This window comes from Crocodylus porosus, unplaced genomic scaffold (genome assembly GCF_001723895.1).
Source record: "Crocodylus porosus isolate Cpor-Errol unplaced genomic scaffold, CroPor_comp1, whole genome shotgun sequence".
Taxonomy (NCBI): Eukaryota; Metazoa; Chordata; order Crocodylia; family Crocodylidae; genus Crocodylus; species Crocodylus porosus.
The window spans coordinates 112,501,231-112,556,621 of NW_017728947.1; the positions used below are offsets into that span (position 1 = coordinate 112,501,231).

General features: G+C 51.2%; 1 protein-coding gene across 1 annotated transcript; it reads left to right on the forward strand.

Moving 5' to 3' along the window:
* The first annotated feature begins 4,104 nt into the window (after positions 1 to 4,104).
* Positions 4,105 to 41,765, forward strand: FRMD6 (FERM domain containing 6). The gene is made up of 13 exons (XM_019550966.1): positions 4,105 to 4,470; positions 7,381 to 7,471; positions 11,519 to 11,598; positions 12,857 to 12,933; positions 14,511 to 14,697; positions 21,179 to 21,334; positions 25,281 to 25,346; positions 26,979 to 27,047; positions 29,776 to 29,950; positions 32,161 to 32,496; positions 33,448 to 33,579; positions 36,911 to 37,002; positions 38,086 to 41,765. Exons 1-13 carry the CDS (start codon positions 4,372 to 4,374, stop codon positions 38,368 to 38,370), a joined length of 1,845 nt encoding a protein of 614 aa, XP_019406511.1. The 5' UTR covers positions 4,105 to 4,371; the 3' UTR covers positions 38,371 to 41,765.
* Positions 41,766 to 55,391: the final 13,626 nt, after the last annotated feature.

Here is a 55,391-nt window from a genome sequence, read left to right on the forward strand (position 1 = left end):
GATGATCTTCCGAGGTCCCTTCCAGCCCGAATGTCTATGAAAATCTATGAAAAAAATCCCGTCCCCTTCTGTCTTTGCCTAGTGATGGAGCCAGTCCATGGAGCCTATTCCAGCCCCCAGGTACGCACGTACACACCCACACATAGCTGGAGGCAGCTGTGCCAGGAGACCCTCCCGAGCTAGGGTGCACTCCCATGGCACAGCTCACACCCTCACTTATGCCCCCACTGTGCACAGCAGTCAGAGATATTCAGTGGCTCGTCTGAGGTGGCACCGACATCCAGCAGCAGAGTGAAGAGCAGATATTAATAGATGTGTGTGCCCACGGGGCTGTTGCAATGATCCAGCCTGACCTCCTGGCTAGCAGAGCCCACCCCACTCCCCGGTTCCCTTCATCTGCCCAGCAACTTCTAGCGTCACTGGAAAGCATCTGATGCAGAAGCCCCACTGATTGAGAAACACCAGCTAGTCCATCCTCCATGTTCCCATGCAGGCTGTTCCTGAGTGGCCCTCGTTGCTAACTTGCATTTTATTTCCAGCTTTCCAGCCTGAGCTTTGGTCTGGGGGGGTTTGTCTACACAGAAGTTGCCCCCTCGTGACTGTAGCCAAGCTGGAGTTAAACTCTCTGGCTTGGATGCCAGCTGTAGTGTGGCCACAACTCGCCCTGGAAGATCTTCAGGCTTGCACTGAAGTCCGTGGCCAGGCTGCTATTATTGCCCGGCTAACGCAAAGAAAGCTGCGGTGCCCCTCCATCACACAGCTCCCTCAGCCTGAGCTTGCATCTTCCGTGTCCCAGTCCAATGCTCAATCCAGTGGCTTTGGATGAATGTTAAATGTTAGTAACATTGTCCAGTGCATGACTGCTCAGGCACCACAGGGATGCACATGACCTGGGAGCAGAAGAGATGCAGCCGGCTGCATTGTCCAGCTGTAGCATTTGAGACCCTGAACAAGCTAGTTAATGCACGGGAGTAACCTCTGCTCTATTTGCCTGTAGAGCCTTTGGGGAATTAAAAGCGGGGCATAGCAGAGGTTTACTGGTGTCCTGCTGCAAAAGGGACCAGACTGGCAAAAATGCAGCAGTCAGAACCGCAGCACCTAGCATGTCCCCTGGCAGCACCCCAAATCGACTCTCTGCATTGCCCTTCCCTCTTGAAAATGGGAAGATAGCAATGCCCTTGCCAGCGGGGAGGACTGCTGCTGTAAGAGCTCCGTCCTGGCTCTCCTTGTCCCCAACCAGAGATTGAAGCATCTCAGGCTGTCCCTGGGCTTGGGTGCCTGGAGTGCAGTCGCCTGCTGCTGTCCTGGCTGGAGACTGCCCGCCTGTACTGTTTAGGTGTAGTGATGCCTGTGCCCTACCATGGGTATTTCTCATGCTTCTGGGCTTTGCTAGTTGCCACATGCGATTGGGAGTGAACCTTTTCCCACCCTGCTGCTGCATGGATCGGGATTTTTTTTTAAGCCTTCCTCAGAAGCATTGGGTCTTGGCTACAGCCCTGGCTGGGCTGTGCCCAGGCTCCTGCTGGGACTCGAACCTGGAGGTTCCTGGCAAAAGGGTCTTGCCCCTCCACCTGGAGTCAGACCGACACTGTGTTTGGGGTCAAGCAGGAATTTCCCTCCGGTCAGACTGGTATGGATTGGGGATGGTTTTGCCTTTTCCTGTAGCAGCCTCTACCTGGGATCTCTTGAGCCTATATTAGCAACCTTTACAGCAACCTCCCCCGGGCAGGCAGGTCCAGGGGTTGCATCTTGCGTTGTCCCAGAGTTGCCTGAGTAGTTGTGCTCAGAATGTGGACAGTGGATTTGTCTGGGCTGATTTGGAGGGGGGATGATCCAGCCTCAGGCGGGGGGTTGGACTAGGTGACCCCTTCCAGCCCCGCTTCTCTGTGATGACCACATCAAAGCAGGCCCAAATGCAGTTGGGCAGGTGCAGCGGGTGCAGTCGTGCCTGCCCCAGGCTTTCCCAGGGGTTCATTGCAAAATGTGGTGCCTGGTGAAAGCAGATCATGTCTTGGACCTTTTCCTAGCCTGGCAGCCTAGTCACTGCAGCTTCCAAGCACCTTCTGATCAGCAGACTTTAGATGGACGACCATAAATAAGACCTTCATGTCACTTAAGCATAGCCGTGTGGGGCGGATGTGATGGGGCTTCTGGAGCAAGAAGCATTTCTGTGAATGGTGCAGAGCTGTGTAAATTTGAGTGTGTGTGTGGGGGGGTGCACACACCTACATCATGCTTCTAAGAGAGAGGTTGGCAACTTTCAGCCCATAGGCTGCATCTAGCCTATGGAAACTGTCCCTGTGCTGCTGGGGAGACAGGCGGCAGTAATGGGGCCCTAGCACCCGGCCATGCACCTCCGACCTGGGAAAGGTTGCAGAAGAGGTTGCCTACCCCTGCTCCAAGGTATTTGAAAGGAGCAAGCTCCACCTATTCATGCCCAAACACCCCTCCTTTTCCCTCCAGAAGAGCTCTCTGTTTTGTTCCCAACGTGTATACATTTCCCCCACATTTTTCATATGACAGTAAAGCCTTTTAAAGGCTTTTCTGAACCTGAGCTGTAAGAATAAAACTGCCAATTCAAGCCTTTTGAGGATCAGCTGGAGTTTATGGCACTGTAGCTAATGTCTCTCTGCACACAGAGGTTTCCTAGTAAGCCGGTCTTTTGTTCTCGCAGGTCAAACAGTATGTGGTGTCCTCTTTGAACCCCCCTCCTTGGAGCGGGGACGTTTGAGTGGTGTTAAAGTGTCATAATGGGAAGTTTTGGGTGGGGGGGTTGGAAGGCAATTAAGGCCCCACATCTGCAAGGCATTTTATACCCCGGCTAGTCCAAGTCAGCGTGGCGCTGTTTAATGCTGTCCCAGTACGAGAGCTCTTTGCTGCATGGGGCTTTTAGTACCATTTGGAGCCGAAGTACTCTCCGAAGAGCTTTTTGTGAGTTTACCCGATGCTGAGGACTCTGGCTTTAGCATTCAACAGATCCGCGATGGGGAAAACCTACCTAAAATAAAGCAGGGTTTGTGGTGTGTTTTACGCGATACCTGAATCTCAGCAACTCAGCTGGCGGGCCCCTGCCCTGCCACTCTCATGAGTTGCTTTGAGTCCGTGCACAGCCGTGGGATATCCGCATGTGCCGGGAAAGGCCAGGGCACCAATGCTGAGCACTCCCGGGTATTTCCACGTCGGCTTCTCCACGGAGCTCACGGACATATGGGTAGATGCATGTGTTGGCAGGCTCGGGCAGCTGGTGACCAGCTACCAAGCCAGCATGGAAAAGGAGGCTGTCGGCATGTGCGTGTTGGTGGGATCTTGGGCCCAGCAGGAAAAAAGGGGCCTGAAAAATGGAAGTGGAGTGGATCTCTGCTTGCCCTACTCACAATTGCCAGACAGCATGAGGTTTGCTGTCGTTTTTCAAATCCCTGGAAAGCACCAATCTGTACCAGTGATGTAATGCTGAGCAGTCCCCTTACAGGTGATGGCATTTGATACCCCTAGTGGCATCCTTCTTCATGAGCCAGCGGGGTCGGCCCAGGCCTGCAGCAGCAGAGGTAGTGAAATCTCAGCGTTCTTCGCAGTACTTGATAGGAGCAAGCTATTCCCTGGGTAGCTGTCACCTGCCGCTGTGTCATGAAAGCCAAGCAGGAGCGCATGCATTTTTTAAAAGAAGAATAAATCCCATGCTGACTCTCAGAGAGTCACCAGGCCAGAGCCTGCCTGGATAATGTGTTGCGGACGTTTGAGGAGTAGCACGGTGACCCTTGCCTGAGCCCCTGAATAAAATGCATTGCACGTCTTCATTGGAGTGTGCTTAAATAAGTCTGCTGGATTGTTGCTTGTAGCCGTGTTGGTCTGAGGACATAGGCAGGCAAGGGTCTTTGGAGCGGATGTGAGCTCTTTTATTAGACCAACTCATCTTTTATTGGTCTGATAAAAGATATCGCATCTACTCAAAGAACCTTGCCTTCAAATATGTCCGGATACTTCTTTGTGTGGGCACTGGCAGCTTTTCGCACCAGCGCAGGCGGGAAGTACGTAGCAGTGCTGAGAATCCATGCAAATAGAGCTGCGCCCGGGTCTTTGGGTTGAAATCATGGCTATGGGAGGCGGGAACCTTTGTTTTCTGGACAGGTGTAGAGCCAGGACCACCAATTCCAGGTTTTTGCACCCCGGTGCACGTAGCCCAACTGACCCCCTTTACTGACCTGGCCCTGTTCTCTCTTTCTTTCCCCAGCTATGGCGTGCCAGGCCGGCATGTCCCCCCTGTAAGCCACACGGGGTGATGAGGAGGTTTGCCGGCTGCTGAGTGCTGCAACCCGGCCATTTCTCCCAGGCCCAGGAGCGCCCCTCGATCCACTAGAGAGAGCCCAGAACACGATGAACAAATTGAACTTCCATAATAACAGAGTCATGCAGGACCGCCGCAGCGTTTGCATCTTCCTCCCCAATGACGACTCCCTCAACATCATTATACACGTATGTATGTGCAGGGGACATGAGGCGCTGGCCCCCGGCCTTTCTCCTTTGCCACAGTGCCTCTCAACCAGCATGTACCCTGCTTAGCCTTCATTTTCCTGGCCCACGTGGGAGTCTCCAACGAAGCTCTGTCTTGGCTGCGTAGTGCGATTGCCATGACGCAGGTGATGCCCACGGGGCCAGATGATTGACAGCCGAGCAGAGTCTCTGCCCAAGGCAACTCTCTTGCAGCAGGTTATCAGAATTAAGGGCAGAGCAGGATTTATTATCAAGGCCACTTGACAAGCACCATCACCTTGCTTTTCCATGGCCCCGCACGTCAAAACACGGGATGGGAACACGACCTGACAGCTTACCCAGTGGTGCTTGCAAGCCCTCTTCTAGATTACTTTGAGACTTTGGGGGTTTTTTTTTAGTAACCTTCCCTTTGTGTTTTGGAAAACACACTTTGATTTGAGGCACAGGAAATGCACGGATATTTTTAACAAGTGTGTTTCCAAAGCAGGTCAGATTGCTTTTATTTTTATCCTCCTGTTTGCAAAAGCAGCATAACTTTCCAAAAAAAGGTAATCCTGTTGGAAAGTGCCTAAGGATTTCGTTCCTGCCTTGTCCTCTTTTGGCATTGCACACTGCTCCGAGTGACAGTTTTGAGTGTGCTCCATGCTGTCTTCATGAGGACATGGCCTGCCGAAGGGCTGGGTATAATCAAGGTTGCAGGTCCTGTTCTGGCTTTTCATATTCCTGCAGAACTCCCACTGGTTTCTAGGGGATGAGGGCAAAACCTGGCCTTTTGAAAAGTAGAGTGGGTTCGAAGAACAGTTGTGCATGAGGTCTAGGTTGGAGGAGAAAACCAAGGATTTTGCACCCCGTACATTCAGAGCAGAGGGTATGGGGCTTGAGTCCTGTTTCCCAAGCACTGTGTGCAGCTACATACAACAGTCTGACATGGGTCTAAAATAAGCTGAAATCAGTCTTATACCCACACTGTTTGCACTTTACATGGGTGCAGGCTGTTGTGCAAGAGAATGGAGAATTGGGATCACTCCACTGGGAAGGAAAGCGTACCATGCAATGAAGGAGCCCGCAGCATTGCTGGCCCTTGCAATTCCTTCTCATTTTTAAACCATAGCAAACCCATAATCTTATAGTTTTAGTTGCGCCATTAATGGGCATGAAGAAACCATGGAGTTTATTGCTCCACAGTGTATTGCTCCTGGGAAGCTCCCAGGCATGCAGTTTGCATGTGCACCCGGGACCACTGCATGTCAAGGGGGGTCAGAGCAGCCCTGTCTGGCAGAGGGGTCATGGGGTCAGCCTGCCAGCCCAGGTATGCTCCAACCGGGCTCAATGTGCTGCGAAGGGGCTGGCTCGGGCACAAGGGTGCTCCAAGGCGGGGTTAACCACCCGGTTCAGCGCCTGCACATGCAGTGCTGCCCATGAAAAAACTTATGCAGAGTTTTTTTTAGTTTTGTGTGCCCTAATACGGGTACATGTGTAGATACTGGGGCATTTACTGCACAGTAAATATCTCATGCAGGACAAACGGGGTGCATCTAACTTAAGTCCTGGTATTGCTGCAGCAAAAAAATATTCTCCTAACAAAAGGTACCTATGTCACTGGGGTGAATTTCAGACCTGCCCAGAGACCGTGGGACCTGTGAAATCCCTGAGCATATCGCAGAGATCGCTGGCTGCCTGGAATGGTTTGTGTATAGCAGGCTTCGAATTGCAACATGGAGGAGGGCTTGTTAGGCTAGAAGTAGACGTAGCCAAGTGTCCTGACATATGTCCGGGATGTGTCCTGAACAGGGATCCTTGTTTTCTCTGATTAAAAAAAATTCCTAATGTTCAGATTAAAAAATGTAACCCAAAATCTACATGTTTCCATGATTAAAAAGAAGTGCCTCTAATACACAAATGTGTGTATGTAGTGGCGTTTCATTTTGATCATGGAAACTTGTGGATTTTGGGTTACTTTTTTAACCTGAATATTGGGGATTTTTTTTAATCAGAGAAAACCAGGATCCCTACTCCTGACACAGCTGGTCCACTTCAGTGGGTGAAACATGTCACCTGTTATCCCGCTCATTGATGCTGTGGGACAATGGACAACATGCGCTCCTGGGTCTTGCGGGGTCCTGTCCTGTGCAGGATTGGGCCCCACAAGCCCTGGGAGCACCTGCCCAGCTTCCCCCTCTTACAGAGATATGTCCCCAGGAGTCTCCAGCGTGCATCTCCCTGAGCAGGGCAAGTCGGGATTCCCTGCTTCTAGAGATGCACCCCCTAGGATTTCCCTGTCTTTCTGCAGGAAAATCCTGATTTTTCCCTGCTTATGGAGACATGCCCTGAAATCCCAGGGCTGCATCTCTGTATGTGAGAAACCCTGGCTTTTCCTGATTACAGAGATGTGCCCCCAAATACCCTGAGGCATGGCTCTGTAAGAAGAGAGAGCCGGGCAGGTGCTCCTGGGACTTGAGGGGCCTGATTCTGTGTGGGAATTCTCACAGTGCCCCAGATTGGGCCACTTTAACCCCCACAGCATCTGCATGGGGTGGCAGGAAAGCGTGGGCAGCTCTGGGCTGCCCAGGCTCTCCTGCCACAAAGCAAATAGCACCCTGCTGCTAAATAGCAGCACAAATTAATCCCACCTTTGTTGCAGCTGCAAATTTCGGGGATTTGTGGCATGATGACAAGGGGCATAGGCGTCTGTTTGCTTGGCCTTGACATTTTTTATAGCTGTACAAAGCTGTTTCCACGGTCATGCTTGCAAAGCTTGCATTGACTTTCTGTGGAAGCTGTGTCTGTGCAGAGGCTTCAGGATCGAACCCGCTGCTCCTACGTGCTCGCCCAGCGTGCGCAGAATGTGTTGCCGATTCTCACTGATGTCTTGCATCCTCTGTTTTATTGCAGGTTAAAATATTATGTCATGAGTTATTTGTCCAGGTGTGTGACATTCTGAGGTTGAAGGACTGCCATCTCTTCGGACTCAGCGTCATACAGAGTAAGTCTGGGGGAAAATTTCCAGCTCCGTATGCCAAATAGCCTAGTAAACTAGGGCTGGAGGGGCCCTTGTCTGATCACTTTGCCCAACCCCTGCTCAGGGCAGGAACAGCCCTTTCTAAACCATCCCAGCAAAGTGCTTGTCTAATCTGCTGTTTAAAACTTCCAGGAATGGAAATTACTCATCCTCTCTAGGTAATTTGTTCTAGGGCTTAGCTATCCTCATAGTAAGAAAGTTCTTCCTTATCTCCCACCTAAATTTCCCCTTGTTGCAATGTAAGACTGCTGTTTCTTGTCCTGTCCTCTGCAGCCATAAAGGAGCTTCTGGTATTTTTTGACTGTGGATCTTTCTTTCTATCTGTGCAATCTAGTTGTGTCGGTTGTGGTATGCAAAAGAAGTGTCTGGGTTGCCAGGATAGGAATTTACTTGCCAGTCTGTGAGTTAAATGGTAATAAATAATTTTTGCATTATACCAGAAAGCAGTGATAGACGTGAATTATTGGCCGTTGCAAAAGTGTCTCGCTTCCCGGAGAAATTTCATTTGAGATCAATGGACAGGTCTGTACGAAGGTGGATACCAGGATAAAACTGTGGGGCTAGGATCGTCTCACATCTAGTTCTTGTAATTTCTCTCTACCTCCTGTGTTTAAACAAATGGCTGTGCATGTTGTTATATTTTCTAATCTCCAGGGGCCAGCTGCAGCACTCTGAGGTCAGTGAGATGTGGTTCATGCCCCTGCTGAGCACAGCTGTTGTTAAATGAGCATTCACATACTCTTCATATTTTCCCCAAAATGTTGTTTAATTGCCACTTCAGTAAATAAATAAGAGCTCCTTTGCAGGCTAGACTAAAAAAATATGTTCTGATTTCCTTCAAAGCCCGCCCTAGCTTTTACGTCGCCCAATTGACTTTCTTGTCTGCTCACCAGCCGCATCTCTTGGAGTCATGTATGATCGAGAGATAATTGCTGCCAGGCGGCAGACTAGCCAAAGGGGTAGGTTGCATGGGAAGGGAGGGCAAGTCTCAATGGCTGGGCTGCACTGAGGCCTCAGATCAGCAAAGCTATTCAACAACACGCATCGGCACATGGCTGGGTCTCGCTGGTGTCCCTGGGCCTTGAGCGCATGCTCCAGTAATTACTGAACTGGGGTCCCAGCATCTCCTGCTGTCTCCCAGTCAGCAACGAGTGGGATGGTCTGGCTTAGCGGTTGGGCAGCCCTCCTCCATGCAACGTAGAAATTGTTAAATCCAACTGTGGACCCGGACTCGGGGCTGAGGCTTTATCATTGACTTGGAGCTTGCTGTCTTGTCCGACTCCCAGCAGCGTGTGCTGTATTCCCTCTGCCTGCATGCAGTGGGCGGCAGCAAGGGTGTAGGGGAGCCCCGAAAAGGCTTTGTAGGCAGGAAGCTGCCCCCACGTGATGTGTGCTTTTGTACTAGTCTTCACATTGACTCCCTCTCCCCAAAACATCAGACTTTTACCTTGTTTCAAATGTCTCGGGAATCCCAGGCTGGGACCTTAATAAATACATACAAGCTCGGACCCTTCCCAAATGCTACAGGCAGGACCAGAGCAACAGCTGTTCTCTGCTGTGTAGCCTGTTCAAGGAGGGACCTGACAGAAAAGGCCAGATCCTTTCCCACCTGTTGGGCACCTGAGTTGTAGTTGGGTGTGTAGGAACCATCCTTGTTCCTTGGCTCAAATCCATGGAAAAAAACCAGTAACACATAAATTCAGCAGAGGGGGGATAGGGAGGAAGTCTTCCACCTCCTCAATAGCTGGGTTGGAGGAGGTTTGCTTGGCTCTTGGGGAAATCCAGGTGCAAGGATGGTTGGAGTTCAGCATGCAGAACATCTCTCTGAATGGAAAGCCTCTCGATCTCTTAACTCCGGCTCTGCCGGCTCCTCAGCCCATATCCAGCAAGAAGAGTATGGATGGCAAATACTCGGGGGCCTTGACCTTGCGTAGAGCGAAGTGTCTTGCAGTGGGTTTGGTCATTGTCCCACTGGGTACATTGTATCCCCAGGGAAGTGGTGTTTAAGTGGCTGTGATTAGACCCTTAGCCCTTCCAGCATTGCAGTTCTGCCCTTCCAGCATTAATTAATTGACTTGCATTGTGGAAAGCATACTCCAGAGACCTAATACTGGCACCTGCAATCTTAGCACGAGAAGGAGCTGATGGGGAGACTGGAGTAACGAGCAGGACACAGACAAAGGAGAGACCTACCCTTTCCATGCGCGGTTATGTGGAAGAGCTGTTTTCTTTCTCGGCGCTTTGGGAGCACTGTAGAGCCATTGCTTCTGCTCAGGCAAAATCAACTGGTTTCAATTTTAAAAAGCCCAGCTGTGTCCACAACTGACCATTTCCATTATTAAACATCTAACACTTTTAATCCCTATAATAGCAGCACTATTACAACCAGGCAGCTGCTGCAGTCTTCCCCCCAAACACTTGACAATTCAATAAATCCAGTTTGATATGTTGTATATCTCACTGTTACATGGCAGGGCCTGAATCTGTGTTGAGGGCAGCTGACCTCTAGATGAGTGGTTTTCGATCTGTGGTCTGCCAGCCCCTGGGTGTCGGCAGCCTATGTCAAAAGGGGTCTGCAAAAGATGACTGTGATCAATCAAAAGTATGTGAATACCCACACTTACAATTCAAAGGGGGCTGTGCCTCCATTCGAAATTTTTTAGGGATCCTCAAATTAAAAAAAAGGTTGAAAAACTGGTCTACATGTATCCTTAGAGCATCTGAGTTCATTCTCAAAGGAGACCTACCTCTGGCCCGTTTAGTCCTGGAACTAGATTTTAACCTGGGCATTAAAATTCGCCCCCTTTGGCACCATACATAAATAAGGAAATGTTTAAAAACTCAAGTGTGTCAATACTAGGACTGGGGTGCAAAGGTGTTGTCTGGAGAAAGGACGAACCATGAAGTGGTGACAGCCGTTCTTGATACAAAACTACTTGTTATGGCCAGAGCAAGAGAGGATGGGGAGGAACCTCTGAGAGGCCGTCTGAAGTGGATAGTCACAAGAGGCAGGAGAAACTCACTGTGCACAAATGCGAAGTCCTATATGTTGGCTGGCAAGATGTGATCTCCTCGGATCCCATGCACTTTTTCTAAACCCACTGTAGTCGCCGAGGAAGAAGCCTGGGGCACCTTTGAGGAGCCGTCAGTGCAAGGCAGTGCCCAACTAGCAGAGGTCTTATAGGGACTCGGTAGGAAGCATGGTGTTTCAGGTGGGTGCAGGGCTGGGGCATTATTTTTTCCCTTTGTACTCACTGGAGCAAGAATGACTTTCCTGTTCTGGAGTCGCAAGTCAGGCTCTACCCGCTGCTGTCCAGTTTTCGGCTGGGTGATACCGTCCTGCTGTGAATCCTGCTATCTGAGTAACAGCTTGGACAATCCCGTCCAAAGCCTGATTGTTGTCCCTTTGCTCTTGCCATCTCAGTGTTGACCAGCACCTTTAATAATGTCTGAAAAAAGGGTCTTGGAAAAATACGCTGACAGGGAAAATATTAACTCTCCCTCTTCAATCCTCTGCCTGTCCCACGCCTCGCACAGTAGAGCCCTGAGCCAGGTTAGGCCCTTTGGGAAATAAAGTAATAACATTAACGACCCGTAAATCACAGCGGGATCTGGCCTCAGTTGATTTATGAAGCGGGAGGGAGGCTGCTACTCCCTCACTCCTGTCACTAATGAGTGGCATTTAGCATGACGAATGGAGCCAACTGTGGCCAAGAGATAGAGCTAAGATGAGTCACATTCTCAGTGAAACCAATACTTCCCCTACTGACCGACTGGGCAATGGGAGCTTGGCTTATAAAGGCACGAAGTGCCGGAGGGTGAAGGTATGATTGCTTCTTGTTCACGCCACAGCCCAGTTGATTCATGTGTTCTCATCATAAGGTTGATTCCTCTGGTCTCAGCATCTTTAATGGTGGGAGTGAGATGGTCACTCTCAAAAAAATCTAGGGAAAGCTTTTGCATCCTTCCACCTTGCATTCTTCCATCTTACCTCTTCTCTTTCCAACACAGACAATGAGCACGTCTATATGGACTTGACCCAGAAACTCTACAAGTACTGCCCAAAGGAATGGAAAAAAGAAGCCAGCAAGGTACAGTAGTAGTAGGACGTGGCTGGGGGGATAGCCCGGGAATGACAGCTGGTCGTATCCTGCCTCCGGGTCATGTTCTCTGCAGAGTCAGTGTTTCGGGTAGGCTTGGCCATTACCCACCAGGGAAAGGTTTGCAAGTTGTGAGGGGAAGAAGAAGCTTTGAAGCATGGAAAAGTAATTGAACCTGATGAAGACAGGAGCACAGAGGGCTTGAGATTGCTTTTGAATTTGCGTTCCCTTCTGGCCTCCTAACAAGAGGGCAGCCGAAGCTTTTCCAGGCAAAGCGCCTAACGAGGAGAACCAGGAGATTCATCGTGTGTCGAAATAATGCGGGTTCCTAGGCTTGCGCAGAGGATCTGTTGCAAACTATTTAGGGAAAGCTGGGCAATGCCTTGTTATAAAAGGCAGAGCTATTAAAAGCAGTTAGCCCAGAAACCCAGGCATCGCCTGGGGGTAGGGGCTACCTGATAAAAGTGAGTAACAAGGGGTCGCTACAGGAGCCCAAACTAAAGCTCTGCAAAGTGGTGTTCACAGCATCCCTTGCTGGAGGCTTGAGATAACAGGGGGGAAATGCACTAAGATAACAAACGCAGACCATGGCAATAGCATGCCTTTCCCTCAGAGCTGGGAGAAATGCATTTTTAAAAACTCACAAGTTCTGTAAAGTCTCACAGACATCCTCTAGCCATATTTTGGAAGCCGCCTTCATTTTTCTTCCACCTTTTCTCTGACCTTTCTGTTGAATTTCTTTGTCACTTCGGAAATCTAACCCCTTTTTTTAAATATAATTCTTACTTGAAATGGAAAGTGAGCATTTTTTTGTGTCAAGAAATATCTTGCCCTATGGCTAACTTGACTTTTGGTGAGAGAGGAAGATGAGAAAACAATGGGTGGAGGGTAGCCAAGATGAGCCAGCAGGCTACTGGGCTGTTTTGTTTTTTTTTTTCTTTCAGTTTTTTTCTCTTGAAAGTTTTCAGGACACGGCAAATTCTGAAAACATGCATGAAACATTTTATTAAAATAAAAATCCAGTTTAGAGAAACATCCCGGTTTGGGTCAACATTCTTCAAGTTGTTTGGTCTCCTCTGGCCTTTTAGGGGAGGGGGCTGTGGTAATGAATTTTGTCCTGAAGCATCCAGGACTGCATGATCTTCCCAACATTTCAGAGACCAGCGTAAACACTGATCTTCCCATTGAGTTATTTGCCCCTTTGTACCCTCTGTAGAGAGAATGCTAAACATTTCTGTGTTTCATGCAGGGCATTGACCAATTCGGTCCACCAATGATTATCCACTTTCGAGTGCAATATTACGTGGAAAACGGCAGATTGATAAGGTAGGGGACAAAAGTGTCAACAGATGCATTTTTATAACAGCAAAAAAACCCCTTAATAATCAATGGGATAGCATGGAAAACATCCGGGGTGTTTCTAGCTGGTTAGAGTTTGAACAGGGTTTTGCAGGATGAATATGTATTTGTTCCTAGCCTCTGTTAATGTAAAAGGAAAGAAATGTAAAATTGATAGTGTGTTACTGTGCAGCTGTTTTAAAGAGGGAGATATTAAGGGTGGTTTTCTTTAATTAAGCAAGATTCAGCAAGTCTCTTTGGAAAGTTGCAAGTTGGCTGGGGGCAGGGGATTGCAGCTTTTCTTTTCCCATTGTAAAGCCAAAAGCACACAGGATGCAGCTTCTGGCTAATTAGCTGTGTATGGCAGGGAGCCCACACTTCAAAAAGTGCTCGCACACAGGAAGCCTGCTGACACGCTCCCGTAACAGGGCAGGCGTTTCCTGATTTAAACACCCAGCTCCCGGCTTGCAAGAGGTATAGCTTCATGTTTCCCTTGGGCCAGTGCAAGCCTGCGGGTGCGAGTGCCTATTTGCCCCTGCCTCTTGCATAGAGTTGCCCCAGTGCAAGCCCCGGCTGCCTGGGACCTCCTTGAAATACACAGCCAAGCTCATTTGCAAAGTCTGCGACTTGGAGAAATCCAAATGAGACTCAGGAATGCCGGGATCAGGCACGCGGATACTTCTGTCAGCATGTTAAACCAAGCGTCGCCTAGACATTTGGTGGAGTCCTTCGGCAGAACGCAGGGCGGCACGTTTTTCACGCGCTTAATTTGCCAGCCGTAAGAGGTATTGGCTGGGGACATCTCGCCCTAAGGTGCTGCAAGAGGGAGTGAACTGCTGAGATTATGCTCAGGGTTTGCAGACGAGGGGGAATAGCTGCTTTCATAACCGGCGGGAATTGTTCACTGCAGAGAAGAGAGAAGCAAGATGAAGTGCCTGAGTCAGGTCTAATTGTTGATGCTCGCCTGCATTTTTGTGCTGTGGATTTAACTGTATTTAAGCCAGTTATCCTGTGTGGCCAGCCGTTATACCACAGGGCTTGTGAATGGCTAACCCCACCAGGCCCTGCTCGTCCCCATGTCTGACCAAGTCAGGGCATGCAGGATCCCGCCTTAAAGGGCACGTGGGAGGGTCTTGAAAGCCAAGAGGGAGGAAAAATACAACAGCACTGGCCTAATACTGACTGAAATGCAGCTCGGTTCCCATTTGTGCTCGTGTAGCTCCCCGTGTAAGGGGCCGGTGCTGCGACGTGCTTGCTGATCCCATTGGGAGCTGCAGGCGCTTTGCATCTCATAAGAAAGCTCTTGTTTGCTGGGACCTTTGTTACTGTGCAAATGGGAGAATGTTTGGGGCAAACCTTGGCCCTCTGGAAATCCTAGCAGAGCTTGCACTGACTCCTGACGACTGGTTGCTTTAGCCCCTGGGCTCCCTTTTGAGGATGGAAGTGGTGGGTGGGCGGTCTCGGTGAGCAGCCCCCAGCTGGGCATTGCCCTGCTCCGTGCCAGGGCCCAGTGCTCCGAGATTTGCGGGGTCCTCACCAGCCCTCTTCTCTTTCTCCCCATGCAGCGACAGAACGGCGCGCTACTACTATTACTGGCACCTGAGGAAGCAAGTGCTGCATTCCCAGTGCGTGCTGCGTGAGGAGGCTTACTTCCTTCTGGCGGCATTTGCACTGCAAGCCGACCTGGGCAACTTCAAGCGGAACAAGCACTTTGGAAAATACTTCGAGCCAGAAGCCTACTTCCCCGCCTGGGTAGGTGCTTCCTCGTGCTTTCCCTGGCACAGGCCCCCGTGGCATCTACTTCGTCCTTCCCACTGTGCAGAGAGCAGGAAGCAGTGGGGATAGGATGTGGATGTGGGAAGAAATAGCCTCAAAAGGGGATGAATAGGCAAGAAGAAGCCCCAGCTGTCTTAGCTGTGCTTTACTGGGTGCAAAGCAGCAGAGCGGCAAGGGAAGGGCAGATGTAGGAAGGGCGTATGGGGGTGACTGCAAGGCTGGTGTGTGGCACCCATGCTGCTTGCACTCTTTTCGGTGGCCTTCCTCCTATCACACCTGCTGCAGCCAGGCTGCCAGAGAGCAACAAGGGGCTTTGCAGCCCAGGGTGGAAAAAGACATGAAGATTAGATGCGCCCACTGTGGAAACCACCTCTGCAGCCCTCAACTAGTCCAGGTGAAGCTGTGCAGCACCCTCCCACCCCCCATGACCCCTGGACCTGGGTGGCAGTGGTGTCCAAGGGTGATGGCACGAATGCAGGGACGATGCCACACGGCTTGACGTGCAAGGGGCAGTGCTGTGCCCGAGGGCCCTGCGTGCCTGCACATGCTGTGTTTAGGCATGCCCTGCCCCAGCGGAGCTGGGTCTAACCCTTCAGCCAGGCATTGTGGAGCTCCCACCTGGCGCCCCTGCCTCGCCCTCCCTCTGCACAGCTGCTGCTGCAAAGGGGGAGGGGAGCAGCCCGTTTTGCTGAGCTGGTGCTTTCAGTGGCACCCTGGGACCTGGCAAGGAGCAGGAGGGGAGGTTGGGTTGCTCTTTCCCTCCCAGCCCGTCACTATCTGCACAGGTAGCCGCAGGGGTTGGGCAGCCCATCCCCCTCCCTACCCCCTTCCTAAAGGTCAGGGAAGGGAGCCCTGGTGGGGGCACAGGCAGCCGGCAGCACTCCCTCCCCCACAGACCACTCCAGCCCCTCTGAGTTGGAGGGCCGTGCGCGAGAGATGCCGGCAATGCTTCAGTCTGGATTATTAATAGCCTGTGACAGCTGCGGGGCTGTGAATAGCTGCAGCCTGCAAAGCATGATGTCATGCCCATTACATAAGAGCCCTTCGTGCTTCTGGCATGACAGGATGAGCTCATGCCCAGGCCCAGGGAGAGGAACGGGCTGTGCTACCCCAGCACACTCCCCTGGGGCAAGAGGAGCCCCACGGGACCCTGTGCTTGCTGACGGGCCCTTGCGAGCAGCTGGCAGTCCCGCAAGGTCTCCCATGAGGTCCCAGGTTCCTGCCGCCCCGGGAGGTCCTGGGTGGTTTGCCACCTAGATGGCAGCTGTTGCATTCACTATGGGGCACCCTAAGAGGGAGACAGCCCCTACCCCGGCCCAAGCCGGCCCATGCCTGTCATTCTGGGGTGCTCTGGCCTTTCAGCGAGGTTTCCTCGGCTCTCAGCAACGTTCATCCCCCTAGGGCAGGAAAAGACACATCCAGCACTTGTTTCCATCCCCCTTGGCATGCTCCCAGGGACATGCCCCGTTCCCATCTGGCTGCCCCCATCCGAGAGCCCCTTCATGCCCTGCCCTGGATCCTGCACGGTACATTCGGTTCTCACCCCAGCCAGGTGCACACAAATCTCCTCCAAAATCCCACAGATGCAATATGACACGGGGGCTGTTTTACACTGTGTTTCAGCCAGGGGTGCCCTTGGGCCAGCACCTGCTGCCGTCACCTCGGCATAGGCGCCAAGACGCTGGGGAGGAGAAGCCACTCCTCTCCGTGTCTTTGGTGCCTGTTCTCTGTGCCTTTGATTGCACTTTGCACAGGATTTATTGGCCTGCCACAGCTCCAGCCACACTCTGAAGTTTTAAGCATGCATGCAGTCCATCTGGACTGCTCATGGGCTTAAGTTAAGCCCGTGCTTAATTGCTTTGCTGGGTTGGGCCCTGGGTCGGTGTCCGCTTTGCTGACAAGACCCTTCTAAACCTTGGCAGAGGTGCAGCAGTGCCGTTTATAAAACACTTGGCTTATTTTTAGACACCAAGCTATTCTGGGGAGAGGGGGTTTCTACCAGCCGCTGGAATCTGACACATTCAGGCACCCCGTGCACAGGCACGTCAAGGTAACGAGGCCTTTTTAAGCAGCTGTATGGGGCGGCTCATTTGTCTTCAGCTCCGTGAAGCCTGCCTGTGTCACGGGCTCCGAGCCTGCAAAGGCTCCCGCGCGTGCCAGGCTTTGTACGCCCGGACAGAGGCACAGCAAGCTTGCTGCTCGGGCTGCCAGTGGCCGGCGAGAGCAGGAGGGGAGCGGGTCCTGGTTTGGCTCGAGGCTGAGCGTCATCACAAGCGAGCGCCTCTCTCCCCGTCTGGCTCGGCCGGGCTGCTGGCTGGAAATAAATGAGGATGAGTCTCAGCCTTTGTCATGCTGGAAACACCTCACACCCTGCCACCTTTAAACCCATCCTCTCGAATCCTCTAAGAGCACTATTCCCATTTAACAGGCAGGAAAACTGAGGCAGAGAAGCGAGGTGACTTTAAAAAAATGCCTCCCAGGGTGGGGAAGGCAGAGCTGGGATTCAAACCTGCCAACCTCATCTCAATGTAGTTCCTCGCCATGTAGGATGTGAGCACCTCGTGGCACCCCAGAGATGAAAGGGCCACTAGGCCACAGCCTGTTCCCTCTACTAGGTCCCCACGTGTGATCCTGTTCTGCCCAGTCTGAGTCCCTGAAAACCAGTAAGGCAGAAAGGCCCCCTGCTTTTCATGAAGTAGGCAAAGATGGACAATATTAGATGTGTCAGGGTTTTTGCAGCGACTTGAGTAGGGTGGAATAAGGTGCCATTTGGAGGATCTAAGAGGTAGACACGGCTCTGGCCCTGAGAGTGAGTGACATGTCCCTGCTCACAGCATTACGGCTTGAAGCTCCATCCTCTAAGCCCCCATTCAGTGTCCCTCTTGCCAGCTCTGATACCCTGCAAAGTGCCCGATGCAGGTAAAAAACATGAGACTTAAAAGCCTGGGTGCCAGCACCCTCCATGGACCACGTACATGCAGGCCGGAGCGCTGGATACCTGGTGTACCCCTGCCTGAAGGCAGAAAGCAGAGCAGCTCAAAATGCCATGCTCCTGTTTCAGTGGCGCTATAACTGCATGCTGGATGCTTTTCAGCTGTGACCACAAGTCATTCCCATGGCTCTTCCGCTGAGCTGTTTCCACTCTGTCAGCATCCTTTCAGCCGCGCAGTCACTTGGGCTGGCCCCAGAGTTGCAGCAAGGATCTCGCCAATGCCACGTGCCAGGGTAACACCACCTCCCTCTTCAGACTCGATATTCTGCTTATGCCACCACGGCCTGCGCTCACTTTGCAAAGGTATGGGCATACGGGCAATTTAATGTGGGATAAAAGGCAAGGCGGGGCTTTAGCACAAGCGATAAATGCCCGTGTGCACGCTCTTAGCCATGGCTAGCAGAAACTTAGACCACAATAGCTCATCCCTCACTAAAAGGGGTAAGTTATATCAGTTCAGCGTCCGCTTCCTGCAGGGTAAGAGCACATGCACAGAGGCACTTAGCATAGAGCAACTGGTGCACTGTCATCCTCCTTTACATCCCAATTTCATATGTCCATCCTTGAGCTACCGCATCATACTGGGACCGCACATTCAGTTGCCTCCTAGCCTTGCCCAGACATCCTTCCTGCAATCACTACTTCCTCAAACAATGTTAGAGAAAAGGCGAACAGTTTCCAGGCAGGGCAGAGCAGATGCCATCAGTATTAGTTGAGTGAAGGAGCAACTACAGAGCCTGCCTCACAATATCCTGGTATGTATTTGAAGGCCAGGTACCAACGTACCCATGATTTCTTGGTGCCGGAGGCAATTGGGGCTCATAGTAGCGATGATATCTTTTATTAAACCCACAAGATTTTTGCAAAAAACCCCCCAAAATTCTTTAATTGCAAAATGTCTTTCATATTTTTTGCAAAAATCTTGTGGGTCTAATAAAAGGTATCTCTACTACGAGTCCTGATTGCCTTTTCTTGTAGACCAATATGGCTACAACCTTGAATACCTTCGTGTTTTTCACAGTAGCCACTGCCAGGCCTGGCTGTGCCACATAACAAGGTCAATAAAGATGTAGGCCCAATTGTTCCCTTTGATTTATGCACTTCCTGAAGTCGGCCAACTCCTTTTTCATCTTTTTTCAACCCGAGTGTAATTACCCCTTTTTTCCCTTTTCTGCTGAGCCCAGGGTCGCTGCATGTCATACAAAGCTGCTTTGGCAGGTTGCTCTAATACACTGCGCAGTACTCACACAGGCATCCTTTTGCCTGCTGATCTGATAACCAACAGTGGGGACATTTAAAAATCCCCTTTTGAGCATTTCAAAGGAGCCTAGGGGAGTTAGGCACTCAGCGATGTTATGAATTTCAAATAGGATTGACGTATTTATTTAACTCCTTTAGGCTCCTTTGAAAGCAGCAGCCTAAAATGGAAGTAAAAATACGCTTTTTGGGATTGTGTTTTATTTCTTAAACAGCTGGAATAATTCTGCTGAAGCTCCGTGGGCGTTCACAGGCTTTGTTACGTTCACAACTGGCGCTCAGACGTACGAGCTGGATCTCTCTCCTGGTTACGAAAGGAGTGGGGGAAGCTATTTGATTAACTGTTGTGCCCACCTCTGCCTGCGGTTCACTGCATCTGTCTTCATAAACGCGAAGGCGTTGTCCAAAACAGGCAGCATTTGCTGCTAGAGCTCTGCTGGGAAACCCTCCAGCTTATACTGGAGAAAGTGGGGCTGGTTGCTTGTTTTGTTTTTGGTTTTTAATCAGGATCATTTTCTGAACAAAATAAGCTAATGCAAGGAGAGGACTTGGCTGCTGAAATAACTGCTTCGGTTCAGTTTTGCTGCAGTAGCAATGTTGGCTAAAAGAGTGATTTCTTCCCCTCCCACACCCCGCTACTTTTAGCTATGCCAGCAAAGTGAGGGGCATGGGTTTTAACTTCAGATCTGTAAATGCTTCTCCCTGGAAAGGGTCCTTAGTGAGAACTGCGACAGGCTGGACATGCTCAAATGAGGTTGCCTAAACTCTTCCAAATCCTCGAGCAGCTTTTGCTCGAGAGCCGCGCAGTAGGCTCCAGAGCCAGCTGAAGGCAGGGACCAGCTGGGCAAAGTGCGATGTGACCACATTGCCGCCCCCCGCTCTGGATCCACCCCTGCCCTGGGGTCATTTCCACTGATGTCAAATACCAATATACATCTGTTCCTCTGTTTGGGGCCCAATCCCTTGCTTCTTCACCTCTCTGTTCCAGCTTCAATGCTTGCAAAACAAGGAGACTCATTTATTCTGCTGCAGCTCTTGCAAGGCGGCTGGCGGGAGGGGATGTCTGCAGGGGGAAGTGCAGGCAGGGCAGCTTCCAGCAAGCGCGTTTGGGCACAGCCGCGCAGACCGCAGCTGGGTCTGATTTACCCTGCTTCCAACGGCGCCATCGCCTGCTGCTCTGCTGTACAGGTCTCCATCCCCTTCCCCCAGCCAGGGCCCGTGCTGAGATCATGCGACTGCGATCGGGAGGAATGTCAGCCCTGTTTATAAACCCTTCTGCTCTGCGATCGTGCTCCATATATAGGCGAACGCACTGCCTGAGCCCCAGATCCGCCCCAACTCGTGAATCCTGTTGTGCAGCCCTGTGATGGAGAAAAATCAGGCCCCAACTGTGGGTTTCCTGGGCCTCTTTAGGGCCTGATCCAAAAGCCCAGTGAAAACGGGGGTGGAGGGGGAGGAATTATTACCCTGGCTTCCTTTGGCTCAGGCTCTCCATGCATCTGCCGTGGGTGTTAGCAGCTTCGGAGTGTTTTTGGAAAGCTTCCCGGGTGAAGGAAAGATGGATGCTTTCACTCGGGAGGTGAGGGGCTTGCCTGACTCATGTCCAGCCTAGCCCCACGGGGAGAGGAGAGATGGCACTGAGCAGGATCCCATCCCATCCATTCTCTGGTCTGGGGTTCAGGTCCCTCCTCAGCTGCACACGTCTGATGTGACCCCAGCCCAGTCACTCAGCACTGGGGCAGGTCCCAGCACCGGCAGCCTGAGCCTACCCCCATCCTCAGGCAAGCTGCAAACAAGGCTCCTTCCTCTGGGTTTGATCTTGACCCTTCAGTTGCCTGCAGACCTGAGGGCGAGCGCTGGGTCAAGCGCCCCCCGTTTTCCACCCCAACAAGTCGGGACCCACTGCTGCAATGCAATAGAGAAGCGTTCAGCATCTCCGTGCCTCAGTTTACCCATTGGAAACAGCAATGATAGCACCTCCCTACCAGATGGGTGGTGGCAAGGATGGGGCTGATGCATTACAGACTGTGAGGCCCAAGGGCATGGACTATGTTTGAAGCAGACAGGCTAACAAGGGGTTGGAGGGTGATGGCCTAACCCTTTTTTTAGCACTTGCCAAGCATTTAAGGGCACAGCGGCTAGTTGCACACCGCTCTTCCCCTCCCCGCTGCGGGCACTGAACAGCATCCCTTGCTTGTCTCCTCCCAGGTGGTGACCAAGCGCGGGAAAGACTACATCCTAAAGCACATCCCGAACATGCACAAAGATCAGTTTGAGCTGACGGCCTCGGAAGCCCATCTCAAATACATTAAGGAGGCCGTACGGCTGGACGACGTGGCTGTTCATTACTACAGGCTGTACAAGGTAAGGGAGGGCTGCCGCTCTGCCACCCAAGCAATGCGCTTGGGATCTGGGGGCTTTGGAGCTGCTGAATCATTTCCAGTGTGCAATGGGAAGAGTCGCCTTCGAAATGTCACTTGATCATTATAGTGGCTCAGTCTGCGCTGCAGATGGGGGGGTACTTAGCTCCGCGAGGCAGAGTACTGCTGCTTCTCGTAGGACTTTGATTCGTAGAAGTTAACAAGAGCCGAGAGAGAAAACAGCCCTGATTTGAAAGCCGGGATGGGCTGGATTCAATGCAGCCTCTGAGATTTCCAGGGAAATTCTTCATTGCCCGCGACACATTTACATTTGCTGTCTCCTGGGAACAAAGCAATTTGTTTGATGTTTCGCAAGCCGTTTTGTAATGTTCTTCAAATTAAAGAGACATTTGTCTTCTGGAAAACAAAGCAGCAGTGAGCTGCAAATACAAATCACAATAATCCTTACAAAGGAATGAATTATTAAAAAGAGCCAGAGAGCTGGAGGCTGTGAAGATGGCAACAGGCTGGAAATATCGGCCAGATTTATTCTCTGTGTTGTTTTCTTGGCTTTTAATCATTGAAATGACCCTTTATTGCTCACTTTTGCTCCATCTAGATGTCTGAAGGGCTCTAACAACATGTACTTCCCCTCCATCTCGCTCTCTCTCGTTCCCGGTTCATTAATTAACAACGTCCAGTTCACTGTTCAGAAGAGGCAGATGATCTGAGTGGAAGAACCAGAGTAAAGGCATAAGCCTTGATTTTTCTCTTCACGCTCTGAAGTGGGGTAAAATTGAAACGGACTCCGTCCTTGGTGCCGGCAGTCTGATATGATGATCGCTCAGGCCTTCATTCAGCCGGGCATCTCCTCCCATCTTAACACCTATTCTTAACTTCGAGCAAGTGCATTAGTGAACTGAGACCTGAGTGAGTCCGGAGTACCTTGGTTGAAGCCAGAGGGCCTGATATAGCAAAGTAAATAAGTGCATTTTCCCCTCACAATGGGCATTTATACACGTGCTCCTGGAGTTGGGAGGAAGCTGCTCTAATGAAAGCACCCGGAGCATCTCGTGTGTCGGCGTCCCTGCATTTAAAAATGGTGGCAAGGGTGCTTTATCTAAAGCTCATCGAATGAGATGCTGGAGTGCAGCAATTACTACACTCCAGCAGACTCGATTAATCAAGACTGCTCCAACACACTGTAACTACAGTGCATTGGAGCAGCCTCACTGGTCATGTATAGGCACCCATCAAGTTTAAGTCTTGGCCCTGATCTTGGTCCTGTCAAAGACAGTGAACCAACCTCCCCCCTCTTCTCCTTCCCCCCAACAACTTTATTGCATTAGTGGATCAGTCATTCACGTGCCACTGGCTTCAGTAGACCAACTTCCACTTGCTGAAGAGCTGGCTCTTGTAATTTTAGAAGAGGGTTTTTATGAAGACATTCTGCTTTCAGCAGTTCTTGTGCTGTCAGTATTCCCCTGCCACCAGGCTCACCCAACACCTCTCTATTATGTATCTAGGAGCTCTTTAAATAATGCCTCCTATTATGTACGTATTTTTATGTGATCAAATGTGGCTTTTTCGGGTGTTGTAAAAAGTTTGGCATGGACATATTCCAAATGTATCTCATAAATGAATCAGAATGGCATGGGCCAACTCTCTCCTTAACATATCATGCATTGGGGTGCACTCAGATCTGACAATGTGGTTTTAGACTAGAAACAGATGTTGCATTTGTCCTGGAACAAGCTGTGCCTGTGTTTGTCCCAGAGCAAAAAAGTCCCAGGGTTGGTGGGTACATGGATTGCCCTTCCAGTTAGGGGTTAGCAATCCCAGGACAGTGGTTTACAATGTCCTGACACAAACTGTTGGCATTTCTTATCCAATGAAGCCTTTTTAGGGTTTGTCCTGGGACAATCGATATGGACATCTAAATGATCGCACTTTGTCCCAGGAGAAAATATTTTCTCCTGCAACATAAGCACTGTCTGTTTGTAGCCTGACTTTCAGACAGATTAGTCCTGAGCCTAGGACTCAGTTGCTTGTTGGTCACTGCCCTTACTGGGGTCTGTAGCAAGCGCGTTCCCGTACACTGCTCAGACTTCTGGCTAGGATGGGAGAGTAAGAGTTGCATGGTACTCCCCTGTACGTGCAAGTAAAGGGACCCCCAACCCATCTCTTTCCACCCCACTGGCTAGGATAACCCACTGCCCACTAGGTCATAAATCACTTTTTGCTTCTTTGTCTTCTTTCCATAACAAAGAAGCAAAACTTGGAGTCAGGACACACGACATGCACTTGCCCCGCTCCTGGACCTAATCTAGGAAAACTGGCAGTCCTTAGGATCTGTCATTAGGGTAATGTCACAGTTGGGAGCCCCTTGTGGTTGCACCGGCAATGGTGTTTAAGCTTTCATGGATGTGAAACCCTTCCTAATAGCCCACGTTCATCTGGAAGGCTGTGTCCCCATCCTGTCTCCGACGTCCTCCGAAGATGACTCCAGACTGGAACAGGTGCAGAGGAAGATGGTGAGGATGATCAGGCTGGCAGGACCAGAAGAGCTAAGCAAAGGCTGAGAAGGGGATGTCCACAAACATACTGCGAGCATAAGTGGGGAAGAGCTGCTTAACTGGTAGGGCAATGCTGGAAAAAGAACAAGTGGGTCTAACGTGCCATGAATACGTCTTGAGTCGGCAGAGCAGCGAGGTGCTGTTTTTTTCCTCTGGGAGAAGCAGTGGGGTCAAACCACACTAACAAGTTGTAAGCTGTAGTCCAGTACATGTAGGGTAGGGATTTTAGCACGGGGTGCCTGAGATTGCAGAGGTCTGAGCTTGACCATCCAGGCAGTCCCTTCCAGTCCCATATTCCTACAATATATATATGATACCAGGTCACACATGGCTGTATAATTCCTAAGTAATCAGAGCAAACCTCCTCTTGCAGCAGAGACTTCTGACCCTGCCAGGGTGTGCTCTTACCCCTCTCTTTTTTTTTAAGCGTGAGTTTATTTTAAATGAAGACCAGTTGAACTTCCTTCTTCAAACATTGTCTTTGGAAATCCTAAAGCTTTATATGAGTTCTTTTATGGCCCGTATCCAGGGATTGTCCTTAACGTTGCTCGCTTTTCTCTGATTTGTGTCTTTTTTGGGTGTCTTGAGAGGAGACGTTCGTTCAGGTTTGTTAAGATTAAATACACCAATATAAACCTGGCAAATTTATGCACATTTTTAATGGCACAGATGCTAGACTTTTAACATTGGAGATTTGAGTGGTGTTACTGTACAACACATGGAAGTGATTAGAAGAATATACCTAGCCAGTAGGAGTAGATTTATTTGCTGTAGATGTTTCTTGATAACGGATCCAGCACTTGGAATAGATGCAGTAGGCTTAAGTGATACAGGAAATCGTGTAGTCTTTGTCTCCAGGCTTCAAAATCTCTCCCAGTCACAAATGGAATATAAGAGCGGGCGAAATGCAGAGGCGATAGGTTTATACGCCTCATTGTCATGTAAATCTGAACCAGAAAACTGTTTCTGGGAGATGTGGAAAGGGGAGCATGATGGGACTCTTGCTGAGGTTGCGTTTGTACCTAGATTTAAGAACGGCGGTGCTCTCCAACAAATTGCATCTAACTACATAAAAGCAATCTGCAGGAGCTAAATTTACAGAAGTACCAAACTCTCGCACCCCTTTTTTTGCAGACCGTGAGAGCTGCAGTGGCTCCGCACCTCTGAACGTCAGGGCCAAACCGCTTGTGGAGACCACGGATGAGGAAAACGAGCCAGCACAGAGCAGCAACTGAATAGGATAATATTACAATCGTTGCCCACTAAATGACCTTGTTGGCTGTTGCCTTTTCTCTTGTGGCAGTCTTCCACTGGATATTACCGGATACTGAATTTATGGACTAAAAGCACTGCTTTTGTTTGGTTTTGTTTTAGGATAAAAGGGAAGTTGAAGCCTCCTTGACCCTTGGGTTGACAACACGGGGCATCCAGATCTTCCAGGTAAGCGTCTAAATAAATATATGGGGCCAGGTTTGTTGTCACGTGCCCAGATGCCGCCTTAGGGGAAGTCACGCTGCCTGACCTGAAAGGCACCGTATCTGTTTTCCTTACCTGATGTCAAGTTTGCTCCCTGAGTGGAACTTATCCAGGCTGTGATCATGTTTCTTAATTTAAAAAACAAAATTAGAAGTTCGCCAACTATTTTCGAGGTCTGGGAAGCGGTCTCTTCGGGTCAGTCCTCTTGCTGGAAGTTAGTTGTGTTAAATTTTAGCAAGGGGTTAAGTGTGGGAGAAACGGGCCAGTTGCAAAGGCAGCTTCCAGAGCTAGATACCAGTTAGATTTGTGCAGGTGGACTTCTTGCTGGGGACATTGCAGGCAAATATTATTTGTTGCCTTTTCTCTGTGTGATAAGAGCCACTGGCCCCAGTAAAAGTGGTCAGCGGGATCTCTCCTCTACCCTGCTCTTAGACCCCCGCTGGGTGCACTGTACTGTTCGAGTGGCAGTGCTCCCACTGAAGTCAGGTAAAGAATAAAGGCAGAGTGATTGGCACGCATTTAGAAAAGCGTTACCCTTTGACTGGCTTTGGAAAACTTAGAAATCAGCTAGACTTTCTCTAAAAACACAGTCCCCTGCTATTTGGTTGGCAGAAATGTCTCACCTTTGGATCGGCAAATGGTATTGCTACAGGAGCCAGCTATGGATTCAGGCCTGAAGTCAGCAGAGTAATTAAGCATTAAAAGTCCCTCCTCCCGTTCCATTTGCAGTGAATGCCAGTGTTTCCATTAACCTCTGTTTTGGGCGGGGGCGGGTTCAGCTCATGCTCTAAACATTTAAATCTAATCCTGTTCAGCAAAGCATTTAAGTCAGTCGTTGTCAGCTGGGGGAATGCATACCACTAGGGGTACTTAAAAGGGTCGTAGCGGGTACGCAGAACTCTGCATGCATGCACGCGGCCACCATGCAGCATGCAGGCGGCCAAGAGCGCAGCCCGGCCACGTGGAGAGCAGCTGGGTCCGGCTGGTAATTTTGTTGTGGGGGAAGGGAGTGGGGCTGGGACTGAGGCTGGAGGCAGGGGCAGGTACTGTGCAGCTGGGGTGGAGCACAGGATAGAGCCATGACCTGTTCATCTTGGGCTTGTGGGGGTGGTGACTCCCACCCCTGCATGCACCCCATCCCGCACCCCGCCCCACCTGAGCAACGCTTGCCCCTGCCCTTGCCCCACTCCCTCCCTCACCATGGGGCCTCAACCTGCCCCCACCCTTAAAATAAGAAAAAAATACAAAGGAGTACATACATGAGCTGAAACTTCGAGACAGAAGGGGTACACTCGTTTAAAAAAGGTTGAAAACCGCTGACTTAAGCGAATGCTTAAGCACTTTGCTGAACTGCTGCATACAAGAATGACATGCTTTTGCTGTCTGGAGCCATGAATGTGATTTCTTACATCACAAAACAGTTCCTTAAGGACGCGTCTTTAAGGCAGCATTTCATGTATTGGAGCATGCGGGGGCAGGAAGTTTAAGGACTGGTTTTGCAACCTGTTACGAAGTCAATGGCAATAATGCACCGCTTGCCTAAATACCATTCTAGATGTGTAATGGGTTGTTTTGGGTTTTTTTGCCCCCCTCCAGAATTTGGATGAAGAAAAGCAGTTGCTTTTTGACTTCCCCTGGACAAACGTGGGGAAACTGGTGTTTGTGGTGAGTATAACATTGCAAAGGGTGCTTGGAGAATGCAAAATCCTGCTCCTCCTCAGCTTCCTCGACTCGCCTGCATCCAGTCCAGCATGTGTTTTACATGTCAGTTGTAGTGTTGGGGTGGTGTTTTAGTCAAGATGGTCTAATATGCAAGAGGCAAGGATTTCTGCGGGAGGTATCTTTCATTGGACCAACTGCATCAGCTGGTCCCTATCAGTGCATATTCTGTTCCTGCTAGTTGCACACCCGGATGCTGATCTGCATTGTGCTCGTGGAAATAAGGAGCAACTCCTCCAAATACTGCCTGGCTGAAAGCAGCAGAACCAGTGGAACAGATTGAAACCAAGGCCGGAAACAGGGAAACATTGGGCGCATCTACACTTTGTGCTACGGAGACGGAGCAATACGCTACGTCACCGTACGACATGCTACAGCAGTGCAGCGATCGTGCAAGTCTGCACGTGATCACCATCCAATGGTGATCTACCAGCCAGCAGGTCTACTGGCGCGCTCCTGTTATAGCACGCCGCTACAGCAACACAGCAGTGAAATTTATCCATGCACCACGCCCACAGTGTAGTAACCACCCATACTATGGGTGCGAAAGGACTAAAGTACAGCGCCATAGCAATGTTACCATATGGCGATGTGTCGACGCACCCATTATGCAGTCATTAGAGCAGGGACCTGTGGCTACAAGCCGGCTGGGGATGCTGGGAAAGTTTCCAACCCAGTGGAAGATCAGCCAAGCTGGAGAAGGCATGTGCATATTTCAGGCTTGCTATTACATCAATCTGTGTTAACAAAAGCCCCCTTTCTAGGAGCCCAGTACTTCCCAAACTCAGGGTGCTGCAAGCTGGGCCTCCGTAAACTTGCTAGCGACTCTGGAAAGGTTAGGCTGGAGGCTCCTCTAAGGCATGCTGCACATAGTCTCAGATATGTTAATGGCTCCTGTAGTTCAGGAGCTCAGAGCTGCAGTGTGCACTGGATGTGCAGGCTCCATTCCCATTTGCTCTTTCAATCTCAGAAAGGATACAGAAGAACTAGAGGTGGTCCAGACAAGAGCAGCAGGGGTGATCTGTTGTATGGAAGGCCTTTTGGATGAGGAGACACTAAAGAGGCCAGACCTGCTCAGTTGAGAAACAAGACATTTAAGAGGGAACATGAGAAGGGTTTACAAAATAGTAAATGGCAAGAGAAAGTCAATGGGAATTTCTCATTTACTGTCTATCTCAAGACAAGAACTGGGGACAAAAACTAGCATGTAGTAAGTTTAACACTAACAAAGGTTTTCACACAGTGTGTCACTGAAGTCATTTCCAACAGATATGGTGTAAGCTGACAGCTTAACCAGATGCACCAAGGGACTGGATAATTTTTTGGAGGAAAGGAGCATCAGTAGCAGTAGTTATTGAGCATGGGAGTTAAGGATACAGCCTCTGAATCAGATCTTCCTAACCTTTAAATGCTGGAGGCTGCAAGTGGGAGAGAGACGGGGAGAAAACTGGTCATACCCTGTTCACTCTCCCTTTCTGCATCTGCTTTCTGCTGCAGTGAGATACAGGATCCTGGGCAAGATGAACCTATGGTCCAACCCAGTAAATGGCAGATCTTATGTGCTGGGGCTCTGGGTTTTTCATAGTGCCTGGCTCTGCCCTGTAAATGGAGTGGCAGCAAGAAGCAGCATCTCAAGCATGAGCTTATTGTAATGATTACTAGCTAGATCAAGAATATAGATGCAAACACGGCCAGTCCCAGTTTGAGGCTTTTCCCCATAATAGCGCAGGTAGGAAAAGGGTTGTAGAATTCCTGTTGAAAAATGTGCGTGGAGCACTCCCAGGTCAAAAAGTCACCAGTTTGCTGAATATTTCACTAGATGCCTCACAAAGCTGTGGAGGGAAATCGTCCATCTGGAGGGAGCTCCTCTCTCGGTTCCTTTAGCCCAGCGGTTCTCAATCAGGGCGCTGCTGTGCCCCGGGATGCTGTGAGATCCTTTCAGGGGTCCCACAGCACACCGCGCAATGTTAGTTAGCACCGTTTGGGGGGGGACATATAGGCTTCACAAGGTAAACCCAGGGATTTCAACTAGTAATCCAGAGTGTTAAAACCATTCTGCCCTGCTGTGGGCTTTCTGAGTCCATTGCAACAGGAAAAAAAATACATATTCTTCTGTAGGCAACACATTAATGAAAACTAGGAGCTGGCATTTTCCCAGGGGTGCTTTGAGTCTAAAAAAGTTGGGCACCACTGCTTTAGACCATGCTAGCTCAGACCCCAAATGGAGTTTGTTAAACACCCCATTCCTGTTGAATGCCCCCCCCCCACATGCATGCACACTCCATCAGCAGTGGGGCGGGTGTTGTGGGGATCCAGAGGTCTGTAAGCTCAGATGAGGTTGTCCTCATCAGCCCAGCAGATCTCCCTAGCACAGGCTGCTGGGCAGAACAGGCCGATGGGAAGGCAGCTGCAGGCACTCCTGCTGAAGGGTCCCACGCGCTGGGATTTCATTCTGGTGCAGCTGAATTCTGCACGAAAGCCGCCTTGAGTAATTTTTGGTGAACCCTGTCTGCTCCCTGCATGGTGCAGGCGGGACGACATGCCTGGGGGGGGGGGGTGTTCTGCCTTTCCAATGCAATCAGCATGGCCTGGGCGAGGGATCCCCTGCTCCAGACTCTCCTGGGCACCCCAGCAGCACAGCTGGAGGCTGATGGTTCCTTCTGGTTCTCCATAGGGTAAGAAATTCGAGATCCTGCCAGATGGGCTGCCTTCAGCCCGGAAACTCATCTACTACACGGGCTGCCCCATGCGCTCCAGGCACCTCCTGGAGCTCCTCAGCAGCAGTCACCGCCTCTACATGAACCTGCAGCCCATCCTGCGCCAGGTCCGGAGGCTGGAGGAGAATGAAGGTACTGGGCTGGGCTGGGCTGGGCTGGGCTGGGCCGGGCCGGCTGCTTCGTGACTGTGAAAGGGCCTGTGCCGCAGTGAGCCGTTGCAGCTGTTGAGAGCCTGGGGGGAGAATTAACCCTAGGGGAGGATGGGCACAATTGAGGGGCCACTTGCTCCAGTTTCTTCTACTCTCATAACACACAGGGCTAGGCCCTATTAGGTTCCCGGGTGCAGTCTTATTCCACCCTGCCTGAGCCCCTGAAATGCTGAAACCTCCCAGCACATTATACTTGAGACCTGGTTAGCCAGTTAATCACGTCTAAGTTGTAATGCAGCCATGCTTTAAAGCAATGAATTGGATCATAAGGCAAGGAATAAGCTGTGGAGATATCTGACAAGTTGTTGTTGCACTATTAATTGAATGGGCAGGCAGGTGCACCCCTGCCTAGGAGCCCCCAGCTGCAGGACCTTGCTCCTTGTGATCCCGGGCTCCCCCTGCAGCAGCAATAAGGTGTGGCCGGATCTGATGCATGATCCCACAATTGCATCTCCTGCCAGGCGTGTGTGACGTAGCAGGAGGTAGAGTTGTGTGGATCCCACGTCGGATCCCATTGTGCCTTGACCTGAACATCTGGAGGAGCCCTGGAAACACGTCTACTTTTGTAGTGCAGTCATCTCAGCCGCAAGCGTAAATCACCTACATACAGTCTTTCCTCGTCAGCCAGGCTTCTTCTGAGGCTGGAGCGGTCCTGTAGAGAGGTAGGCCTGCCTGACTGGAAAACCCAAAGCCGCTCGCAAAGGTTTCACTGAAACCAGGCGTACTCTGTATCCGGGAAAACAAAATCCATGGGACCTGAGCCACCAGCAGGTGCAGCCCTGGTGCCCGCAGCCCCCTGTGCTCCATCCTAGCATGCATAGGACTGCAAGGGTGCAGTGGGGGACTGTCCTGAAAGCCATGTGTTTGGACCATACAGGGCCATAGAGATGCAAGGCAGTCAGGCAGGGAGTGGGACTCAGCCCCCAAATGAAAGCTGCCCAAAGGATCCCACCACCTGCAGAATCCTCCACTCAGGTTTCCAGTTCATGCAGGCATGTGCACAGCAGCTCTCCCATCAGGGGTGGGAGGAGAGGCTCTTGCTGGACCCCGAGGGACTGGCCACAGCACTGCATGGTGGTTTAGCTCCTGGCAGGCCCTGCTGGTCTCTGGGAGGGGGCCAGTTTGCCTGTGGGAACAGACTCGCCGTCTGTGTGGGCCCTCAGCATAGCAGGCGGTGCAGTAAACACACTGCTGGGAAGTGCTGGCCTCCTGATAAGGGCCCCAGCCATCAAAGGAGCATGGAGGGAGTGATAAATGCAGGCCTTATTAGCTAGTGGCCTGCTTTGGCAGGGCCTGGTTGAGCCAAGGATCGGGGCCGGGGGTGCTGAGGCTTTTTGCACACAGCTTTGTTGCTGTGCTACCCATTTCCCATGCCTGTACGCTGGGGGCTGGGGCCGGCTCTGCCTCTGTCTCATAAGGACACAACAATGCCTGGGTCAGACCAGGGTCCTGCTAACAAGCAAGTAGTGATTGCTTTAGAGGAAGAGAGACCTGTCCCCTGCCGGTCCATGCAGTACTCCGAGCCTAAGGCCACTTCCCTGGTTGGGGTGTGCAACAGCCCCAATGGACGGATACCCCACCTGCTTGTCTCTACCCTTATTGAACCCAGCTGTCCCAGTGCCCTCGCAACACCCCAAGCAGGGGTGCGAGTTGCACCAGCTAGTGATGCCTTCACCTGCCCCCAGCCTACCACCTGTTCGCACATCCCTCGATCTGCTTCCCTTCCAGCCCTGCTTTCCTGGGATTCCCCGCCTTGCTGCGGGGTCTGCCCCTTGTACAGCAGGGAGCAGCGGGGGTCCAGGCTTCTTGCAGCCCCTCTCTCTGCAGGCCCTGACTCGACTTGGACCCAGCACAGTCAGATGTTTAATAGTCAAAGGCCCTTTTCCAGCAGCCACAACCAGTGGGTGTCTCCCAGTTGCCCCACTGGGCAGTACTGGGAAGCTGTGGGCCAGCCTCCCCCTGATGCCCTTTGCTCACTGGTGGATGCGAGGGTGGTGCTCTCCCCCCGCATGGGGCTTGAAGGGTGCCCAGCCAGGGGCAGGAAGCGAGGCAGGGAGGCAGGAGAGAGGAGGATGGAGCTGGGATTTCCCTGGAAAGGGGGTTGAATGATGATGGGACTGCCTTGCCTTGCAGAGAAGAAGCAGTACCGCGAGTCGTACATCAGCGACACCCTGGACTTGGACATGGATCAGCTGGAGAAGCGGTCGCGGGCCAGTGGCAGCAGCGCGGGCAGCATCAAGCATAAGCGCCTCTCCCGGCACTCCACCGCCAGCCACAGCAGTTCCCACACCTCTGGCATTGAAACTGACCCCAAGCCCCGTGAGCCGGGCCCCGAGGATGGCTTCTCGGGCGCCAGCGTCCACCGCAAGCTGAAGACCTGCAGCTCCATGACCAGTCATGGCAGCTCCCACACCTCCGGGGTGGAGAGCGGGGGCAAGGACCGGCTGGAGGATGACTCCCAGGATGATGGTAAGCACTCCAAGGGAGTCCTGCAGGGCCGGTCATCTTCCCAAAGCCGTCTGCCTTTGTATCCCAGGCCATCGGGCTTCCCACTTGTCAGCTTCCTGGCCCTGGAGACACGCGGCACACAGCAAAGCAGGCTTATATCAAGTCTGCATTACTGCAAGGAAGGGGCTTCGGGTGTCCTCCCTATCCCAGGAGGCTTGTCTTCACCAGGCTGATCTCTGGGGAGGCTGAGACAGACACCAGCAGTGCTGCTAGCTCAGGGCTGTGCACTGAGAAACCCAGCACAGCCTGGCAGCATCCTGGTACAAGAGGTTTGCCATAGAAGCCAGAGGCAGAACTGGCAATGGATCTGCTGTGCCCGCAGTCCCCAGAGCCCACCCTTGCCCTGCCTCGTTTCACGGGGGTCCTGAGGCCCACTGAGGTCCCACCTTCCTTCAAATTTAAGATCCCTGAACACTTAAGATGCTGCCAGATTTTTCAGACTTTCAATTCAGTGACGAGGGAGAGAGAGGGGAATCATCCATTCAAGACCCATTTACCAACACTCATACAGACCCATTTACCAAGACCAATAAAGACCCATTTTCTCATTTAGTCCCATTTAAGTGGCAGGCTGGGGTTTTTTATAAGATATTTCTGGGGTTTTTTTCAAAGTGTCTCCTGTTTGATGGAGGCGGGGCCGGGTAGGGTCCTCTTTGCTGGATGCTTGTCAGTGCTACAGTATTGCACACAATAGCTGATGCTCCTTTGCTCTAGCTTTCTCTGTGCCCACATGACTTGAAATCCTCATTGCTTTTTCAGGGCCAGGACTGCTATAAACCTCCAGAGAATTTTTTTCCTGCTGGGCCTTAGAGACCTGATCTCTGCTAGGAAGCATCTGGATTTTTTTTTCTTTCTTTTCCTATCTGCTCTTCCCCTATCGGTGACTTTCTCCCTTCTCCTCTTCCCATTCAGAGATAGAAATGCTGGTCGATGACCCCCGGGACCTTGAGCAGTTGAGCGAGTCGTCCCTGGAGGTCACTCCAGACATGTGCATTTACATCACGGAGGACATGCTGATGTCACGGCAGTTTAATGGACACTCAGGTACAGCACCGGGGGGGAAGACACCGGTGGGCATGTTTTACAGGACTGCTTTTGGCATGAGGTGGTAATGGATAGCGCGATTTTCAGCTCTCCTCATTGCTTTTTTTTTTCCCTAAGGGAAAGCTATTGGGTTCAGTTTTGCAAAATGACATTTAATATCAAGCTGAGTGAAACCTGCCTCCGGCAGCTGGTCAGGGAACCAACACAACCAGCTTGCAGAATAGCAGAGAGTCAGACTGAAGATCAAATGCACTTACCCGGGGTTCGCTGTCCTAGTCTGAAGTCACTCGGGAGGCAGAATAGGGAGGCACTGTGGAGGCTAGCTGCTTCAGAGGGGCATGAGGCTTTCATAGGCAACAACCTACTTCACCTGACAGCGTAGCTTCTTGCCTATGAAATCTCCTGCCTCTGAATTAACGTAGACTGATGAGACTTTAAGACAACAGGGTGCCCAGCAGAAGCCAGGTCTCATGGCAGCTTACCCCCCCAGTATCTTGCGTTATACATGGGCTTGGTATCCAAAGACAGAGGATAGTGTTCCCCCCCTGTGCAAAGAGCTACCCCCGGGCCTACGAACCACTGAATCCCTCCCAAATGAGAGGTGGTGTACAGAGACGACTGCATAGAGAGCGGGAAGAGACACAGAAAGCCAAATCTGACAGGTGAGGTTACCCCACTTCCGTTGGCAGGGCTTGGCCCAACAGGTCTTCACCAAAGGAAAATATTCAGAAGGACACAAATGTTCTCCTTGCATCCTGAGGTCAGGGGCAGAGCTGGTTAGGACGGTGCCATTTGTGCCCATTTGCACGTGCATTTTTCAGGCACACCGACCCCGCTTGCACGCACGGTTACAAAAATGACTGCCAGTGGCTGGTGGCAGCTCAGTCAGGCCAAGTGTGCAAATGTGTCACAAGGGGATTGTCCAGACACACGCAAGAGGATTGTACAGCAAGGCCATGGGAGCATGGGTATGGGCGGTGTAACTGCTGGAGCCCCAGGCTCCTTGTCGGCAAATGCTGCTTTGTCTAGGAAGCACAGACATTTTCAAAGTGAAATCTAGTCCATTTGCAAATGGAGGACTCTTGCAGGAGACTTAGGGCCTGCACCTGCCTGCATCTCTCTCTCCAGCAATTCCTTTTGTCATCTTATCTTCATAGTTTCCTTTTATTGACTGCTTTTTTAAAGCCATCTTAGTTTCTGGGCAAAAAGTCCACACTTAAACTATCTGCCCAGACAAGGGAAATGATCAAACTGGCTGTGCACAAAAAGCTGCTGAAGGCATCCCTGGAAAAAAAAAACAAAACAGGCAGCAGTAGTATCTTTTGTAGCCTCTTCTGGCAGCCTCAGTGGGGTTGCAACGGTGGCTGGTCCAGCCGCCGAGAGGGATGAGTGGCAACGGCCTCCTGCCTCTCTCGTTTGCGGGATGTCGGATGTTTCCAACAACACTCGCCATTCCTAGCGGTGTAGGGATCTTTGCTGTCCTCCCTAAGTTCCCGTCTTCCACGCCATACGTAAGACCTCCTTTGTGAACGGCACTTTACAACGCAGGGGCTCTGCCAGGTTAGAGTAGCTTTAGTGGAAGTGAGATCTGCAATGGTCTTTCTCCAGGTTGTTTTTTCTTCCCCTCAATCCCCTCTTGCTACTCATCTGTGCTTGGAGCAGTCTGTACCAGGGCCATGCAACAGCCTCAGCCCTTCCCTTTCTTGTTCAGATGTCCATTGTTTCAGCAGGCTTTTCAAAGGCAAGGTCACTGCACCATCCCAGTGGCAATGAGCTGCTCCAGGCGTCATGGCCCTGACCCCCCTATGCTTGTCTACGCACCTTGGCCTTTAAAGGGGCACCTGAGAGGGTCTCCCTCTGCTTCATCTGGGGGAGCCAGGAGGTGGGGGAGCAATCAGGAGTGCTTGCAGCTGCTACAAAATATGTAGCTCTTGGGATCAGAGCCTCGCCTGATGCGTGCTGGAGACAACGGGGTAAGGCTTTCCAGCTCTGACACAGCAGCAGTGCAGGCATTGAAGCTTTCCTCCCATCTGCACACTAACGTTCAGAGCTGCAGCTGGGGTAAATCAGAGGCGCTGTAACAGAGTCTCCTCTCATCATGCCCCCATCTCCAACAAGGAGATAACCCACGGGTGGCTATCCTGACACCACTCACCTCCATATATGCCTATTGTCTTAATGGTACCCTAGGTCTCACCCAGCACTGGCTGGGAGGATTATTGCAATGCCAGCAGTACAGAGGGTGGTTCTCGTTCTCCGGGGATGCAGCAGATATCACTGGCCCTTGACTTCCCTGGGGCCAGATCATCCAATAGTCAGTTCTCCCTTGTGAGCTGCTCTGACGGTCACCCACCTCACTTCACTGGGTTGCTTCAATTTAGTGCCAAAGATCAAGTTTGGGGCTCTTTGTCGGAGACTCAGCCAGGTGGAGGGGACCTGCAGTGGACCCTGGCTTGAAATTTTGAGAGGGGGTTGATTAGAAAATTCCCTGTTCCATTTATTGGATCTCTCTGTATCCGTGTGTGTGGCCAGAGCAAATTCAGAGCGGAATGCAGTGGCAAAGGGCATGTTGGAGTCCTTTCAAGTAGCCTCTCCAGGGTTTGGACGTCCCAGCGGTTTTCTGAGAGGTAAAAAGCAGCGGGTTTTTGCTGCACATCAGCTGCTCGACGCCTGTGTACATGCTGTTACCCCACAGGAGATGAAAGCTGAACTGTGATAACTTGCTCCTCTTTTGCCGGGGGCTGAGCTACTACGGTTTAGTTTCCATTTGCCACCGGGTACGTCCGTGCACCGTAGCGCATCTAACAAGTGGCAAAGTCCCCCCACCTTGTACACCGTCATAATTTCTTACGTCCATACCCATGGCTCTGTCTGCCCCACTGGGGAAGCCTCCCTGCTGAGGTGATGGAAGAAGGGACCGGATATAACCATCACTCACTCCTTCTCATGGCCTTCCCCCAACTTGGTCTTATGTGAACAGGGACAGAGTGGGTGCAAGTACATCGAGAGGGATATCAGTGAGGGTGGAAGGGATCTCACAGGCAGAGGACATCTAATTAGACCTGCAAGCCTGACGGGGACTAGGTTGGCACAACAGATGCACTGAAGAGACCCCTCCGTGAGACTCATTTGAGCCTGACTCATCCTGCACATTTGGCCTGTAGTCCCTAGACAAGATACTTCATGATGAGCGTTTTCATCTGGTGCCCCTGCAGTTTTAACCAGGGCTCCCTTTGACCAGGCAACAAAACACTATAGTGCGTCCCAAAGAGCTCAGCAGACTCTGTATGACAGCAGACTTTATATCTTTTCCTTTCTTTCCCTTCTTCAGGGTTAATCGTAAAGGAAGTAAGCTCATCTACGTCCAGCTCTTCGGAAACAGTGGTCAAACTTCGCGGCCAGAGCACCGACTCGCTACCGCAGGTATTTTGCACTTGGAGGGTGAAGCCCTTAATAGGTCTCCCTTTGACAAGGGCAAGGCATCCAGCACTTGGGGCGCGGGCAGGGGCAGGGAGGGCCCATCCAGTGCTCTGCTCTGACTTCCAGTATCACAGCTTTGAGTTTTGGCAAATTTAAGTTTTTGGGTGAAAAAACAAACAAAAAAACCTATTGGCTTTTCTGGGGGAGCTGGGAAACATTGGCAGCGCTCTGTTTCCCATCAGTCAGAAAGCCGTCACACTGGAAAGCTTACCCCTATTGTGGCTAGGCTGAGCAAAGTTCACTGGGTGGAGGGAAAAAACCTGCCAGGCCTTGATTTGTAGATATTTGTCCAAAGCATCCCTCCCAGGGGCAGCCACACTGGTAGTTACTATGCCCACGAACGGGTTTTTTTCTCCAGTGATCTGCAGCAGCCTGGGCTACGGTCATTACCCCAAGTGCCCCCTCCCGTGTCATCGCCCCGACCCTGCTTTCCCCTACAGGGAAGATTCCCCCTGCAGTAACTTTCCAAGTAACACGATGAGCCAAGTAGCATGACAGCATTAAGACTTTTGTCTCACCAACTCGCCACGCCTGGTCTGACTTGTTTGCTGTGCCGAGCAATTTTGCCAGATATCCTCACAGATATCCCATCGCTAGAGATGACCCAAAGCCAAAGTGCAAGTGCCAAAGTCCCAAGTGCAAACACCCCCAAATCGGCGGTTCTGTGAAATGCAAACCCAGCCGTGCATTTGAACTTGGCGGGTGGGTCCTGTCACTACCATGGGGCTGAACAACGGGGAACGTGCGACTCCACTGAAGTCAGAGGGAGTTTGGCCATTGACTTGACCACAGCCACTGACTTTCAGTAGGAGTTAGGCACTGAGTTGCCCTTTTTCCTTGCTCTCCTGCTCTGTCTCAGGCTGGGTTCACCCTATCTCAGAACATACGGATAACCGGAGAAATCCTTTGTAGGCTGTCATGTGGAAAAGCTTCCCCCTGCTGCTCGTAGCAAATGCACTGTCTCTATTGCATGTGGCTTCACAGCTAACCCCTGCCACCACTCGTGTGCCCCTGTCTTTTCTCCAGACCGTGTGTAGAAAGCCAAAGACTTCCACCGACCGACACAGCCTGAGCCTAGACGACATTCGGCTGTACCAAAAAGACTTCTTGCAGCTGGCGAACCTGTGCCAGGACACTGCTCAGAGCTACACCTTCGGGTGCAGCCACGGACTGGAGGAAGAGGGTCTTTACTGCAATGGCTGCTTGGCTCAGCAGTGCCTCAACATCCAAGAAACCTTCCCGGTCAAGAGAGCAAGCAAATACTTCTCCCTGGATCTCTCCCATGACGAAGTTCCTGAATTCGTTGTCTAAGCGCCATAGCTCTGTCAGGGCGGGACTGGCTGCCTGCGCTATCAGAAAGACTGGAAATCTATGGCTATTTCCTTCAAATATATCTGGTGCCATATTCGTTTTGTTTTTCTCCTCCCTTCCCACTCCCCTAAACACCTCTCTCTGCAAATCAAGGCCTTGGAAACCATTGCACTTTGAGTATAACCCATAGAGTGGTAGGGTAGGGACAGAGGTAGGGTGTCCTGGCAGAGCCCCATCTGGGTTTAAGCGGTCTCTATTCCCTGTTTTTTCTTTGGAAATAGTTTGTGCGAAACACTGATTGTCTTACGCCAGAGAAGCACAACGTAGTTCAGTTGTTGAATGAAGTCTGAGACAACCTTTACATTTTTTATTACTGTCTCGTGAATGCTTTAATTTTTTTGGTGGGTTTTTTTTCCCTCCACGAAAGCTGCCATTGACGTTTGCAAAAAGCCATTGCAGCCTCTTCATGGCTTCAGCAACCTTGAGTTTAGAAGCTGAAAAGAAAAAGACTCTGTGTTGTGTTCTGTCAAGCCAAAGAATTGCAAAGACCCTAAATGCCAGTATCGAGACGGCAAGAATTAAGCAATAACTAGACAGGAAACTCTATGCACATTTCTGATTTCTTTGGAAATGACAAGTAGAGTTGCAGCTGACCTTGTGCGATCTCAGTTCTTCCAGAGACTTACTGTGGCATCTAGTCCAAACAGAGCCTTTGCGCAACGTCTTCTAAAGTTTACAAAAATCAGATGGATGTTATCTGGGAACTCTGAAAGCTTTCCTAAGCTGCTTGTGTTTCAAAGGAAAATGAAAAATAACTGAGGATTTCTAATGATGTAGCAATAATGTTCGCTGACCAAAGTACCTTAAATATATATATATAATATACATATATAATATACATATATATATATCTGTATATAATATACATATATATATATCTGTATATATAAATATAAAAAAGTGTATGTTTATATATGTTTGGATCTTATAGACCCATTTTGGTTGTGTTTCTGTTCTTAAACACCTTTTATGCAACGAGTATACCTTCTTGCTTTAACGATACATATAGACAATCATTTTTTTTTTTTTTTTTTTATTCCCTAAACGCTATAATTTTGGAAGGTGAAAAAGTAGGCTTTCCCGTTGAGAATAATATATAAGCAACTGCATCGTAAGCATGACTGTTTGCGGTTAGTGTCGCTTCAGCATTATTTTAAACAAGGCTTTTCATGCATCTTTCAGTATTTTACAGTTGGAATCGCTCTGGTTCGTGGACGCTAATGATGTTCTCAGAGCAATGCCATAGGGACAGCTTTTGAGCTGGAGCGTCTGAAGGAAACTAAAGTGTAACTAAACATGTACAGTGATCTATTATCATCAGCAACGACGGCGTAAAGCATTACAGCTGCTAATGTTCACAGCACAATGCCTTTTTTTTGTTTGTTAAAAAAAAAAAAAAAGAACCAACTATTTTTAACGAGGAGGTTAGTATTTTACAGCTATAGTCTACCATATTTTGATATACCATCTTTTTTTAACTGGAAACTTTTTCTACAAAAAACCCAACAAAGCTATTTTATAAAGAAGCGCGCTGATATTTTTGTAAGAAACACAGGTGGGTTTTTGGTAATGAACGGGACTTTAGATTTTAGTTACAGGGCGGCATAATCAGCGTTACTGCTGCGTGGGAGGCAGTATGACAGAGAGTGAAGGGGGAACCCCGCAATATTTCCAGCAGCCTTGCAGCTGCTTATATCGGAGGTAAAGGGCTAGTTTTACTAGGCCCCAGTGACTTTGCATCACTGACTTGCATTGCTAAAGCACTATAAAGAATCCACTATATAATAGTGAGTCTTACCCATTATGTCTGTGATACCACTGGGCTTTGGGTTAGCCAGATGCTGCCATCGTACCAGCTTGCTGGAGCAGGGAGGCATGTTAAATCACTACTCAGAAAACCTGCCCCTTGCTGGTAGATGTTGACTTCTCCAGGGCGGCCCAAAGCCCATTGCACTGTGCAGTGTGTTCCCCTGCTATCCTCTGGCTAAAATTTGGCAGGGTAGGCCCTGATTAGCTGTGGAGCGCGGCTGCCGTAATGACCCTCCTCAGAAAGCATCTTGCCTAGCCTGAACAGCTTGCAATGGAAAGAGCTGCACCGCAGCAGCAAGCGGGGCTCCCTTCAGTGCTTGTGCATAGAGCCTTAAAAATCCACTGTCTCAGCAGGACAGTTCCCCCAGTGCAGTGAGGACCACCGAGGTCCTACTATGCCTCCCACAGAAGAGATGGCATTGTCCGGTTCCAGGATTGCACCTCGAGAGACGCCCAGAAATATATACACGGAGGTGTATGATAGATACACGATATTTATATGTATAATATATAGAGATGCAGCGTGCGTCCGTACATCTGTAATATATGTCATGCACTCATTGCGGTTGTTGGGACGAACTGGGCAGCGATGGACAGGGAAGGTGAAACGGTTCTGAATTTGCAGGGTCAGGCTGGTTGTTTCAATTTTTTCTTGCCAGGGGAGTCGAGGCGCCAACGTCCCTGTGGTTGAAAGGATTGCACGGCCTCCTGCTGCCGGGGTCGCTGTGTTCCTCTTTGCGGGCACGCGGCCTCAAAGCTTCCCACTTCTGCTCACATTTCGGGCTCAGCAAACCAGTCACTCTTCGGATGGCATGTGCTAGATGTTGCTATAACCATGGCCAAAGGAAAACTTGTGCGGTGCCTGTATGATTTGAAAGACTCCCGTTCTGTTCTTGTTATTTATTGTGTTAAGATACCAGGGGAAGGGTGTAATTAAGGGGTGTATCGTGTCTCTAATGCTTTCTGTTGCTGAGAAGCAGGCTCCTTGGGGTTTTAATTGTACAGCCCAGCCCATGGGAGACGGACCTAAAGAATGGCCTGTGGTTCAGCCCAGGGCCTCTTCTCCCATCTGAAATGACTCATAATTTCAGGGAGAGGGCGGTGATTTTGCCCAAGCCATGTTCTAATTGGATTGACAAGTAACGAGATGACGTTAATAAAACAACCCGAACCAGGACACATCCTTGCCCTTTTTGATGACGCACGCTGCTGCAAGTACCAATCTCTGCAACTGGCATGACGTCAGATGAAAAGGCAACGTCCTGCTTTCTCCACGTTGTACCAGAAAGCTGTAAGATGTAAAGCTCTTATTTATTCCACATCTGTTTGGAAATCCTGAGCTGGCCAGCGTTTGGGTTCGGTGTTTTCTGTCTGGTGACTTCTTTATGTTGATATGTTTGCAATAATCAGCTATAAGCCTGCACAAACTGAATAATCCTTTCTGTGAAAGGATCTTCCTATCAGGATGGTATGAGAGAAAGTGTAAAAAAAAAAAAAGAAATGAAACAAGAAAAGAGAAAGCAGAATTATTTTGTAATGATGAAGTTTGTTGAGTGCCGTTCACGGCAGAGGTAAAAATGACAATAAAGTTACAGTTGTTTGCATTGCTGTGAGTCTTGGCAATTAAAAAAAAACCCAAACCCTTTGGCTAGGGACAGGCATTACACATAAACCGGTTGAAGTGATCAGAAACTGGTTTAAACCTGTAACAGAACAGATGTTTAGTGCACAGAAACCAGTTTGAAAATGGCTGAAACCAGTTTGAGATAAACCTGGTTGAATGTCGTATCAGACTTAACTGATTTGGGTCAAACTGGTTGATGCAATGTCTGTCCCAGACCTAAATGCTTAACTTCATCTGTTCAATTTGATGCAAGAGATGACTTTGATGGCAGGTAGCTTCGAGGGACGACTATACAAGGTACTACAGGGCTTCTTAATCTCGTAGAGAGAGTCCGAAGACGAGCCAGCGGCTGGAGTCCAAAGCCAGATAAGTTCCCATTTAAGAATAAAACGTATTTTTTTTTTTTTAAATAGTAAAAACAGCTTCTTATCACTGGAACAAACTACCCTGAGAGGGGTATGATCTTCACCCCCCCCCCCCGGTGGTTTCCATAGCAAGAAAAGAAGCCGTCTTGGAAGAGATGCTTCCGTGCAATGCCAATCACTGGGTTTGATAGGGTGGTGCCTGGGTGACACGCCAGGCCTGTGCCATACAGGAGGTTGGCTGGGATGCTGCCAGGATCCCTTCTGACCTTCATACCCGACCTCTGTATACCTGGACGGTTACAACCTTGCATGACATTGAGCTTCCAAGAGCAGATGTTTCTTCGTTCCTTCGGTACCAGGCTGTCTGCTCTGACGCCCGCAAGGACAACCCCAGCACGGGAGCAGGGTCCGTCAGGATGGCTGAACCATCCGGTTGGGTTCCCTCAAATGACAGAAGCCAGTGCCGAGGTCTCCGGCGTTTGCTTTATTTAAGGAGCTCTGGCACCACGAATGATAGCTGGGAGGGGAAAAGGATTGCAGGTGAAATACACGGCGTGGTTTGGGACCAGGAGAGAAGTCTCCAAAGCAAAGACGTCCTGGTGAAACGGCAGCCAAGAAGGCGCAGAGGCGGTTTGGGAGTGTGCCGGGGACCTTTGCTCCCCTAAGCAAAGGTGGATGGTAACGGCTGGACCTGCGTTTGCCCATGGGATGTGCATTACATCTGAGCATGGGATCCTCGTCTGCAAACTGAGAACCGAGGCACCTTCATGCCTTTGTGAGCCTGGTGCTGTTTATCCGAGTCCTGTTTCATTGGACACCTGCACACCTTTGGGGGGTCTGGGGCCAAGTGACTTGCCCCAAGTCACACAAGGGGTGTCAGTGGCAGAGCAAAAACCTGCACTCTGGTCTTCGAAGACCCAGGTAAGACTCACCACTGGGCGACCCTTTCTCCTGCTCCCCGGCACATACTTCCTCCTGCCAAAAATTTCCCCTGGGGACAAGATTTAGTACGCAGGGCCGCCCAGCAGGCTGACCACGATGACGGCGCTGATAACCGGTGGCCAGCGCAGGTGCAAAGATACAGCGGGGATCAAAATCCAAGCGAGCCAAGGGGGTCAGAACAGCAACCAAGGGCATCACTGTGCCTTTCGTCTCCCCATGACTGGGTGGGACTTTTCTTCCCAGCAATAACCCACAGGCTCTTCCCTGAATACCAGAGCACCAGGATTCATAGATGCTGAGGGCTGGAAGGGACCTCGGGAGGTCGCGTCGAGTCCAGCCCCCTGCTCCAGGCAGGACCAGCCCCAACTAGGTCATCCCAGCCAAGACTTTGTGAAGCCAGATTTTAAACACCTCCGAGGATGGAGAGTCCACCACCTCTCTGGGTAACCTGCTCCAGTGTTTCACTACCTTCCTCATGAGAGGGTTTTTCCTTCTATCTAACCTCAACTTTCCTTGCTGCACTGTGTGCCCATTGCTCCTTGTCCTGCCAGCACTGAGAGCAGTCCAGCTCCATGGAGGACTCGGGTTTCTGGGCCTGCTCTGATATCCTCACCCTGCCCGATGCTTGAGACAACGCCAGTGGAGCTGTGCCATCCAGTCCAACCTGGCTGGGTCTGTGTCCTATGTCCTCTCTGCATCGTGCCTCCTGCCCCTGGCTCCGCAGCCAGCTGGCCATGCAGCCATCGCAGTTGGGTCAACTGGAGATGGCCAAGCCCAGAGCAAGGCTTTGCTTCTTCCCCTGGCTCTGCAGCAAAGCACATGAATCCTTTGCCAGTGCTTCCCTCAACGAAAAGGGGGCAGGGAGGAGCCCAGAGCAGCCAGTACAGTCCTGCATCCTGGCCCGTTTGTCCACTCCGGACCTCTCCCCCCACCATGCGGGCTGCAATCAGCCTCGTACTGCTGAGCTCCCGGTGCTCGGCGCCGTGTCCCGTGTCCCGGGCTCAGCAGCGAGGGGCTGGTTTTAACAGGTTGTCTTGTTCCTTTGTTTCAAGAAACGGTGCTCAGCTGTGTCTGTCTGGCTGTTTTCCCGAAGCGAGCAGCGGGGCCCGCCAACCCACCCCGCAGCTGGAGGTGCATGCTCCCTCCAGGAGGGCTTGGCTCCGTGCTCGGCTCCGGCTGATGGCACTCGGCAGAGAAAGCTCCCCCGGGTGTTGTGCACTGACACCAAAACAACAGGCTGAGGATGCTGTGGGCAGAGCTGTGCTCCCGGCTGCACTCCCTGCACCTGATGGAGAAGCTTTCCAGCTGTGGAGATGAATAAACCTCTTCTTCTCCCTGGACTGGAATTGAGCCAGGTGTTAGGAGGCATGGCCTCCGCTCAGCCTAGTGCCAGGGGTGCTCCCAGAGACAAATGGGCCCTGTGACCTAAGGCAAAGTCATCGCCCAAGCCTTTATGCTTCAAGTGCAGTCAAATCAGTCCTGAGGCTGCTGCAGCCATTAGGGCACCTTAGATGCTGTGCATCATTGCTGAGTCTTTGGGCACAGTGACCTGGCAGCGCCCGTGTCCTCTCCGGGTATGCATGGCTGTTGGCTCGCAGGGAGTTCATCCATCCTTTGAAAGGTCTTGTTTTTAGTCCTGCTGGGTGCCCACACACCCCCCTCTTCCAGGCTAGCCCAGGTGGGCGGCGCTGGTTTAGTCACCAACAACCCGGCCGTGGAGGCTGGTCAACAACGCATAACGCGTACAAGCGCCCGCACTTGCTGATCCAGGCAAGGAGAAGCTCCTGTTCAAGTTGAAGTGGTACTGTAGGTACGATGGATGAGAGGTGAGGGGTTGGGGTGATAGCTTTTATTGGACCAACTGTATGGGTGGGAGAGCTCTTGGACGAGCTCTCGGGAGCACCATTGGCAAAGCCATCACCAAAACCCTCTTGCCTCTAGTCATCGCTCACCCTACAATTGACCACTAGGATTCCTTGTATCTTCTTTTGGAGCAGCTGGCGGTAGGCTGCATGAGCTAAGGGCCTGGGAAAGATGGACTGTGGGAGCTGTGGTAGTGTTACTATACCCTCTAACACGCATTCATTTAATGGTGCAATGGGATCAGACCCCTGTCCCAATAAACACACTTCCTGTTGGGCTCAAGTGCGTGGCAGGAGGCACGGATTTGGGACCAGAGATCAGATCCCAGTCATGCCCTACTACTTGCAAGTGCAAGGGAGCCCGGGATCATAATCCCCCAGCCTGGCACATTCACGGCTAGGTGCTGCAGCCCCGTGCGGAGTCAGCTGGACAGGCCTGGCTCTGGTTCTAGGCCCAGGGCTGTCTGGGACTCCCCTGCACCCCGCAGCCCAGCCAGAGCTGCTGGACATGGGGTTTAAAGTCCTCTGGGGGGAAGCCCTTTGGCTCCCTCCCCCACTGCTAGAGCAGCTGATTGTCAGCGCCAGGCACACGTTACATTTAAGGCGCCATCTAAACCAGCCACAAAAGCATTCTACAGTATAGTCTTTTTATGGCTTGCTTCCCGTTGTATGACACCTTAAATGGAGTGCCCATGCAGCACCCTTCCCCTAGTAAGTGTGCTAACTGTGGCATAAACATAATGCATGGAGGATCTACTTTTTGAATTAAAGCTATGGGCCTTCCTTAACTCCCTGACCCCTAAAGGCCTAAGGATTGCTTTGCTTTCTGCTGTGGTCCTCTACTGCTCCATATCGCCTGTATATTTTTCTTACCCTCTCCTACACTGTCTTAGTTTGCAGTACAGGTAGCACCTTTGAAGCCTGCTGGATTTGCTGCTGCCAGACTGTGCTCTCTGTCCTCTGTCCCAGGAAGACGACGTCACATAAGCAATGATCACAGTGATAAGGCTCTTTGACATGGCTCTTCTTTGACATTGGTGGCGTGCGATGGAGTTTGGATTTTGCTTTGTTTTTGACATTTACTGAAAATGAGGAGGCTCATGGGACCGTGGTCTGGAGCACATGGGAAGTCTATGCCTCCCCAGGCTGTTTCTGGCTTTAATCCTGTATGTGCATGAAGTGGGGCCACGTAAAGGCAGCAGGGGGTGGGAGGTTTCCTACCACTGAAACCCTGGACTGGTGCATGGGAAAGCTCTGATCTAGAAAAGCAGAATGTGGATGGAGACGCTGGTATGTCCGGCTGCTGTGGGAGGGCCACTTAGGAGAGAGATTGAAGAGGCAAGGGATGGATGAACCAGTCCGCTTCTTTGCAGGGACTATTAGGAAAAACTTTCCACCTACAAGCAGTGTCATGTTGCTGGAGGATTTTAAGAACAGGCTAGCAGACAATGTCTGGGCCGGTTTGGGTGCACTAAGCCTTGTCTTAGAGAGGAGAACTGGCCAGCTGACTGCTTGATGTCCCTTCCAGCTGGGCATGTCACCTCTGGCATGAACCTGCACTCTGCCCCCTGACCTGTCCCCCTTGGACTGATGCTAACCATCCCAAACCCCCGCCAGCCAACTTCCAGGGCCACGCTGACTTTGATTCCTGCTGAGCCACCCAAAAAGTGAAGCCCCTGGTTAAACAACAGCCCGGTCTGTCCTGCCTTTTTGTTTGTGCACCAACTGGAACTGATCCACAGGCCGAAGTCCGGAGTGAACGTGAGCGGTGCCCCGCACCAGCTGGGGCAGGGGTCCAGTGGGATGGGAGACGCGGAGTGGAGATGAGTCACGAAAGAAAGGAGGGGAGGAAAACAAAAGGGGGGAGGAGTAAGGGCAAGAGCTGGGCACGGTTTGGAGAGGGAGGGGAGGTGCCCTCTGTCCTTGGGCATGGAGGGACAGCTGCTCCGCACGGATTAGGCACCAGGTACCCAAAGGTGTTGTCTTTGCCCCGCCCCTGTCAATGCACTGCACCTGGCCCAGTGCGGGGAGTCCGCTGCAAGCCAGTCCGACGTAGGACAGCTTCTGGGGCCCTGTCCTCCCCTGGTCTCTAGTGGGACATCCATGCAGTGATGCTGATTTACGCCAGACAAGACTCCATCCCCTTTGTCTTTCATCATCCTTTGGTTGCACAAACCTGTCGCAGGCATGCAAGCAGCTCTGGGGATGCCCCGCTTGGAGCAAGGGTGTGGAGGGAGCGCTGCAGATACATCTCCATCCTCAGTGCCTGGTTTCAGCACCAGACCCCTCCGGCTGCTGCTGGGACTCGGGGGTCAGGGACTGATTTACACCCTGGCAGGTGTAAATCACCCCAGCGGCTTCCCTGATTGACACCCCAACGGCTTCCTTTACAAGGCTCTAGTCGAGGAGGAAGCTGCACCGATGGTGCAAACAGGGGTGATGAGCTGCCTCTGCTCCAGCCCCTTCTGGCAAGGCAGGGCCAATTGCAGAGAGCTCAGGAGTGCATCTCCTGGGCCAGGCATGAATCCTCAGCTGGGAGCATACCCGGAGCAGGGAGGGGTGCAAAGAGCAGTGAGGGGTGCAGCAGAAGGAGATGCCGCAGCCTCGTGAGATCCCAGCGCGACCTTGGGAAGAGCTTGGAACCATCCCACTAGTGTTCAGCAACAGATATGGTCACGCTAGGTTATTACTCCATTTTTTGCCCTGTTCACGAGCCTTTTGGCTGTCTTGACAAATGATTTGGCCTTCTCATGGCTCTGTGGGCACCCTGGGGAAGAAGCCTTGTGCCCGGACTCCAGTCTTGTGCTAAATCTTCGTAATCCCTCTGCTATATGTGATGGTCCATTGTCTGAAAACAAGGTGTTGAGCACACTGGCAAGCGGTTTGTTCTGCTGCTTCTGTTCCCAGGTGTGAAGCCTGGATCCTTTTCATGACACCTGGTCTCAAACTGGCAGGGATTACAGCTCTGCCACCTTCCAGCAAGATCCCAACTTGTGCACGTAGCTCAGCCCTCCCCTGCCAGGAGGGAATGACTTCCTGGGGCCCTCATTCCTTTGCAGTCTGGCCACCCCTGGAGCAGGAGTCGTGTCACGGTCTGGAGTTGTGCATCCAACACTGTGCTCTTCTGCATCGTCTGGAGACTCCCTGCGGAGCTGCAGACAAGTTGTAGTGCATGGATGGATTCAATCTCCTGCCCCACGGAGATGCACGTGATGCACCCTGGAAGGCAGGCCCGCCTGAGATTATCTGCCCCTAGCAGCGATTTACCTGGCTGAGGGCTCCTTGCTTTACAAGAACCCATCCACAGGCACCTGGGGCTTAATTGGTCATCTCCATCCTTAATCCCCCTTGGTCCATAGGCAACTGCTCTGCCCTGTACAGGGCTTGCAGAGAAGCAGCAGCCTTCTACTCCGCAGAGCATCATGACAGTGCCCTCCTCCCCCTCTATCCCCTCCTAATATTTTCATTCCTTCCCTTTATTTGCTTTTGTCCTTCCCATCCTCATACCCTGCCAGTTCATCGTCCTGTTTGGGTAGTGTCAGGGGTTAGTCCTTGGCTTTGCTGCTTTGTTGTCCATTGGTGCCCTATTGATTCATTACAGTGTATACTCCAGAGATCAGTATTCGGCTAAAAGTTGAAAAGTCCCAGCACTGGGGAAAGGGTGGGTACTTAGCAAGCAGGAGAAGCCCAGAGAAGCTTGGTGGATAGAGAAATGCAAAACTCTAATGCTCTTGGTTTGGAGGTGAGACCTTTTATTAGACCAACTAAGACATTGCAAAAAATATATATCTTTTTCTGTGAGCTTTCAGGCACACACATCCTTCCTCAGGCTCAGGGAAAATTTCAGGAAAAAGTCCCCAGAGATAGAAGATAAACTTCATTTTTGCACAGAGGAAGCTGAAGGTAGAAGCCTGTTCCCCTGGGTCCGTGAGAGTGGCTAGAGAGTGGTGTATAGAGAGAAATTTGATCATCTGAGCTGGATGGAGGTCACTGGATGCAGAATAGGGAATCAAGATGGATAGATAAATGTGAATTAATATGCATTTCCTTATATTAAAAAAAAATAAAAAGATGTACATATTTATATATACCATGCATATTGATTCAAGGAAATCAGCAGCAGCTGCTCAGTACCTATTATGCCTTCAGTGACCTCCATCCAGCATAGATGGTCATATAAAAATATGTACATGCATGGTTTAAAGCATCTGTGTCCCTGCCTGGGTAGGTGCAGGGTGATGCTGGTGCCAGGAGTAAGGTTTGCAGGTTCCAGGGCTCTGCTGATGGAAGTTGCCACTGGTGACATCAAGTAGATGCCCTGCACCTGATCACACTCACACTTACACTCAGAGACCTGTGACAGCACAGAGTGCCTGTGGGTCTGCCCTGGAGCATGGCTGGGATGGACCTGACCTTTGGTGGCCACTCATAGGGAATGTGAGGTGTGGTTTTAGCTTCTTTGCTCCATTGAGAGCTGAAGATCTCATCCCTGGGAGGTGGGGGTAGGTAAGCAGATGACTCCTACAGACCAGCTCGCCTTGGGGGATGAAAGCACTATTCCAGCAACCTGACCATGTAAAAGGATTATTTTAGAGAGCTGGGTTGTGCTATTACGTCAAGTGTATTCAAATGCATAAAACAGCTCTTGCCTGCACCTTTTTGTAGAGGATGCAGGCAAGAAGGCCAATGTGGTGCCTATCTTCAAGAAAGGGAGGAAAGTGAATCTGGCAAACTATAGGCCCATCAGCCTGACCTCTGTCCCAAGGAAGGTCTTAGAAAAAATCAAAGAGGCCATCCTCAACGGACTGGCCGACACCAACATCCCGAGGGACAGCCAGCATGGGTTTGTTGCAGGTAGGTCTTGCTTGACCAATCTCTTCTCCTTCTACGACTAGGTGACCTGTCGCCTGGACGAGGGACAAGAGATTGATGCCATGTATCTTGACCCCAGCTGACTTCCTGCCCCTGGCAGTATTTCTTAACGTGACAACCATTAGCTCCAGTATTTGCCTGTGCCAGTGATTCCCAGCCAGGATGCTGTGATCCCCTGAGGTGCCTTTCAGCAGTGCCGTGGGGCACCACGCACTGTTCACACAGGCAGGTGTGCAAACAGGATTCACTAGACAAACCCAGAGATTACACACGGGAATCCAGAGTGTTACAACTATTCAGCCCTGCTGTGGCCTTTCTGAGTTTGCAACAGAAGAATTTCTCTAGTGTTTTTCCATAGTCAAGAAATGAGTGAAAACTAAGAGCTGGCATTTTTCCGAGGGGGCCTTGGGTGTAATGAGGGGGTCCTTGAGTCTAACAAGGTTGAGAACCACCACCACTTTCACTGGGGTACAGTTAAGGTTGCAAATAAACTTGATTTAAGACAAGTAACTTCACAGTTAAGCAGGGCCAGAATTAAGGTTGTCCATGCAACCTTCACTGGATACTCTTCTTCATAGGCATGATGGCACCATCTTTAATTGCAGAAGCCCCATTCAGTACGCAATGCTTGCTGGACCGGCACTTATTCAGGTTTCTTCCTCTGTCTTCAGTGATAAGGATCAGATGTATCTGCCAATTTTGGGGATGCAGTTCAGGACACATAGGACCTGGTTTTTCAGTACCAGAAAGCCTCGTGCTTGGTCCCATTCCTTCAGGCTGGAAATCAGCATCTAGGCAGCCACCGGCGTGACCCCCAGCTAAAATGCTAGCATGGGACTACAGGGGGATCCGGCGAGCTCCGGCCGACCGGGTCTCCTATCTGAGCCCTGCCTTCAAGCACCAGCTGTGTTTGCAGTCCGTCTACTTGCAACGAGAGAGATTCGATGCCATCTTGTGGTACCAGAGGATTTCAGCAAGCCCTGCCACTGGGATCTCTGCTAGTCTCGCAAGAAGTAGTTCCCTGCGTTAGGCTGAAGCTAAGCAGGAGCAGGGCAGGGTGGCACCTTTGAGGCTAACTCGTCTGGGTAGGCACGAGGCTTCGCAGGGGGCAGGCTGGCAAGGGACTGGCGGAAAGCAAAGCTCTTCTGGTGGGGGGAAAGAGATAGGGGAGAGGCTAGTGCTGAGAGATGCAGAGGTGTTAACTTGCCTCATTTATCCTTATGGATTGACTCTACCTGCTTTTTACCTCTCAGCTGTGTCCCCTCCCCACTGCCCCTTTCCTTCCTATTTCTGCAAGGCTGGAAGTTGGCCCCGGACATGGTGGGCCTGGCTGACAGTGGTGCTGAGGAGTCACGGGCTGGATGCCGTGTGCTCGGCCCCCCAGACCGCACGGCCCTGTCTGCCCTCCCGGCTTCACAGTGGCAGGCGGTCCCGGGGAGCCAGGGCACCGCTCTGGGCTACAGCCACAGCCCATTGCCGTGCGACTGAGTGTGTAACGCGCCGCTGGGTTTTGGCTGCAGCCCAGGCTGGGGATGGGCACTGCGCATGCCAGTGCTGCTGCCGGGACTTAAACCCAGAGGTCCCTGGCTAGGGGGTCTTGCCCCTCCGCTCAGGGTCAGACTGATGCCCTGGTTGGGGTCAGGAAGAAATGTTATCCCATAGTCAGATTGGTATGGGGGGCTGTGAGGGTTGTCTTCCTTTGTAGCAGGATCTACCTGGGATCTCTTGAGCGTATATTAACAACCTTTACAGAAGCAGGACGTTGGCCACCCCGGTCCCGCTGCTTTATCTGTAGCAGATTTGGGTGTTAGGTCTTAGGTCGTGCCAGGGTTGATAGTAGTTTTACTAAGAGGTCAACTCCTGAATTGTCTGAGGTGGTTTGGACAGGGCTGATCCTGCCTCGGGCAGGGGGTTGGACTAGAAGTGGTCTCTGGAGGTCCCACTTTTCTCTGACTCTCCATAACTTGGTGACTGCTCAGGTGAGGGTTGCAGGTCCCTCATTACACTCCAGCTGCACGCCTGGAGGGAAGGCGTCACAGGCGGGGGTCGATGCAGAAGGGTGGAAGACGGTCACCTCCAGATCCAGACATCGCAGACCTAGACATTGCACTACTGGAACAAGTCCCCCAGTGCAGCTGGGAAACGGGTATGATGCCCTAGCATCGCTGGGAGACAGTACAGCAACGGAGGCCACGTCCACAGCTACCAGCAGACGGGCTGAGAGGCAACCGGGCAGCCAGAGGAGAAGGCGTCGGGTCATCGTGGTGGGCAACTCCTTCCCGAGAGGAACGGAGGGAGCCATCTGCCACCCGGATCCCATGGTACAGGAGGTATGCCGCCTGCCCGGAGCTCGGATTCGGGATGTCATTGCAAGGCTTCCAGACCTGATCAGGCCCACGGACTACTACCCCACGGTCCTCATCCACATTGGAACGAATGATGTGGCCCAGAGTAGTCTGGGACGGGTCAAGGCTGACTATGTGGCTCTGAAAGACATGCTTAGAGGCTCGGGGGCACAAGTAGTCTTCTCATCGGTCCTCCTGGTCAGCGGTCGTGGCCAGCACCACAGCAACTGCATCGAGGAGGTCGATTCACGGCTTCGGAGCTGGTGCCACCGTGCAGGGTTCAGCTTTGTAGACCACAATCTGTACTTCCAGGATAAAACCTTGCTGGGACGGGATGGCCTACATCTTTCTCCAAAAGGTAAGAGCCTGTTCTCTTACAGGTCGGCAGACCTCCTATGTAGAGCTTTAAACTAGCTTCGTCGGGGGACGGGGATGCCGAGGTTGGGTAGGGCAAGCCATGAACCACACGCTGGAAAGGTTCGGGTAAATACTAAGGGCCCACTAGGAACCAGGATAGGGGAATGCTAAGGGTGCCTATCGGGGGGCTTGGGTGTCTCTGTACCAATGCTAGAAGTATGGGTAACAAGCAGGAGGAGCTCGCACTCCTGCTTGCAGACAAAGATCTCGACCTGGTCGGTCTAACGGAAACCTGGTGAGACCCTGCCCATGACTGGACAGTGGGCATTGAGGGCTATAGGCTATACAGGCACAATAGATTGGGGGGGGGAAAGTTGGGGGGCATTGCTCTATACGTTAGGGAACATTATACATCTTCTGTAATAAAAATGGGGACAGACGAAGGACAAATCGAAGTCCTATGGGTCCGATTACAAGGGAGTAGGGGTGAAAGGGGGGAAGAGTTAGACCTTGAATTCTCGAAACAGCTCTCAAAGACAGCTTGCTCAAAAGACCTAGTTGTCACGGGTGACCTAAATCACCCGGACATGTGCTGGGAGGAGCAGTCGGCCAGGTCCGCCCGCTCCTAACCTGCATACAGGACCTGCACCTAGCACAGGAGGTATGCAGGGGAGATGCCTTACTTGCCTTGGTGCTGGACTCAGGGGAGAACTAGGGGAGAGTGACCACCAGTTGATAGGATTCACTGTCCAGAGTAAGGTGGGAAAAACAACTAGTAGGGCAGTAGTGCTAGACTTCTGGAAAGCCAACTTCAACCAGCCCAGGAGATTAGTTAGGGTGGGTCTGAGGGGTAATCACATCTGTGAGACCGGGACCTACAGGCACAGAGGGGCACCATCCCAGCACATGCAAAGGGAGGCAAAAGAGTCAAAAAAGCTTCTTGGCTGATCAGGGAAATCCAGGAGAGCCTTCAGAGGAAAAAAGCGGCCTACAGGCTGTGGAAGCAGGGGGCAGCCACCAAGGAGGAGTACGCCTGCTTGGCTCAAGCTTGCAGGGAAGCAGTGAGAAAGGCCAAAGCAGATACGGTACTCAAGTTGGCAACAAAGATTAACAAAAAGTCCTTCTTTAAGTACCTAGGGAGCAGGAAGAAGGCACCGGGTAACATAGGGCCACTACAAAATGGACTAGGGCAACTCATCATGGATGGGGATGGAAAAAGCGGAGCTCTTTAATAATTTCTTTGCTTCTGTTTTCCTGGACACAGATACAATTGCACCTCCCAATGAGGCCTCTGCCCTGAGCATCCAGAAGACTCCTTCTGGTCTCACCTCTGCCACTGCCCCGCTATGAGACCTTGGTCACGTCACCTCTCTGAGCCTCTTGGTCCCTTGTCTACACAGACTGAGAGCTGTCTGCACTGTGCAGGATGCTGATCTCAGGGGGGTTTATGGCTACCGTTGTCATATGTTGATGCCAAGGGTGAGTACTGACGTCAATTGGAGCGCACCCACAAAAACCTCTCTTGTTTTGGACTGTAAGCAAGGGGGCTTTTTCTCTCTTATCTTCTGTGCATAAAGTAAAAACACAGTAGAGAGAACCTGGATGGGACTGGAAAGGAAAAGCGAGAGGGCAAGGATAAAGCTGGCAAGAGGGGCTGCCGTGTTATGAGAAAAGATGGTTTTTGCAACATGCCCTCTTGCAACATGCCATTTTTGGGCAACAGCCATGCAGTTGATGGTACGACTGAGATAGATCTCTTGTTTGATGCCATGAGGGAAAATAGTTGAAATAAATTGTCTCCATCTTGCCAAGCCTGGTAAGAAGGAGATGAAAGGGGTTAAGATGGGATGGGATATCTCCCTATCAAAGTCGATGCTTGTTGCCTCTGCTGAGGGATATCTCATTGGCAAAATAGCATTTCTTTCCTCAATGTTGTATAATAAATGCATTGAGAAGGAGGAGTTTTCTCATCCCAGGCATAGCACAGCTCACTGAAGGCTGAGGCAAAAGGATGCTCTCTGGGCCTACAGGTATGAGCCACGGGACTAAGAAAGACATGGACACATTGGAAAGAATCCAGCAAAGGACAGTAAAAAGTCCTTTTTCAGATATGAGGGGAGCTGGAGGAAAAGCAAGGGCAACACTGGACCCCTGCTGAACCAGATGGGACAACTGACATCCAGGAAAAAGCCAACCTATTAAATAGGTACTTTGTGTTGGTCTTTCATCAGTCACATGGGACGCCCATGCCCGCTACGGGACAGGGAGATCCGGGTGATGGGGATCCCCTACCCTCCATCAATGCTGACCTCGTGAAGGAACACCTTGAGAAGCTGGATACCTTCAAGTAGTCAGCCGGCCCTGACAACCTGCACCCCAGGGTCCTCAAGGAGCTGGCGAGCATCATAGCCCAGCCCCTGGCACGGGTCTCCGAGAGCTCCTGGCGCTCTGGTGTAGTGCCCAAAGACCAGAAGAAGGCCAATGAGGTGCCAATCTTCAAGAAAGGGAGGAAAGTGGATCCAGCTAACTACAGGCCCATCAGTCTGACTTCTGTCCCAGGGAAGGTCTTAGAAAAGTTTATTAGAGAGGTCATCCTTAATGGACTGGCCAACGCCAACATCCTGAGGGATTTGTTGCGGGTAGGTCTTGTTTGACCAATCTCATTTCCTTCTATGACCAGGTGACCTATCACCTGGACAAGGGAGAAGAGATAGATGTCATATATCTTGACTTCAAAAAAGCTTTTGATCTGGTATCCCATGATCACCTCTTGGCCAAACTGGCC

Bases quoted from the DNA above. Each gene is read 5' to 3' on its own strand.
- FRMD6 (XM_019550966.1), top strand. From the start codon at position 4,372: ATGAACAAATTGAACTTCCATAATAACAGAGTCATGCAGGACCGCCGC. The intron at 29,951-32,160 runs GTACTGGGCTGG...CTTGCCTTGCAG, and splicing joins GAGGCTGGAGGAGAATGAAG to AGAAGAAGCAGTACCGCGAG. The intron at 33,580-36,910 runs GTACAGCACCGG...TCCCTTCTTCAG, and splicing joins GCAGTTTAATGGACACTCAG to GGTTAATCGTAAAGGAAGTA.